The sequence below is a fragment of the Humulus lupulus genome, chromosome 1 (assembly GCF_963169125.1).
Source record: "Humulus lupulus chromosome 1, drHumLupu1.1, whole genome shotgun sequence".
Classification (NCBI taxonomy): domain Eukaryota; kingdom Viridiplantae; phylum Streptophyta; class Magnoliopsida; order Rosales; family Cannabaceae; genus Humulus; species Humulus lupulus.
In genome coordinates, this window is record NC_084793.1 from 305,208,181 (window position 1) to 305,280,269 (window position 72,089).

The 72,089-nt window shown below is 34.3% G+C and overlaps 4 protein-coding genes across 4 annotated transcripts; 3 read left to right on the forward strand and 1 right to left on the reverse strand.

The window, feature by feature from the left end:
* Positions 1-5,058: 5,058 nt before the first annotated feature.
* LOC133812670 (heavy metal-associated isoprenylated plant protein 43-like) lies at positions 5,059-5,645 on the forward strand. The gene is made up of 2 exons (XM_062246467.1): positions 5,059-5,157; positions 5,235-5,645. Exons 1-2 carry the CDS (start codon positions 5,073-5,075, stop codon positions 5,552-5,554), a joined length of 405 nt encoding a protein of 134 aa, XP_062102451.1. The 5' UTR covers positions 5,059-5,072; the 3' UTR covers positions 5,555-5,645.
* An 8,949-nt stretch (positions 5,646-14,594) lies between these two features.
* Positions 14,595-19,632, forward strand: LOC133812668 (toMV susceptible protein tm-1(GCR26)). The gene is made up of 8 exons (XM_062246465.1): positions 14,595-15,622; positions 15,950-16,156; positions 16,364-16,579; positions 16,702-16,924; positions 17,208-17,455; positions 17,535-17,713; positions 18,978-19,231; positions 19,379-19,632. Exons 1-8 carry the CDS (start codon positions 14,828-14,830, stop codon positions 19,528-19,530), a joined length of 2,274 nt encoding a protein of 757 aa, XP_062102449.1. The 5' UTR covers positions 14,595-14,827; the 3' UTR covers positions 19,531-19,632.
* Positions 19,633-19,881: 249 nt separating this feature from the next.
* Positions 19,882-24,667, reverse strand: LOC133812669 (3beta,22alpha-dihydroxysteroid 3-dehydrogenase-like). The gene is made up of 9 exons (XM_062246466.1): positions 24,294-24,667; positions 23,782-24,106; positions 23,538-23,687; positions 23,204-23,455; positions 22,623-22,709; positions 22,334-22,412; positions 21,019-21,125; positions 20,797-20,915; positions 19,882-20,291 (listed from the first exon to the last, which is right to left on the reverse strand). Exons 1-9 carry the CDS (start codon positions 24,557-24,559, stop codon positions 20,198-20,200), a joined length of 1,479 nt encoding a protein of 492 aa, XP_062102450.1. The 5' UTR covers positions 24,560-24,667; the 3' UTR covers positions 19,882-20,197.
* Positions 24,668-56,696: 32,029 nt separating this feature from the next.
* LOC133812671 (AAA-ATPase At3g50940-like) lies at positions 56,697-59,726 on the forward strand. Its single transcript, XM_062246468.1, has 2 exons — positions 56,697-57,990; positions 58,596-59,726. The coding sequence occupies exons 1-2, from the start codon at positions 56,962-56,964 to the stop codon at positions 59,325-59,327; spliced, it is 1,761 nt and encodes a 586-aa protein (XP_062102452.1). The 5' UTR covers positions 56,697-56,961; the 3' UTR covers positions 59,328-59,726.
* The last annotated feature ends 12,363 nt before the right edge of the window (positions 59,727-72,089 follow it).

Here is a 72,089-nt window from a genome sequence, read left to right on the forward strand (position 1 = left end):
AAGGAAAAAAGTGGTAAAAAGGATTAATCTGAGCCATTAGCCAGAATCCTTATAAAATCCAACGGTCAGGGATTGATGACATGATGGTACTGAAAAGGTGGCAGGCGAACGATCGTGGGCGGATTTCCAAGGTACTCGAGTACCTTGGATGAGCAATACCCGACTGACGCGTGTCCACCCTCAAGTATGTGTGCGGTGCGGTTCCCGGAGAAAGTAGTTCAAAAGTTTCCTTCTCATAGGATTCGAACAAATACTTTTGAGGGGGCAAAATGTTACACCCAGATTTCGAGCCTTAAGAATTGTGATCTCGAAAGCTGGATTCGTAAGGAATGGGCTCATAATGTCTGGAACGTGTCCGCAACCTAGGCACCGAGCCTGCGAAGCAGGGGCAACTTCGAAGATGGTAGCCTCGAAACCTTCACAAGCTCGAAAGAAAGACATCGAAGTACGTCTATTCTCGGATGACTTCGGATCAGGGGTTCCGAGCCTGATAAAAGTATGAGCTCGAAGCTACATGATCTCGGGAAAATGCTATAGCTCGAAAGTCATTAAGAGACCTGGGTGAACGTGGCATTGAAAATATAAGCTGATAACTTTGAATATCTTAGTGAATCATCTAAGAGAGACGCAGTCTGCATTCATTGCTGTAAATCCCCTATAATCAAGGGATATTTATTATTCAGTTACACGCTCCCTGATCTTCAGGAGACGTTTCCTTGTATATAGGATTATAGGTTTTTAATATCATTAAATTTATTTACATATACAGAATAACTTCCCAAAATATGTGGGATAGTATTCAGAAATCTTCTCTATAAATAGAGAAGTCATGTACCATTGTAAAGGACCGAATTTTTGTGATCTTGAGAGAAAACTCTGGAGAATTCATTCTTGAGGAATTTCCAGAGATCATCTTAAAGTTCTAATAACAAAGACTCGTGGACTAGGCAGAGTTAACTGCTGAACCACGTAAAAAATCCTATTTGTTTTATTATATTTTTCTAGCCATAACTATTTATTGTTTTCGTGCTCTCATTTCACTGTTGACGAAAAGCGGCGTCAACAGTATAGATAGTAATAATATAGATATATTAATAAATGAACTAAAAGAAAGCTTAGATAATCAGTTTGATAATTTATCACAAAATATAGTAAACGCTTTTGACGAACATCATATCAAGTTATTAAACGAAGAATATAATATTAGCTATAAATTTATATCTGGTCAAAAATAACTTTATTAGAAAGTATTAAAAGTGACATTTTCAAAAGTATAAATCAGACAGTCATAAATATTACTGATTATTATCCTACAATAACTAACATCTGATATATACAACGTATTCAGCTACTAACATTATATTATAACATAACATTTATTATAGCCTACTATATTTGACATTTGTAACTATATTTACTTGATTCATCTACTAACATAATAATGATTACAAGCCTACTATATTTGACATTTCTAACTATATAATATATATATGCTAACATTTGATATATATAACGTATTAATCTTCTAACATTATAACATAACATTTATTATAAGTATACTATATTTGACATTTCTAACTATATAATATATATTATTATATACATATTTCACTTATATGTATTAATCTTCTAACATTATAACATAACATTTATTATAAGTCTACTATATTTGACATTTCTAACTATATAATATATATTATGTCTTTTTTTCAATTTTAATTAAAATAATAAATGAAGAAAATATAATGATTTAAAAAAAAAAAAAAATTCTTTCTCTCTTTATACCAATGATAAAGAAGAGAAAATGTATTTATTTTCTTTCTTTTCTAATTTTTCTCTCTTCCCTAATTTCTATCCCCTCTACCAAACATAGACTAAGTTATTCATCAAAAGTTTGTATGTAATAAAATGTTTAATTTGTATATAGTGCACGCATTTATTTATATGAAGGGATATTTGCAGTGAAAGTACTTAATTTATTATGTTTATAGCACTTAAGTACCTAAGTTATTTTTTTAGCGGCGAAAGTACATTTCGTCTATATTTTGATGCAATTTAGTACAACCGTCAATTCTCACTATTAAGTTTGATTGTAACATGTAGGCAAAAGTTATTGCATATAATAGGATCTAGGCATTGCTTCATTAAACTTGTTTATGCCATTGATAGGCTTGTTAAAAGTTGTGTTGAAGTTCACCCTAGATATGAATATGCATAAATACGTCACCTTTTATATGAGAAAATAATAAATTTACATAATAAGAAGATTTTTCAGGAGAATTGCAGTTTCAGTAAAAATATTCCATCCACACTCTACTATCATATGAATATAAAGTTTATTCTCAAAACTCAAATCTTTTTCATATCTATAAGAACAACTATTTTTATAATCAATTATAAACTATATATAAGAAGTTATTATAAACAAAAAATGTCGGGAATCTATGAACGTACCTAGAGACATAGAAAAATATACCAATAAACTCTGTCAACTCAGTATAGATAGTAATAATATAGATATATTAATAAATGAACTAAAAGAAAGCTTATAATTAGTTTGATAATTTATCACAAAATATAGTAAACGATTTTGACGAACATCATATCAAGTTATTAAACGAAGAATATAATATTAGCTATAAATTTTTATCTGGTCAAAAATAACTTTATTAGAAAGTATTAAAAGTGAAATTTTCAAAAGTATAAATCAGACAGTCATAAATATTACTGATTATTAGCCTACAATAACTAACATCTGATATATACAACGTATTCAGCTACTAACATTATATTATAACATAACATTTATTATTGCCTACTATATTTGACATTTGTAACTATATTTACTTGATTCATCTACTAACATAATAATTATTACAAACCTACTATATTTGACATTTCTAACTATATAATATATATATACTAACATTTGATATATATATAACGTATTAATCTTCTAACATTATAACATAACATTTATTATAAGTATACTCTATTTGACATTTCTAACTATATAATATATATTATTGTATACATATTTCACTTATATGTATTAATCTTCTAACATTATACCATAACATTTATTATAAGTCTACTATATTTGACATTTCTAACTATATAATATATATTATGTCTTTTTCTCAATTTTAATTAAAATAATAAATGAAGAAAATATAATGATTTTTAAAAAAAAATTATTTCTCTCTTTATACCAATGATAAAGAAGAGAAAATGTATTTATTTTCTTTCTTCTACTTTTTCTTTATTTTCTAATTTTTCTCTCTTTCCTAATTTCTATCCCCTCTACCAAACATAGACTAAGCTATTCAACAAAAGTTTGTATGTAATAAAATGTTTAATTTGTATATAGTGCACGTATTTATTTATACGAAGGGATACTTGCAGTGAAAATACTTAATTTATTATGTTTATAGCACTTAAGTACTTAAGTTATTTTTTTAGCGGCGAAAGTACATTCCGTCTATATTTTGATGCAATTTAGTACAACCGTCAATTCTCACTATTAAGTTTGATTGTAACATGTTGGCGAAAGTACCTAATTAAATAGATATTTGCAACAAAAGTACTTAATTAAAGAGATATTTGTGGCAAACGTACCCAATTTAAGATATATTTGCTGCAAAAGTACCAAAGTTATAAGTAAATTTCACGCTATGGTGGCAAACTTAATGGCGAAACAAACAGATGCACTAAATTGCACCAAAACATGGACAAGAAATACTTTTGCGGCAAAAAATAATAATTTAAGTACTTAAGTGCTACAAACACAAAAATTTAGATTATTTTGTCACAAATATCCCTTATATGAATATACACAAGGTAATACTTGTTCAATAATCAATCAACTATATACATTTATAATTATAGATTGAACACAAAATCGAGAAATGGAAAAGTCATGATGAGGCTCTTTATTAATTTCTAATATATATTGACTTTGATTATAATTAATTCATAAGTTTCTCTTTGGCCTTTGCTAGCTGTAATTAAACATATATATATATATATAATATCTTTTGAAGCTAATAATAATATATAATAACTTTATAAGAAATCGGTGAAAATAAGTTTTTTTTTTTTTTTTTTTTGTGATTTTGTAATCTGACATACTTTTGATAATTTTTTGTAAAATGATATTTTTCTAAAATTTGACAAGTTGTCTAAATTTTTCAACTGACTGTTTGAATTTTTCAACCACCTGTCTAAATTTTCGACTAACTGTCTAAATTATGAGAAATTATTTTACAAAAAAATTATTAAAACTAAACTAGAGTACAAAATAACTTTACGAGAAGATATTTTGCCAAAGAACCCTAACTTTCACAGCCCAACCAAAGTCGTCTGATTGGAGGCAATGGAATATGATCCTATTTCATCTCAACTACCATAACAACCACAAAGAAACAAGTAATACTAATATACTATACCATGGCCATATCATATGGTATAATTAGTCAAACTGATTATTCATTACTTTTTAATTAAGAATAGATTATTATTTATCTTTGTCGCATTAATTAAGTATATATATGTATGCCCCTTAGTTTCTACCTTTCTCTCTTTATCAATATATTTTTTTTTTCCTTCACCAAATATTACCTTACAATTTGTCTTCACCAAATTTTGCCCTCTTATATACACCTTTTGCCGACTCTTCAATATACTCTATAGATAAAACCATATTAAAAAAATTAATATAAAAACTTAAAAGTCAATTTATAGGCTTCATTTTCAGGTTGAACACATAATGACAAACTCTTTTTTTTTTTTATTCCAATTTAATATAATTGTTTTCTCTATATTTATTACATACTTAATAAAGATGTATAGACGATCTCACACAATAAGGCTAAAACTCTCATTAAAGAATAGGATAAGCAATACACCCAACATTTTCATATATGTGGAATTTATAATAATATCATTATTCCTTTCATATATATCAATCTAGCTAGATACAGCCAGTTTTGATATTCTTATATATAAACAAAAAATATATATAAAAAGGAGCTTGGTCAAAACTAATAATTGATCAACTTAATTTCTCTTCAATGTTACAAAAAACTGTGTTAAAGGTTGATCTTTCTTGCCTAAAATGCAGGAAGAAGCTACTCAAGGCAGTGTCTGCACTAGAAGGTATCATATATTTTAGTGCATTATGTTACCAAATTTATGTGTTATTAATATTTATACATAGTTAAAAATTTGTATAGGTGTTGATAAAATAGAAGTTGATGGAGCCAAGGGAACCCTAAGCATTACAGGCAAAGCTGATCCATACAAGATCATAGTAAGTGCAAGAAAAGTTGGGAAACATGCAGATGTGGTGAGCGTTGGGCCACCACCCAAACCGGCGGAGCCCCAAAAAAAGGCAGAGGGGAAGGGTGGCTCAGATGAGAATAAGAACAAGAAGAAGGGAAACGAAGCTGAATCAGTCATCTACAACCCTCACACTTGTCCCCAATGTGAAACCCTAGTTTTTATACCATTGGATCGTTGGAATGAGCCCTACCATTCGTGTTCCATCATGTAACGATTCAATTCAACCTTTTTATTTGCCTCTCAGCTCAACCTAGCTTCTAGCTAGTTTAGAATTATATATAGTGTGCTAATTAAATTGGTTTTTGATAAATATTTGGATTTCTTATTTTTCGACACATGTGAACTGCTTTTACTACATATGCGTATATATATATATGTATATGTATACGTATCAATTATAAATATGTATCTTGTGTATGCAGGAATATGGGAAAACCATTTGGACACATCTCTATTCTCTTCTCCATTAGAGTATTTTGGGCAACAAGTGTTATTTATAAAAGAGGTTTTTTCATATTTATGAGAATTTTAAGGTTGTTTTACAAAAATATGGATATTTAATTTTTTAATTTTTTTTATGACTTTTTAATATGGAAGTTCATACTTATGAGATTTTCTTTTCCATAAATTTGAAAAAATATATAATTATGCCATATTTTTTTATCATAGTTATATTTTCTTTGATTTTGAAGATTATTTTATTTTATTTTTTCCTTCATTTTTAATTAATTTTTTTTCTTTACTTATTTTTTCTTCAATTTTTTTCTTCTGTCTTTTTTTTGTCCATTTTTCTATTATTCTTCTTTTTATTGTTATTCATTTATCTATTTTTTTTCTTCTTTCATTTGTATTGTTTTTTTTTTTTTCATATTTTTCAATTTTCTTTCCTCTTTTTTTTTCTTTATATTTTTTTATTCATTTTTTTATTTATTCTTTTCTCCTTCCATTTTTTTTCATCCATTTTTAAAAAAAAAATTCTACCAATTTTTTCATTCATCTTTTTTTTCCTTTCTATTTTTCCACTATTTTTCTTCTTCTTCTTTTCATTTTTATTCATTTATCTGTTTTTTTTTTTCATTTTTTTCCTTCATCATTTCTTTTGTTTTTTTTTTCATATTTTTTTAGATTTCTTTAATCTGTTTTTTTTCCTTCTTTTTTCTTCATTTTTTTGTACTTATTCTTTTCTCATTCCATTTCTTTTTTTCACACATATATTTTGACATTACATAATTATTTTACTATTTTTTATTTATTATTTGTTATTATTGTAATTTTTTTTTATAGTTTTTTCCACTATATGTAAAAAAAATTCAAATAAATTTTTTCAGCATTTTCTTTTTATTGTAACACTTATTCTACATCTAAATTTGGAAATAAAAATATAAAAATGTGAATGGGTAACCAGTTACCCTGATGGGAGCATTCAAATCTAGAAAAAATTTATATGAAAATGTGAATGGGTAACCAGTCTTCCTAGTGGCAACATCCAAATATGAAAAAAAAAATATATGAAAACTTGAATGGGTAACTAGTAACCCTGATAGAAACATCCAAATTCGAAAAGAAAAAAATAGATATGAAAACATGAATGGGTAACCAGTTACCCTGATTGGAACATTCAAATCTGAAGAAAAAAAATATGATGAAAATGTGAATGATTATTCAGTTACCTAGTGGGAACATCCAAATTTGAAAAAAAAAAATAGATATGAAAACTTGAATCGCTAATCAATAATCCTGATAGGAATATCCAAATTTGGAAAGAAAAAAAAATAGATATAAAAAACATGAATGTGTAACTAGTTACCCTGATGTAAACATTCAAATTTTAAAAAAAAATGATATGAAAACGTGAATGGTTACCTGGTTACCCTGATGAGAACATCCAAATTTGAAAAAAAAAATCTTATATGAAAACGTGATTGTTATTAGTTACTTAGCCCAATCAAGGAAAAAATAGTCATGGTCTTTAACAAAAATGTAAAAAAAAAAAGTTAGAACAAAAAAATTGATTTTTTTTATGTATGGTAAAAAAATAAGTACAATAATAAAAAAATTATAATAAATAATAAAATATTTTGAGTTGAGGGGGAGACGACTCAATAAGAAGTTTTCTAAAAAAAAGTTTGAAAAAGAGAGAGGAGAAATAAGACGTCAACGAGAAGAGATGTTGAATAGATAAAAACTAAAAATAGTAAAGTTAAAATCTATTTGTGATTTTAAATTGTAATATTAAATTATGAAAAATAAGCATTAAACAATATAAAACAATAAAATAGATTAAGTCCATTTTTAAAATAATAAGTCAATATTGTATAATGAAACTAATATAAAAATAATCAAATGAAAAATACCTAAATAACTAAAATAATCACTTAATTTAAATAAACTTAATTAAGAGTAAAACTATCACATAAACTAATTTTTATATAAAAATATGGGAAACTAAATTTATAAAATTGATTTTTTTTTTAAAAAAGCGCCATAAAATAAATTCTTTAAAAAAAAGCCATATTTTTATAAACTTGATAAAAAAAATGTAATTTCCTCTTTATAAATTATGAGGTTGCTATTTGGTTAAGGCCCAAACCCAATTGAAGTGATCTACTACAGTTTATTAAGTGGATTTGCATAAATATCATTAGTAGTGATATAGGCCATAATGTGTTGAAGTTCAATTGTCAAATATACCAATTAATTATGGTCTAATTCATTATTCATATATTTACACTAAGAACATTTGAAACAGTGCTTCCGTCATTGAAGTAGGGGTGCTATTCCATCCGATCTCTAACAAATTCATTCAAATTAAATGTTGGATGTTGAAAATAAGCATCCAATCCATTCTAATTTGGCTTCAAAATTCAATCCAATCTGAACCAATTATAATTAGATTAGATCGGTTTTTTAATCATGTTTTTTTATTTTTTAACTTAAATTTTAATATTAAAAAGATTGACCAATAAAAAAGTATAAAAAACTCATACAAAAAATTAATGATATTTAGTAATAATACTACATTAAGTTACTAACATCATGCGTGAAATATTTAGCTTACACCACAATCATTAAAATTTAAAACTAATAAATATCAAACTAATAACTAAAGTGCTAATATAACATGAAAACAACAACAATAATGTAACGACTCAACTATTCTAGACCTTGGACCATTAATAACTACTATACTAATCTTAAGAAAACATACATATGAAATAACCATAACTTTATTTAAAAATTGTAAAGTAAAGGTTAAATACATAAAAATTCTTTTAGGATATGGGATCCCATTGTTTTGAAAATAAAACAAAACATAACTTAAATAAATTTGTTACAAAATTAAGTGCGGAAAAATAATACATAGAAATCATAACTAAAAGACTTAAAAACTTCATCATCGAATCGAACGCGCAATCCACCGATTCCATCCTGCCTCAATACACATCCTCAAACTGCCAAGAATCTTTTCGCCGCCATAACTATTTCCTGCACATATAAACATAAAGAAATGAGCCTAATGCCCAGCAAGGAAAAACTACTAACCACATAAACATACACATAAAATCATATCATAACATATGCTAAAAACATATCATAACATATACTATATATAAGACTATACTAATAATGGCCATTATGACATGTGATAAACCATCTACGTCCCTTGTCTAATATTTGAGGTAGGTTAGATCACATGTAGTGTATGATAACCCATCTACGTCCCTTGTCTAATATTTGAGGTAGGGTAAATCATAACATAACATAAAAATATAACATATCATACAAACATACAAGATCTAGCCTATTTTCCTTACCAAAATACCGGGATATGAGAAATAGTTTTGGGACTTTGGAATACTCCTAAAAACCATAAATGGAAGGGTGAGTATACTAAAGAGAATGAGATGAAAAGAATGGAAGAACTATACCATTAAGAATATACTTACCAAAAACATTATGTTCAAGAACTTAGATTTCCTATCCAAGAATAAAGAATAAAGTTAGGGGTTGAGTAGAAAACTATAAGAACTTGAAGAAAATAATACCAAATGAACTAGAGTTTTGGAATACCTTGAATGCTTTATGACTAATCTAAACCTTGAACCGAAATGTGTTATAAACATTACTTCCCAAGTGTTTGGTAAGCTTAAAAATGATTAAGCTTATAATCCCTAACCCCAGTGTTTACACTCTCACAATAACCTAGCAACTTGCAGGCTCTGAACTTAGCTTGATGAATGAATGAAAAATGCTTGGTGCTAGGTCCTATTTATAGAGTTCTAGGAATAAAAATCTTCTAATTATAATCCAAATTTAAATTTAAATTTAAAATAGAATCCTAAGGAATAAAAATCTTCTAATTTTCTAAATCCCGTAACTCTAAACTAACCTACAGTAAAATGAATATATCTGGAGCTGTAGCACTTCGATTTATAATATCTTTATACTGTTAGAAAGCTAATTAAATTATCTACAACTATTTAGAAATACTATTTTTCAAAATTCATAACATAACTAGGTCAAAAATAGGTCGGAAGTTACAGTACCCTAAAATTACGAAAAAAAATCTATTTAATTATCTAAATAATAACCTAATCCACAAATAAATAAAATTGTGAGTCTAAATATCTAAATAAATATCATGCTCCTAACAAATTCTGGTGAAAACTAAGTCTTATATTTCCCTTATTAAATAATGCTTGCTTAATAATCATGCATATGACAAGTGTCATAATCCTATTGGCTCTATCTAAACCTTATGTTATAATAATCATCATATTAATAACCAGCAATATTAATCAAACCTTATGTTATAATTAATATTCTTAAACTATAGGTTAAACTTATAAAATCCATAACTATTGCTAGGAGTTTCCAACTAAGTCCCGGCTTGAACCAAAATCCACAGTAATGAACATACTATAACTAATACTAGCTATTACTACTATTTAACTAGGTAAGTAAATTCTGGGCCTCTACAAATAATATCTCCAAATTGCTAACAAACATTAAGACAACAACAATAATAACATCTACTAAATGACAACCAATATAAACTGACATAATTAAATATATTTATATATAATTAAATATATTTTTTTTGATTAAGTTTGGATTAAATCGGTTCCTAATTAGATTTTCAGAGTGTTATCCAACAACCGGTCTAATTCAATTAAAATCAAACTTTTCAAATCCAATTGTAATTGGATATTCAAACTTTTGTAATTGGATTGGTTCGAATTAATTAGATAAATTGATTTGAAACATGATCAAACCTACCTTGAAGGGTTAGTTATTAAACAGGAAAATTATGATAATTATTACAACAAAATCGTATAAAAAGTATTATAACGTGGTGAGAACTTTTTTTCACAAATCTAAGTGATATTAATTGACCAAAATCTGAGATAGAATCTCATTAAATGGTTACTGTAAAATAAATGAGTACGTACACATTTAAAATCTCACACTACTCAGGTACATATCTCCATTTGGTGGAAACTAACCAAATCACGAAAATACTGAAAAGTATAAATAAACTAACAAAAAGGCAAAATGAAACTCATATACAAAGAATAGAATTGATTATACTAACAAAATCACAAATACTAAACAGTATCCAAACTAAATCATACATAATACCAAGGCAACAATTTATATACCACAAACACTTTTAATTTAATAATATAAAAAAAGATATCACATAGAAGAAAATTCAAACAGTAAGGTAATGTATTAACACACCAATCATGTTTTTGTAACATTGCTCGGTGAGTCTATGTCTTTAGGAGCATCTCCAATAGAGTGTTAAATTTTTAATGTATTGTTAAAATGTAGCTTATTTTATAAAAAAATTTCTCTAATAATGTGTCAAATTTGACATATGCTAAAAATTAAGACAAATTTGACACATAATATAATATGCTGCATATTTTACATCATAATAAATATTATATTTTTTATTTAATTTGATGACATTTTTAATATTTTTATCTACTTGCATAATGCTGTACTTGTTAACTTATTATTTTATGCTAATAAAATAATTGAACCATTAATGTATTAACAGATCATACATGTTTTTTTAACATTGCTTGGTCAGTATGTGCCCTTAAAAGGGATTCTCTTATTCTGACCATATAATGGAAAATCCATATGCAATCCCTAAAATCAAGCCCTAAAGTTCTGTCATATCCCTAAATTAACGATGATTGGGAAATTCAAAATATATAAAAATGCTATCTTATACCTCCATATAAATAAATGGGACAATTATTCTCAAGCGGTTTCACTTTAAGCTTTACCGGTAAGGCTCTCAGTGTTTTTTGATCCGTAAACAGTTTTCGGCGCGATTTTTTTTATGACCGTGTATATTGTAGCTATTTAGAGCATCCTACAAATTTTCAGAAAATTCTGAATAATTTACTGTACCGAAAACTAGGTTCAAACATGTTATTTTCCACTCGCATAAAAAAAATTAGTCACGCGTGCAACATGTTTAAATTTAGTTTTCGATACTGTAAGCTATTCAGAATTTTTTGAAAATTTGCAGGATGCTCTAAATAGCTACAATATACACGGTCATACAAAAAAATCGCGCCGAAAACTGTCAACGGGTCGAGAACACTAAGAGCTCCACCGGTAGGGCTTAAAGTGAAGCCCCTATAAGATAATTCCCCTAAATAAATATCCGCTATTATAAAATATAGTATTAAAAATAGTAAGGTAGAAATGAAAGAGTTGAAATAAAAAATTAGTACTAAACTAGTTAATTTAAAAAAAAAAAATAGACTAATGGTAAAAAAATGAGCTTCCAATAGCTAAATTTGAGTTATTTAATATATTTTTTTACTTCAATGAATTTACTCTAATAATTATTCATTGAGTTAAAAATATTTTATTTTTTTTATATTAATTTAATTTTATTTAATTTTATTTCTTTCCCTCTTTCTTTTTAGTATTTTAATAAATAAAAAAAGTGTAAATAAACATTTGATACCATTTATTGTGCATTTAAATTTGATTAATAATATTTTATCAACCTGATTGAATTGTCCTTGATTTTATAAATTTTAAATTAAAATATAATGAATTAATTATTGACAGTTTAATTATATTGATAAAATTTTATATTTGGATTTTAATTAAGTAATTATATTTGAATTTGAAACTATAATTTTGTTGTACCCAGTTTTCGAGCCATGTTAAGTGTGACCTCGAAAGTTGGATTCACAAACAATTGGACTCGTAAGGTTTAGAGTATGCTCTAGGACTAAATATCGAGCCTGCAAGACATATACGACCTCGAATATGGTGACCTCGAAGTGTTCATGATCTCGAGAGGTAGCTCCGGAGACGCATCCATCCTCAGGGATGACCTCGGATCAGGGGTCCCGAGCTCGACGCACAGACGATCTCGAAAGCCATGTGACCTCAGGAGATGTCTCTAGCTCGAAAGCTGACGAGAAACCTAGGAAGATAAAGCCTTGGAGATATATGATAAAAACCTTGAATATCTATAAGTGTTGTCCATACGAGATGTAATCCTCATTTATTGCTGTAAATCCCCTAGAATCGTGGGATATTATTTGGTCAGTTATACGTCCCCTGGTCTTCAGGGGACGTTTCCTTTTATATTTGATTATAGGCATTTAAAGCCATTTATTTAATTTACACAAAAAGAGTAACTACCCAAAATATGTGTGATAGTATTCCGCAGCCTTCTCTATAAATAAAGAAGTCATGCGCCATTGTAATGGACCGAAATTCTGAACCTTGAGAGAAAACTCTGAACAATTCATGCTTAAGAATTTTCAGAGATAATCTTGAGTTTAATAACAGAGACTCGTGGTCTAGGAAGATTTAACTGTCAAACCACGTAAAAATCGTGTGTTTGTATTGTGATATTTTAATTGGCCATTATCAGTTATTGTTTACGTGCTCTTCTTTCACTGTTGACGAAAAACGGCGTCAACAAATTTGATTGATAAATTTCACTGTTTACGTGCTCTCCTTTCACTGTTGACGAAAAACGGCGTCAATCAAATTTGAGTCTAAGTACTAAATATGTACAATTTCAAATTACAATGTATCAAAAATAAGTATTATTGAAAATATAAGATACAAAATTTAACCCTTTGTTTAGTAAGAAAGAAAAATGAGAGGAGAGAAGAGAAAAGTAGAGAGAACTATAAAATTGAGTAGTTTGGTGGGAGGGAAGAGAGAAGGGGAAAGAAAAATGGATAGAAAAATATGGTGGGATCCACCTAAAATATTTTCTCTCCAAAATGGAGAGAAAACCATAGAGAAAAAGTGAGGTTTAATTATTTGAAGTTTAATGACTAAAATGTCATTTAAATTTTTTTTAAATTTAAGATTATAAAATTTAATGTCATTTAATGTTATTTGAGGTTTAATTTTAAGATTATAAAATTTTGACTTTCATATTATTTATTATTTTTAGTAAAAAAATATTTTATTTTTTATCTTCACATTTTTATATATCTTTAATATATTGTATCGAAAAAGATATTATATATATTTATTATTTTTTAGCCTAAAATTTTTAAATATAAATTATTTATATGTATTTTATTTAGAATATAAAAGAAAAGGAAAAAAACGAATAGTATGCATTATAAAAAATTTATTTTCATGCAATTATAATAAAATTATAAGAGAAAAATATATTTATAATTAATGCATAAATATAAATATAAAGAAATATATAAATATTAATATAAGGGTAAAAATATCAAAAAATATATATTTTCTCCCAATTTTATCTCACATACCAAACAAAAGAATTAAAAAAATTTCTTTCCTCTCTTTTTACCAAACAAGTAGGAGAGAAAATATTTTTTTTTCTTTCTTTTATCTTTTCTATCCATTCTATATTTTCTTTCCCTCCTATTTTCTTTCCCCTGTTCCAAACAAAGGATACTCATAAAATATAATATTTGAATAATGCAGTAAAATATATTGAAAAATGTAAATCTTTGATATCAAATAAGATAAGGAGGTTTTGGAGTTGTATTTTAAAAGATTAACAGAATTGCTAAGGGGTATCATTATTGTTTAGCAACACTCTTTTAGTGTGCGAGCTCCAATATGAGCTCCAATTGATACGCCCTAAGAATGTGGCGTATCAATTTTAGTGCAATCCAATATGAATTCAAATGTGTGCGAGCTCCAATTTCAGTAAATATTATCAATAAATATTATGTATATAAGTTATAACTAACAAGCATAGTGTTAGTTGGGCGACTTGGGCACAAAGAGCAACACTCTTTCCTTTATATCAACCGGGAAAAAAATGCTCTAACTTATGTCTTCTGTCTTCGCTACCAAGTACCAACCAACTTCTTCTTCTTCTCTTGTTGTTGGGATAACTTCTCTTGATCTTACATGCTTGCATTTCTAAGTGTAAGTGAACCGTAGCTATTCCAACTCGGAAGCTTTGACTCAGTTCCCGATTCGAGAAATGGCTGCCCAAGACAAAATTCTCCGAGTTTTCTGTATCGGAACGGCCGATACGAAGCTTCAAGAGCTCCAATTTCTATCCGATTCAGTCCGATCCAATCTCAACGTATTTTCCGGTAATTCATCCGTGAAGACACCGGAAGTCACCATTGTTGACGTTTCAGCTACTGAGAAGGCGACTACCGAGAGATTGGCAGGTTTTGCTTTCGTTACGAGAAACGAAATCCTCTCTTGCCATTCCGGATCGGAGGATGGAGCTCCGATTCGACTCCCGAATGACAGAGGCGAAGCCATTACCGTTATGAGTAAAGCTCTAGAGAGTTTTCTGAAGAAAGCTCATGAAAGCGGTGTCGTTGTTGGAGCCATTGGTCTCGGAGGATCCGGCGGAACTTCGTTGATAGCCAATGCATTGCGATCTCTCCCAATTGGAATCCCTAAGCTCATCGTCTCCACCGTTGCTAGTGGTCAGACTGAACCGTATATTGGAACTTCGGATTTGGTACTACTCCCCTCTATAGTGGATATTTGTGGGATCAACAGCGTGAGTAGAGTGGTTTTATCGAACGCTGCAGCTGCTTTTGCCGGAATGGTGGCCGGAAGGCTCGAAAGATCTAAAGAGTCTCGCCGCGGGGATGAGAAATCGACGGTTGGAATAACCATGTTTGGGGTTACAACCACATGTGTCAATGCTGTCCAAGAAAGGCTGGTCAAAGAAGGTTACGAGACTCTGGTTTTTCATGCCACTGGGGTTGGTGGCAGAGCCATGGAGTCTCTGGTCAGAGAGGGATTTATTGAGGTAATTACTTGTTTCAATTCATTTGCTATCAGTTCTGATTTATGAATTCGAATTAGTTTGAGAAATTTCATTAAACTAGGAATCTTGTCCTGATAAGTAATTGTTTTGAGCACAATGACATTAGTAGATTAAGAAAAAGATAGAACTTGGGTTATGGAGTACATGGAAATTTGCTAAAATATGACTTGTGGGCTCTTCATACGTTCATACTAAGTGGTTTAAATTGGGGAGTTTAAACTTAATACTTAAATAGCCATTGCCAGCTTCAGGTGATCGAAGAGCTCAGCTTGTTTATATGTTCACACTTTTCGACATGGTTTTGTTCAGGGTGTCTTGGACATTACCACAACTGAGGTTGCGGACTTTGTAGTTGGAGGTGTCATGGCTTGTGATAGTTCTCGCTTTGATTCCGTTGCAGAGAAAAAGGTTCCTCTGGTCCTCAGTGTGGGTGCCTTAGATATGGTGAACTTTGGATCCAAAGAAACCATACCTTCTGAATTCCAACATAGAAAGATTCATGTACACAACAATCAGGTGATAAGTCATTTATAGGCGTGGTTTTCATTGTCGTTGTATTAAGTTTGTGTGTATATCTCTCAATAAAAAATGCTTCATTTTTTCACTTTGGTGCAAATGATTGTGCGATGCTATTTCACTTTAGATGGCACTTCTTCAGTCTTACACGAGTGCTGTTCTGGTGAGTCAGGTAATTATGGATTTGACCTAATGTTGGCTCTCCAGGTTTCACTCATGCGAACCACAGTTGATGAGAATAAGAAATTTGCTTGCTTCATAGCAGATAAGCTGAACAAGACATCATCTAAGGTCTGTGTTTGTCTTCCGCAAAAAGGTGTCTCTGCATTGGATGCACCAGGAATGTCCTTTTATGATCCAGAGACCACTTCTTCTCTCGTAGAAGAGCTACAAAAGCTGATTCAGACAAATGAAGATCGGAAGGTATTGCTATTGTGCATCAAGTTATTTATAAAAAAATTCTCCAACAGTTTGATTTTTTTTTCTTTACTTGCTCTGTGTGCATGATCATGTTGATATTGACACGCAATTTCTGTACATAACAGGTAAAGGTATATCCTCATCATATTAACGATCTTGAATTTGCGAATGCATTGGTTGACGCATTTTTGGAAATCAGTGTGAGGAGTTCTACAGATTCCAGCTCTCTGCAAGAATCTATTCCTGAATCCAAACAAGATGTTGATAAGAATCATGTTTCGAATTTGAATTTAACACGTTGTCATAACATTGCACGAAGTCCAAGTGACTTTCCAGATGCAAGGCCAGGTGTTTGTTAAGACACTTCAGTTTATTTCCTAAAAAGTAAAGTTGGATTTGGCAAAGCCTTAAATTCTGTATATTGATATGAATTATGTCATGTTGTTTTATTTTTTTGGATGGTACTACCAGTGATTTATTACTGTGTTATTTTCTTGGTCACTTTTGTCTAAACTTGTGAAATTCTTGGTTCTCGTTTGTTGCAAAAGAAGAAATTTATCAACTACTAAGTTTAATATCTTTCTTGACCATTTTGAACTCAGGTTTAGCTAACCTGTTTCTTTTGCAACAGAAACATTGCAAAGAACTCTGGTAGTACTGCAGCAACTGAAAGATCAGATAAACAACGGAATACCAATTATAGGGGCTGGAGCAGGAACAGGCATATCAGCGAAGTTTGAGGAAGCTGGTGGTGTTGACTTGATAGTGCTATACAATTCAGGGCGTTTCCGTATGGCAGGAAGAGGCTCGCTAGCTGGTTTGTTGCCTTTTGCTGATGCAAATGCCATAGTACTTGACATGGCAAATGAAGTGCTACCGGTATGTTTCAACTGGTTTGCTTGTTTTAAATACTCTTTGGAAGCCTTTCTTACTAATACAGAACTTACACATATAATAGGTTGTGAAGGCTGTACCAGTTCTTGCTGGCGTGTGCGCTACTGATCCTTTCCGCCGAATGGATTTCTTCCTGAAGCAGGTGGAGTCAATTGGGTTTTCTGGGGTGCAAAATTTTCCAACCGTTGGGCTATTTGACGGTAATTTTAGACAAAACCTTGAGGAAACAGGAATGGGATACAGGTAGGTTTTTTATGAAAAACTGTGTCCATAAAAGGAATAATTTCCCAAGATTATCTCTATTACTTGTTATTTCTGTTAGGAGATCGGTCATATAAAATCACGTAGGCACAATTAATGATTTGTTAAGATCACACATCGATTAAGTATGAGATTGTTATAGAGGTCCACAAAGTAGGTACCATTACCTATTTTTTGAACCTTCACTACCATCTTCCACTCAGAGACACAATTATGTCTCCGCAATTTATCAATACAGTATTATGTTTGGTCATATGTGGATTTACTCCAGACAAACTTGTCTGTGTTGATTGACTTGGTCATTATATTGACTAAGTTCTCTTTGGTGTGAATTTTTTTGCATATCTACACTTCTTTCGCTACTTCTGCAACAGAGTGGTACTGAATCCTATTTTCTTTTTCCTTGAATGAATTATGAGATATTGGATTCCATGCAATGTGCAAGGTACTGTCACAGACAAAGGAATATTCTTTTGTTTGTGCTCAAGCTCCCCCAGTAAATTTTGAATCCAAACAATTTCTTTTCTTCTGTTGTAGATAAAGCTACAACAATTTGTAATATTGAAATCCAACTTTGTTGGCTTTTCTCAGTTATTGCTAGGCAATTATCTATTCCCAATATTGCCTTTGTGTTCATTTTCCACAATAGGAAATTGCTCCTACTTTCCAATCTTAAACTTTGCTGTCTTTTTTGTTCACCCGATTTGCTCAACTCATTATGAATAGTACCTTGTGAACACTACACACATAAATGAATAATATTGTATACGTTACCAATGCTAACATATAGTCAAAGTTTAGAGTTGAAAACAAAGCATAATTAAAACAAGACAATATAACTTAGTACACCAAATTTAGTCTCTCAAGAAATTCTCTATGAAACAAAATAAAAACTTTCTTTCTAATTACAATGAGAAAGCAACAAAATACCCCATCTTTAAATAGGAGAAAACACCTCACAAGGCTATTAAGAAGAATTCCAAATAAACAAAAGGAGAAGTTTTTCTCTGAACAAAATATAAAATATGGCTGAGAAGAGATCTATTTGTGGCAGAGCTCTCCTCAACCTTTCCACATACAGATGCATCTGCTATCTTTTTCTTATTATCATTATTCTATTTTACTTTTCAACCAAGTATGCTTCATTGGGTGTCGACTATTGTCTTCTTTATACTTCAACAAAATAGGTAACAGTATCTGTTATTTAGTTGACCTTACTGTAGCTTTCACTTGTTTTGATGATCAGCTTGGAAGTTGAGATGATTGGAAAAGCACATAAGATGGGTCTCTTGACAACCCCATACGCATTCAACCAAGATGAAGCAGTGGAAATGGCAAAAGCTGGGGCTGATATCATAGTAGCCCATATGGGACTCACTACATCTGGCTCTATCGGCGCGAAAACAGCTGTCTCATTGGAAGAAAGTGTCGTTCGCGTACAGGAAATCGCAGATGCTGCCCATAGCATCAATCCTGGCGCCATTGTTCTCTGCCATGGAGGTAAGTAACATCTCGGGAAGCATTTTCGAATCCTTCCATTTTAATTCCCTATATAGATTGTCATTTTCTATTAGCCTTATTAAAAGATTCCTGTTGTTCACTGGTTCAGTCAAAACTTATATTTTTCTTACTTAATGCAACTTTCAGGGCCTATATCTGGTCCTAGAGAGGCAGAATTTATTCTGAAGAGAACAACGGGAGTTCATGGATTTTACGGTGCATCGAGCATGGAGAGGCTTCCAGTTGAACAAGCTATAACATCCACCATCCAACAGTACAAGTCAATTCCAATGAATTGAATTTTCCAGTATCTCTGTACAAGAAGCTTCCCACAGTGTAAGCTGCTCGAATGTACAATACGGTATCAATAAATTTAAATAAAGTACACAAAGTTCCTTTTTCTTCTTCTCAGTAAATTTAAATTCTTTTGCTTATGAAAAACTTTCAGCCATTTAAGATCAAATATTGCTACTTTATGTTTTTCATCTTTGCCGTAGAAGATCGCATCATATGAGGAAGAAAATTTAAGTTTTTCTTAAACTAAATCATAACCACAAGAATTAGTTTACACGTTTATTTCAAATATTATTTACCTAACATGCTATTGTTAATATCTGCAAAAGAATATGCTAAATGTATTGACAGAAGAGTTTTAGAGACCGAAGTCTATCTAGTTACTATTTATTCATGGTACATGTGATACAACATGACATAACAGCAGCAAACTTTACATATTCGAAGTAGGGACTCATTGGCTGGAAAGAGCAAATCTAATCCAAATTGGCTGATCTACTTTGCCTGTATAACATCTTTATCTTTAGATGAAATGAAATCTAAAAAGACTTTTACAGGAAAATAACAAATAGAAAAGGGTCTGCCAGCACATAAACGACAACCATAAAGGAACGACAGTAAAACTGTTAAATGACATGACCTGCTGTGCCTATGTGTTCCATATATACCATCTCACAATGGCCTCAAAGTTATAGGACAACCACTCCTGAGCCTGGGAATATGCCCCTTCGGATCAAGGCTAGTATCCATATTATCAACGCTCCACCTACAAAATGAAAACGAAGGAAATTAAGTGAAAACGAAATATTGGTTAATTAATTAGCCCATATATATTTATAGGGAACGACTACAACGCATCTTTTTTTTTGCGGTAAATCTTTTTCTATTTTCGACACCTGGATAGATATAATCTCAAATTTTTTTATATGACAGTGTACACTGTAGGTATTTAGAATATCCTGCAAATTTTCATGAAATTTTGAATAGTTTACAAAGCCAAAAACAGAGTTCAAACTGTCAAATTTTACACGCGTACACAAAAATTCAGGCATACGTGCAACAGACAGTTTAGACTCTGTTTCGGTACCATAATTTATTCAGAATTTCTTGAAAATTTGTAGGATGTTTTAGATAGCTATAATGTACACCATCATATAAAAAATTGGGATTATAACTATTCACGTGCCGAAATAGAAAAATGATGCACCGGTGTTGCAAAAAAAAGATGTGTTGTAGTCGTTCCCTATATTTATATATGTAAACAAACTCACTTGTATCCAGTTGTTAAACGGTGCAAAAACACCAAAATTGTAAGTTTTGCCATATTAATCCCTATGCATGTTCTTGGTCCTGCTCCAAAGGGTATGAAACTATATGGCTTTTGCGTTTGCTGCAGTCATATATATAGAAAAGAATAATCAAAACCAAAAGTTGATGTAATTAAGATTAAAACTAGAAGAGACATTATGGGTTGGGAGATTTTTATTATTCACCTCAAATCTTGATGGGTTGAACTTCATTGGGTCTGGATACAAGTCCGGGTCATAGTGTATATGAGTTGCATCAATGTTCACATGCCACCCTTTGCGTATATCATATCCTGCCATTAAATTTTTATCTTAATATGTTAAGAATAGTGCATGTTTGGTTATTAGTCTATCAGGAACATTATCTTGGTTCTAACAAATTGGGAGAGCCACACAAAATTAAAACATGGGGCCTCTAATATACACATTTAAAAAAATAAAGAAAAATAAACTAACTTATATGAAAAAAATCATAACATATTTTTTGAGCTATGGGGTCCTCTTGTGGATTGGAGCCCTAAGCAGACTCACAATAATAGATTAGTTATAATAGCTAAGAGGCATCACTGGTGTCCAACACTACAAGTAGGTGACATACTGCTATTGGGTCAATCTAATATCGGGTCCCACTTATTTGAATTTAATAATGATTATGAGGTATCACTAACCAACCATGAGGCGACACCTCATGTGGTGTCCAAATAGCAACACTCAATAGCTAAAGATATAAAATTTTGTTCGAAATCATAAAAAACACACTCTATTGAACTAAACCACCATTCGATTTTAGCTCATTATATTTCCAACTCCACATGTAGCTAAAGTTTACCTATCCTTCAAATATTTTTTATTATTATTTTATTCATTTTAATTCTCCATTTTTCTAAATTAATTATTTTTTCATTCTTTATCTCCTTTTTCTATTTCTTTAATTAATAAATTTTTTTAAAAATATGATATTTAAATAATGTAGAGAGAAAATATAAAAAATGTGAGATATGATGTAATGTAAAAGTTGAAGCTAAAATAGAAAACAAAAAGTGAAGTTTTTGTAAAGAATTTTAAATAATAGAGTAGAGTATCTATTGAGAATATCATAATAAGGAATCACATATATGAAAAATGCATGTAGAAAATTAGATAATAATATATTGTTCAATATTCTTAAAAAAAGAAAAAAAATCAACTTGTGAACAAACATATATAATAGTGAAACAAAACAATAAAGACCACTATCTCAACATCACTTTTTTCTACAGAGAAATAACACTGAAACATATATGATTGATAATTTGAGAAAATGTTGGCAATATTTTTAAGTATATAGCAATAATGTAATGGCTAAAACAAAATGTCAAAGCAACATATAATTGGGCAATAAAAAAAAAAGATAATAAGCCTATTATTATATACACGAGGATTGGTCTATCAAGGGTTATAATTTGATGTTCTAATTAAGTTATTACTTGGTGCCATTTATAGAAGAGGTAGAATTACTTGCCTTCTATTTTGCAGTCACTAAGAGCAACACGAGGGTACCATAACACAATATTTGACATTCTCAGTGTTTCTTTGACAACCTGGTACGTACGTATACGTAGACACGTGAACAAGAGTCATCATGACATGTCAAAGTATATGTATATATATATATGCATGATGTGTATTAGACCCACCATAACCCTAGTTGTTGATTACAGTTCAGAAAGATGAAAACTTTAAATGACCAAACGAGGAAAAATATGATATTGAAGCAATTAACACTGTTTCTGATTGAGGTAATCCAAAACCTTTGAACCGTAGGACATTTTGGATATGTCTTCGAGGGTTAGTGAGGCTCCCACTGCCTTATTTCTTGATATTGACAACTGCTCTATCTGAAAATTATCAAGAGAAATATTATTGTTATGATGCCATATGTCATTTATAGATAATCAGATACATTTCAGCCATATATATATATATAACGTTGATTTCTTGTACTATGTTTTGTGTGGGGACTGGGGGCTAAAAGAAAGTTAGGTCGGCAGGAAAGAGCATGTGCATAATATTTTTAAAAAGAATATGATGCAAAAAATGGCTATATCATCACATTTCTTGTACATACTTCAACAACTTTTTTTGAGTCTTTTTCCACAAGGGTTAGGATAACTAATAATAGAATGATGTTTTATGTTGCTATAAAAGTGAAAAACAGTACCGAACTCAATGACCCTTTTGACTTAATGTATACCTGGTTAAACTTAAACCCATTGAGAAACTAATTTCTTCCATAAAAACACATTAGTGGTACTGTTGTGTTTAGTTACTAAAAAATATATATTGTGTCATAATAATAAGAAAGAAAACTATAGCTAGATGATTTACTAACTCTGAGCTTATCTTGAGCTTCTTTGTTCTCATCAAGAAACTTGACACTCCACATCAATGCAGCAGCTGAGGTAGTCAGCCCTGACATTATCATGGTCAATAGATTATCCATCAACTCTGAATCACTGAGCTTTTCATTGGGAGACAAAGAATCTCTATCTAACATGGATTGAAGGAAGTCTTTTGGGGCCTCTTTCCCACTTCTTCGTTTACGAATAATCTCTTTAAAAGTCTCCATGACACGTTGCCGTGCCTGTTAATTTTTGACATTTCTATTTGTTAGAGCCAAGTAGCTAAGGCATATAGAGATAATAAGAAACTAAAGCTAAATCTACCTTGATTCCACTGTAATATCTGGTGCCAGGAATCATAAATGGAAAAGATATTGTTGCATCAGAAACAGTTGTGCAATCTTTCTGGATATTTTGAAGCAACGAACTGTCTGTAATACTCATTAGCATGTTGCATATAGAATCACATGTTATCTGTCATATATATACAAAACATTTTAGAGAGGTTAGCTACTACATGTGTGTATATTATATATAAGAAGAAGTGAGAATTTACTGTAATACTTACCTTAGTACAGAAGTCAAGCAATACAAAGCTTTTGCTCTCTTCTTCCAACTTCTTTAGTCTTTGGGAAACCATGTTGTCGAATTTTTGAACGTAGTCAGATAAAGAGCTCATGGAGAAAGATTCAGAAAGAAGACGGCGAATCCTTTTATGACTCTCATGTGGTACAGAGAACATACTGTTTTCTCCAGCAGCGTCAGCCATTGATTTCATATACCCTTTGTTGAAATGTACAAAATCATTCGAAAATATAATTTTTGCTCCTTCTGTGCTCGGAACAAACACATGGATCTGCCCAAATAACCTTGTCATGAACCACTTTCCATGCCTGGCAACACCAGAAAACCACCCATTTTCAATTGTATACAAACAAAATTTCCATCAGTAGATATATATATATATATATATACATGATCAATACAAAATATTTAAAGTCAAAGTCTCACTAAGTAATAATAAAGAGATCAGTCAAAGTAATATGTCAATATATATATGCTTGTTAAGATAGAACTAACCATAGTCGCCGGAGTCTGACAAAATCATAACTTCCTTTTGTGCTGTTAGTGGCTGAAAGAAAAGAGATAGCTTCGCCTAGAAATGGCAAACCCAGTCGGCCAGGGATAGTTTTTTCAGTACTATTAGTACTAGAGGTTTTTGTCCAAGTTTTCGAGAAGAAAAATATTGCTGCAACAGAAAACACTGCAACCATAATAATGGTTCCATAATAGTTCTGTACAAGGAAAATAAGTTCTTCCTTTGTCAGATTATTGGGATTGAGCATCTTTTGCTTCTATTTTTTTTCTTGATCAATGAAAGATTAAGATCTCAAGGCCAAGGGGATAAATATATGTTTTCAATATGCGACAAGCATGTCAGGTGTGTGTAAATGTTTTATAATAAAATGGAGAATCTAAGAGATATTTTTTAGACCAATTTTACCGGATTCGTTTTTGAATAAAGACAATTCCTATCCTATTAGGCATTGAGAAATGCTAGGGTAACCACTATTGCTTAACACCACCACACGAAACTCGCATCGTTAACCAATCGTGAAGAGTCACCTCGTGTAGTGCACCTTAAGATGTTAATTCAATAACAACGCCCTAAGTCATTACTAAAGACTAATTAATGTGGAGTTGTCCCAAATCTTATTCCATATAGAGTTTGACAATTTTTAATTTTTAATTATTTTTTGTTTTGAGTGCTTTGGAGCTGCATCATCAAGAACAAAAGTATTGGAGATTTATATATTTACACCTAATTATGGTGTTTAGAAACTGTAATATAATTGGATTTAGCGGAATTTCATTTAGCATATAATCAATGAAAAAGTATTTTGTATCACTAAATATATTGGTGATATCCAAATTTATGAAACGGTGATTATTCTATTAATTTTGTTTTTCTTTACATTATTTTAAAATAAACTCCAAAATAATTATAAAAAAGAATCACGCATCTTTTGAATTTTCATTAGGTGTTAAAAATTATTAGAATATTTATGTGATTTATAGGAAAATTTGTTTATAAATAATTAATCAATTGATGTTATATTTACACCTCATCATTCTACAAGTTAAAAAATATATATGTATTGATAATTATACCCAATATATTTCTTATGTTAGGTCTTGAATTGCGAGTATGTTTACAAAAAGAACTTTGTTATACTTTCTGATATGATTAATTTTTTGCACAAATTTTGAAAAATCCTATCGATCAATGCCAAATCAACCCGTGAAATAAATTCAATCGGGTTGTTTAGGATTTTTCTTACAAAAAAATGAAATTGTGTACTTCATTTATTAAAAGTTGAGAATTAAAGTTCTTAAATACATATTTAAAATTTTCTTAATAAAATACATACATAAAAAAAAATATATATAAATATTTAGTAAAATCGCATATAAATTCACTAAAACTTTAATTACTTTTATATTATATGATTTTTCCAATGAATTCTTTTTTTTTTATTGTTTTCCTCTTTTAATGATGAATATAATTCTAAAAGGTTAGAAATAAAAAATAATAATAATTTATTAGAATTTGGATATATTTACTAAGCTTAAAATTTTATAAAGAGTATTCAAAATCTAATTCCTTCAAAAAAATTTAAAATTAAAAAAAAAGTATACTTTGGTCATTTCACTTAAGAATGAGTATGTAATTGTTTACCGAGATTTTTGGCAACTATCTTAACGAAGGGTATTTACTGATAATAATAATGAAAATGGAAGATCGACGCAAGGGTTTTACGTGGTTGGGGCGTTAACTAGCCTTAGTCCACGAGTCCATGTATAAATCTATATTAGAGCTAGGATAAGCTTTTACAATGGAGTTTTCTAATTATATTTGGACAGGGGTTCTGCCTTCTCTCTCTCCTTTCTACGTTGTATTACAACTTGTATTTATAGGACGAGGGGGACATCAGGTTTGGGCCGGATCCGACCCAGACCCATCCGAGGACTGTGCACAAGGGACCTCCCTAGTGGAGGCCCCAGCTAAAAAGATATACAGCACACCAAATCCAAACCAGCTCAGGCCCAATTAGTTGCCCTGAGACGCAAGCATTCCCCCGACAAAACGGCGCTTTGACTCTGACCACTTCGAGTCACGAGGCCGATTTGGGAGACAAGACCGGTCAGAGTACTTGGCTGCGCAGTCCTGACACGCCAGCAGATAATCCCAAGGTGACCCTTTCTGCAGGTGAAAAGTGGGGGGACAAGGCTCACGCGAAATGAGGCGGTTTCAGTGTCCTCGACGCCTGGGGAAGAAGCGGTCCAGGTTCGTTTACTCCTGGCCCGCTACGTTTACTCCGAGCCCGGACCATTCCAGGGCCGGGACGGGGATGCGATGGCCGCGACAGTCCGGGCACTCCGGACATTGCCGGGGGACCGTTCAAGCTGGAGACGAACCCGGAGGAACGTCCCGGACCCATATATGCAGGCCCAGTTCGGAGTCCTCGGGCAAGGCCCATATACCGAGTTGGTCCCCTGACCGTGGGCCGGGGCGAAGGCCCAAAACCCTGACAGGAAATGGGGATAACAGTAATAAATAGAATTTTTTTTCAAAAAAAAATGTTGTCTCTATATTATTTTAGGTTATTTGATGTATGAAAATATTAAATAAATTTTAGTAGGTAGGTATATTAATTAGGCAACAAAATGATTAGAATGTTACTTAATTTATTAAAACACAAGAAAGTATTACACACATGGACTTAAGGCTCCTATCCAATTTTTGATGTTTTAAAAGGCATTATTGGAAAGAAAATCTTGATTCTATAAACTTCTATAATAATAATATGGTTGAACATGTATTAGGACAAGTCGGATTAGATATATGAAGAATATTCGGACGATTATTGTTTGGATAAAGCCATATTCGTTTTAGGAAAAAGACAACTTATTGTTATTATTAATTTAAATTACAGTGTATTATATAGGGTTATTGACTGCTAAAGTCTCTCTTCTTTTACAAGTGTGGCATTTAAGTCCCTTAATTTTTTTTGCCGGCAAAAGTCCCTAAAGTTACACAATTGTTGCACTATTTCCCTAAACCGTTATCTCTCCGTTAAAATGGGAAGATGGTGCAACATTTATGTAACTTTAGAGACTTTTGCTGCTAAAAATAGAAGATCAGAAACTTAAGTGTTTCAATTTTGAAAGAACGGGGACTTTAGCCGCCAATTTTCCTATAATTTTTTGGGTTATTTGTAGCAAAAGTACCAAAATTATTACGTTTGTAGCACTTACCCAAATTATTTTTTTGCCGGCGTGAAAGTACCTTTCGTCCTTATTTTGTTGCAGCCGCCAATTCCAACTGTTAAGTGTGTTTGTGATATGTGGTTAAAGTACCAAATTAAATTAATATTTATGGTGAAAGTATCTAATTTAATAAATATGTACGGCAAAAGTACCCAAGATATGATATATTTGCAGCAAAAGTATCAAAGTTATAAGTAAATTTGACATCACGTGGTGAATTTAACGGCAAAATAAACAATTGCAACAAAATATGGGCGAAATGTACTTACGCTGGCAAAAAACTAACTTGGGTACTTAAGTGCTACAAAACGTAATAATTTGAGTACTTTCGTTACAAATATCCCTATTTTTTTTTTCAAGAAGATCAAATACTCTATAATTAACATATAAAAAAATTCTTAGATTTTTAAGGAGCTATTGACTACCCTAGATAATCCGATATTAATAAATTTGGAGGGAGAAAGAAAGAAAATTAAATAATTAAAAAAATTAATTTAATAATTTACTTCTCTACATTTGTAGATATTTTAGAGCTCATTTAAATATATATTTTTAAAAATATTTATTCAATTTTCTTTCTTTCTCTCTCCAAATTTATTATTTATTATTTTAATTAATAAAAATGTTTAAAGATATAATATTTAAATGAAGTAAAGAAAAAAAATTAGAGAAACTAATATATGACATAATGTAAAAAATATATATTATGTCTTAATTTTGTAATTAAAAAAATTAATGTGATTAATATGAGATTGTCTAAGGTAGTCAATAGCCCCTTAAAAAATTTAAGAATTTTTTTATATGTTAATTACAGAGTATTTGATTTTCTTGAAAAAAAAAATTATAGGGAAATTGACGACTAAAGTCTCTATTCTTTGAAAATTGAAGCACTTAAGTCCTTGATCTTTTATTTTTTAGCGGCAAAAGTCTCTAACGTTACATAATTGTTACACAATTTCCCAAATTTATCAGAGAGATAAGATTTTGGAAAATAATGCAATAATTATGTAATATTAGGAACTTTTGCTGGCTAAAAAAAAAAAATAAGAGACTTAAATGCTACATTTGTTAAAAAAAAAGGACTTTAACGGTCGATAACCCGCTAGAAATTTTATATGGTATTGTATTAATTGTAGTGGTGGATTAAGATTTTAGGGAATATTTGATGTTCACATATAATTGTGATTTGTGACACAGACTACAGATTATCATGGGCTAGGGCTAGCTACTTGGTTAGGCCATAAATATTGCCTGCCATAACCAGTTATTTGGAAAATTTAATCACAAAAAAATGATGCTCATTAATTCCAGTTTACATATTGCGCCACTAAATCATCAATTTTAGTGGTGTCCAACTTAGAGCTTAGTATCCTAAAAATGAAATTTAATAATTAAGACTATAATTTTAATTAATATTTTATATTATAAATTTTAAGAGAAACTATCTACAATTCCTCTCCTAAACTATTCATTGTATAAATATATATATATATATGATTTTTGAAGATAAATAATATTGGTCTAGCTATTTCGGATTATTTATTTATTGGTTTCTAAAGTAGTATTTTAAAATATGAGAATATAAAATAATTTTTTTATTTTTAAAATGATATTTAGATCTTTTTAAATAAAATCATATTTTGAGAAAAATAATATTGCAAAAAAAGAATGAGAAATAAATTGAATGCGAAAATTATAAAGAAAAATATTAAGAGATGAAGTGATGATAGAAGAAAAAAAGTATAAATTTAACACAAAATTTAATAAAAAGAAAGGGATGACATAAAATAATGTAATAATCAATCTTATTATTTTATAAGCTCCTTAATTATGATCTTAGGTTAATTTTACTATTTTATAGTTTATAACTTAAGTGGTGGAATTAGAAAGATTGCTTTAGATTATTTATTTTAAGATACGATTTTTATGACTTAGAAAATAATTATAATTTAGTATTTAGATTTTAGCATATGATCAAATTAGTGTATAGTTTTAAGCCTTTATAAAATTAGGCACGCATGTTATTTGGTGGTTTAAGAAGTATACATGTGGCATTAAACTTAAGTCCCAATTATTGAAATATACTAACATTGGCCAAAATTCCCTATCATTCTATTAGGTGGGATTTTTCATGAATTAATTAAATGAGTGACAAAGTTAAATTGAAGAACCAAGTTGAAGACACCATAGTTATAGGCATGTAGCATAAACATAAACTAGATTTTGACTCATTTTGAACTTAAGGAACTAGGTGTGTCACTCTAAGCTTGCTAAAAGGAAACTAATTAACTAAGTTGATATAGTTGAAGCTTGTTAGAGTGTTTTGAATTTAAAAACACTTAGGTGTAAGAATGGGAGACTATGTAGAAAAACTAGTGAGAAGTTTGACTACATATTGTTGAAGGTATGTATGTGTGGCATTTAGAGAGAGTTTGTAGCACTTTGAATGAGTCATTAAGGGGTTGACCGAAACTACTATTAGGGAGGGAGGGAGTTTTGAAATTTAAAAACTAGTTGAATGATGGAGGAGAAAATCAAAGAAATAAGTTGGGTTTGAAGTCTATAAATAGAGTCTTTCCCATCATCAATTTTTACACTCAAAAAGCAAGCAAAGTGCTTTCAAGATTTCGAAATATACATCTCCCAAAAGCTCTCATATTTTTGCCCCATAAATACACTAAAGCCGAACCACTATAGCCTTTATAGTGCTCGGGAATTATTTTTCTTCTATAAAGTCTCAAACACTATAGCCATTATAAATCCTACATAGTCGCAACACTAAGCCTATCAAACCACCATATAGCCGAGATTACCCCAAGGTATCAAGCTCTTGGTATTGTTGTTGGAGATAGGCATTGTTGTGAAGATTCAGGATTTTTAACTATTGATCTTTTGGTCCTAGGGTAAAGATATGTCTTTTATGAGGTTTATGATTTTTGGAAGTTTAGTTTTTATTATAGTCTATAATTTTAGTCTTTTATGTTATATATAAGGTTTGGATGATTTTCTCTAGCAAAAACAATATCTCTTTTCTTCTTTTTTTCCCCACTCAAGGAAAGGAAAATTAGATAGTTTTAGTTATGACACACTACAAGAAAACAGGCCTACAGCGACGACAAAAGTCGTCTCTGTAGGATTTTAAAGACGACATGTCGTCGCAGTATGCCCGTATGTGTTGGGACCTACTGCGACAACATTTTGATGTCGTCGCAATAGAGTTTTTTTACTGTGACGACTTGATCGTCGCAGTAGGACACTCGCAAAATTCATTTTTTTAAAAATTTGGCCATATTGTGACGACATGTCGTCTCTGTAGGTGTTTTTCAGAATTTTTTTTTTTTGAATTTTGGATCCTACAGCGACGACATGTTGTCCCTGTAGGTCTTTGATGGACCCAAAATGGGTATGTTTAAAAATTTATAAATCGCAAGCGCACGAATCGTCCATATAGAATAGTGATCGTGTAAGCAAGGATGTCGAACCCAAATGAGTTGTCTAAAATCAAAAAGAGAAACTATTTTAAACCAAAATTATTAAATTCTAACCTAGTTCCAAAGATTGATGAGATTTTTGTATAAGAAAAATAAAATAAAAGATAATAATAAAAAAATTAAAGACAATATATATAACTAAATTAAAAGTAGAAATCAAGACAGTAAAATAAGATTATTAAGGATTAGAATCCACAAAATATAAGTTCAATAATATTTATAAGTACATTGATTCCCAAGTTTTAGTGATAGTTGAGATAAATCAAACTATCATTTTCTAAATAGATTTATAATTTTAAGCACAAATTTCTTCCAAAAAGATAAGATTTTCTTCACTTTTCAAAGTTATAATTTCAAAGCATTTAGTGTAAATCAATTTAATGAAATAACAAATAAATCAATGAACATTATTTATAAGGCAAAACATAATATTTTTGTTCTAAGCATGGATGTGTACAATTTAATGACACATCTTACACAAAGAATATTATGTTTATGCACTAATGAAGAACAAAGTGTAAATATGTGCTAACAATCCAAAATACATGATATTTAAGATGAAAGAAGATATTTGAAGAAGAAAATTCCATAAACTTTGTTGCATAAAATGGGAAATCAACATACAAAATAAACACTATCTAGTTACACATTGTTTCATCATCACCTTAATAATCTTAAAAAGATTAGAAACACATAACTAGAATAGCAAATACAAACTAAAAATTACAAACATAAATAGGAAAATTTGGAGGAGAAACCCCCAAAATTTCCTCTAAAAATACATAGAAAATAACCAAAAAGAAGAAGAAGAAGAAGATAGTGAGGTTTTGAAATGTGTAGAATTTGGTATAGTAACCTCCTCTAAGAATGGACACCCCAAATCCCTTATTTATAGCCAAAAGATGGGAATTAAAATAATCAATTTAAAATAATTGAATTGATTAAATTAATTTAATTAATTATAATATGGCAAATAGGGGTAAATTATAGGGTATAATAATTATGTTTTTGAGTAAAATGTGTAAAAAGTGGGGTAAAAATGTGGTATTTTTAAACAAAATAGACAAGGGGACAAGGTGCTTTTGAGAAGAAATGTTGGTGGCTTGGTAGGTGTGGTAGGCGGCTGGTTGTGTGCACTGGCGTGAGGAGGCTGTTGGGCCTGTTGGGCTGGGCAGGAGGCCCATGGTGCAATTGGAAGAGAGTTGGGCTTTGGATGTTGGCTGGCCCGTTGAGCTTTGCTGAGATGCTGAAGGTGAGCTTTAGCTAGGCAATATTGAAGTACATTTGGCCAAGGGTGCATGCATGTGGAATGAGGCAAGGCAAGGACTTGCTGAAGGAGTAGACTTTGCTGAGGAGAAGGCATGTGACTTTGGTGGGCATTGATGGCCACGACTGGAGACAGCAAGGGAAGATTGAAAATGGGCCTGGGCTGAGGCATTGGCCCATTTGAAAAATGCCAAATTTCTTGTTATTGTTCACAAAAATGCCATTTTTTTTCATCATTTTCATTGCTTTTCAAGAACATAAATTCCCTACAAAATAAATATAAAATAAATCATAATACAATATTTTCAATTATAAAATAAATAAATTTAATTCTTTGAAAATATTAATTATAACTTAATTATATTTTACATTTAAGTTCAATAATACAACATTTTTTTACCACTAACTAAACTACAATAATTTAAATAATTAAACTACAATATATTACAACAAAATAACTATAAAAACACACAAAAATATATAAAATCAAAATAAACCTAATAAATTCAAAATTACTTAAAAACTTAATAAATCAATTAAAAACTCAAGAATTAAGCAACAATTAGCACATAAAAAGTGGTAAAATAACTCTATTTTGTAGAGTTATCAGTCTTTTTCGAAATTAAATTTTTTTTAAAAAAAATAGTAAATTTTTTTAAAAAAATTCTAAAAAAATCACAATTCTAACCAACTCATATCATTAAAACATATACTTAATAACTTAATATTTTCAACACTCATAAATAATTAGAAAAAAAAACATAAATTACTTTCTAACATAAAATAAAGTTCACCATATATACCAAAACATATATAATTCCAAATAAACTTTTAATACTAACATTCAAACATATAGTATATGCTAACAAAACAAAAACATATAGTATATAGTATATACTAACACATATATAAGTCCACACATATTTGAAAACAAAACAAAAACAAACCAATTTAATCAATATATACTCAATATCAATCATATAACACACTTTAACCTAAATTTAAACTTAATTATCTAAAATTAAAAGTTTATCTAAAATACATATACATATATATATACATATATTCATATAGTTTTACACTAAAAAATAAACTAATCATATTCATATAATATATTAATCAAATCATATTTACATATACATTTCAAAAAACTATAATAACATTAAATATACGAAAGCTAAAATTAAAACCAACCTCCAAGAGTTGTCCAAGTCCATAATAATCAAGCCTCCAAGCCAAAACCAATCTATAAAACTAATATTTAAGAAGAAACAAAAAACAGATTTAAAATTCATCAATAATCTCTAATAAACCTAACATTTTCATAGAATAACATTAAAAATTACTAAACCCAAAGTTAAAATTATGCATATCTTTGAAAACTCATAAAACACAAACATCATCCCTAAAATCCTCATAAACACCATCAACAATGGGGAAAACTCATCAAAATAGAAAGAAACCAAAAAATTCTAACATTTAATGAGAAAAACCTTACCTAAACTGAGTTGAGGCATGCTGGAGGTGGAGAGAAATTGAAATCTTATATGAAACATTTAATGAGAAAATAAGAAAGGGGAATAGAAAGGATCAGGTTTTTCTAGTATATACCCAAAACCTACAGCGACGACATGTCGTCGCTGTAGGGCATACATATATCATCTCAGTAGATGAAATGTGCAGTTTTCATTAATGAAAATAACTTATAGCGATGACATGTCGACGCTATAGAGAGTTTCCAAAATTCAAGTATCAGTGCTAAATTTTTGGGGGTAAATTTTCCCACCATTTTTTTCAAACCTCTACAGCGACGACCTATAGGTTATTTGAGAAAAAAAATAAAACATTAATAATAAATAATTTGGACGTTGTATATTCCCTAAAAAAATTTATAGACCTATAGCGACGACATGTCGTAACTATAGGTTATTTGAGAAAAATAAAAAAATTAATAATAAATAATAAATATATTGGGCGCTATATATCCCCTCCAAAAAATTTACAGATCTATAGCGACGGCATCTATTGTGACGACATGTCCTCCCTGTAGGTTTTTAATAAAAATTTTAAAAAATAAAAAGTAAAAAATCAAATTTTCGTGGTTTTATGTGTTCTATTGCGACAACATCATTGTCGTCGCAATAGAAGTCATCGCTATAGGGTGAATTTCTTGTAGTGATATTTAAGTGATTTGTATTGTAATGTCCCAAATTCCCTAATGTGGCGTAGTGCCTGATTAGGGGGCCAGGAGGGCCATAATTGATTTTATATGTGATTATGTGAGTTATATTATTATATGATGATAATTGCACGCATGTAGGTCCACTTCTTATAAAAAGAGTATTTTCGTAATTTTGGCCCGTTGATGTCATATTTGTATATTTATGTGCATGTATGTGATATATGGGTGAGACCACATTGTTATGTGGATATGTTTGAGCTATTCAGCATGAGACGATCCTAGGAAGCAAGTTAGCGGTTTGGTCATAACAGGGATAATTACCGGGCTCGGGGTAAGCCTAGGGGTAATTTGATGCTTAGTACATTACCGGGAATGAGCTGGTAATGGGATGTGATTTGATAAATATTTGAGGATATTGAGAATGAAGGGAATTGGAGGACGTTAGTTATGATTAACGTGATAGGTGGGAAATGACAATTTTACCCTTGCTCAGCTTTGAAGGTTTTAAATGGCCTTAGGGGCAATTTGGTCTTTTAGACCATTGGATATATTCAGCCAAGAAAGGTTGCATATTACTCAGGAAGCAAAAACAGAGTTTTTCTTTCTCTCTCACTCTCGGTCACTTCTCTCTCTTTCTCTCGGTTGATTGTTGAAGCTAGGCTAGGGAATTGAAACTTGAGGATTAAGGCTTGAGAGTTTAGGATCGTGTTCAGCAACTGAAAATGGTTTAATTCATATTTGAGGTATGGTTTTCAGTTGGAAATTTCAAGGTTTTGCTCTGTTTTTATGTGGCTTGGAGGCTTGAGAGTTTGATTGTGTAATTGGGTATTTGATGGTGTTTTAGGTGTTAAGAAGCTTAGGGTCTGATTGGTTGGTGATTTGAAAACTGTATTTTTAAAAAGTATAATTCAGAAATGAAAATCTGAATTTAATGTTTGAAAATGTATTTCTAAAAGTATGATTGGTTCATTGTCAGTAAATTGTTTTTTAGTTTTGAAAAATTAAATCTGTTATTGGTATAAAATATGAAAATATAACAAAATTCAGAATATGTGATTAGTAGAACTTAATTATAAAACTATTTTAATTCAATATTTAGTTAAATAAAATTTAAATTTAGAATATTAATTAATAAATTCATAATAAATTATGTACTATTAAAATATTTTATGTACATTATATATGTATATATTTTTCATTTTTGAGGCCAACTGTGCATTTTATTAAATACATTTTTTCATTCTTACAAAATTCACAACAAGACCCAAACTAATATTTGAAATTGGGGAAAATGCGGAAAAGTCGTTTTCAATTTTGTAGTATAAAATTGGGATATGAATTTGGATTTGCTTTTTCAAAATAAAGAACCAATCAAGTATTATGATGGGACCCACCTTATTTTTGTTTTTGAAATTATAAAATCTGATTTAGATTTCCTACCAATCAAGACTTTAGGTTTTATAACTAGATTGGTGATATTGTGATTTTGATGTTTGGTTTTAACATTGGGATTGTTCGGATGAAGATTTGGCTGAGTTAGAATTGAAGAAAATGCAGGGGAGCTGGGTTCGCGGGGTCAAATCGCGACCGAGTTCATGCAAGTCGCGACTTGAATGAACCCCAGGGCCTCCCCTGGGCTCTGTCTGGCAGGTACGCCGCGACCCTCAGGGGCAAGTCGCAGCCCGCCCCCTGGCACCTAGACAGGGGGCTCTCTGTCTTGGGGGCGCGTTGCGGCCCTTGGGGGGGCAGGTTGCAGCCCGCCTATCCTTTTTGTGCCAGACTTGGTTTTAGGCAGTTTTGAGCGCGGGTTTTTGAATCTCAAGGCTCGGGATCAAATATACTAATTGTTTTAGTAGGATTCAAGGTCTCGAAAGCTGGGTTTTAGTCCATGAACCTTTTATTACTCAATTTATTGATGGGATTTCATATTTGGTTATAATTAGGTGACCACTAAGGGACCTAAGGACATGATCGTTCTCAAGGATCGTTCTTTATTGATTTTACGCTCAAACCTGAGGTAAGAAAACTGCACCCAGTATGTGACATACATGATTATTGATTAGGCATGTTGAGTGCTCTATATATGGACATTGGTTGCATTGTAAATGCCTGGCAGCATTGCTTACTTGTGAATGGCGCTGACTTATTAGTCAGAAACGACAATGGTGTTTAGTACTGGTCGTGAAGCTTTGACTTATCAGTCATGATCGGCAATAGTACTGAGCGCTGGTCGTATAGAATTGACTTATGAGTCAAGATCGGCATTAGCGTTTTTACGCAGGTCGAAATGATTAGATCTAATAAATATGAACATTAAATGCTTGACCGACCTATTGGTCGAAGTAAACTAAAGCGCTTGGCTACTCAGAGCCAGGGCCAAAAAGGTTTAGGTGACTTGATAGTCACATGGCTTAGGGCGCATGACCCCAGAGAGACTCATTAGTCATCTATTCAGGGCGCAGGACCCCAGGATTGACTTGCTAGTCATCATCTGATTAGGGCTGAAGCCCTAAAATGATTTCATGATCATTTATTTATATTGTATACATGCACTAATAAATTTTCTTGCTGAGCCTTGGCTCACGGGTGCTATGTGGTGCAAGTAAAGGGAAAGAAAAACTTACTCAACCATGAGTGAAGAGCTTAGGTGGCGACGCGTACATATGCGGCCGCTTGACCACTACGACCAAGGTGTTTCTCAGGGGAACTAGGGTTTAACCCTATTTTTGCCGCTTAGGTCGGCGGATTGTGACTTTTGAACTATAATGACCACTTTGGATTGTAAAAAACTTTGTAAACACTTATATGGGATCCCATGTACAGTTTAATATTTTAAATAAAATATATCAATTCCTTTTGACCGAGATTTTCACCCTGGCCCATTAATAACACTTAGATGGACGTTTATGACCTAATGACTCATTTAGCGAGTTAAGCACTATTTAAAGTACACAGTGTGACGGTCTTGGCTAACCAGGGCGTTACATGTATGATCCTAACATTTCAGGTACAAGGAGATAAGTGTGGCTAGACCTAAGGTGTTCATAATTTGTATGACGGACCTAAGTGATGTCCAGGGTTTGATTGCCAACCCTTATAAGCAGTTATATTTTCTTTTGCCTGTTTTGTTATTATGATCTATGTATGACCAATAGAATATGTTTATGACCAAGAGTTTTATTATGACCTAGAATATATTATGATCTTATATGATTAGTAGAAGTATGTTTTGTTATGATCTTATAATATGTTTTGTTTTGATTATATGTTTGTATGATTGCTGTATGTATTTTCCTTACTAGGCTTAGAAGCTCACTCCTTATGATGTTATTGTGCATATAATTGATGTTAGAATGGTCGGTGGCGAGTGAGACCTAAGAGCTTAGTGATGTATTCGTGGAGACCATATAGTCGAGGAATGATCAACGGACCTATGATTTTAGTTTCAAAGCATTTTTTTTAAGTATCTTTATTTTTAATATTCGAATGTTGCTCTTTAATTTTATTACAAACCTTATTTTATTTTTGTAAAGACATGGGATCCCTTTGCTTATTATGATTTTATTAAATAAAAGAGAAATGTTTATGTTTATGATCCAATGTTGTGTTCTCGGTAGTATTATGAGAAATTAGGGCGTTACAAACACATCTCTAAGGAATTCAAGAAACAATTCCAAGTTGCGAAAAGCATCAAATCTGAGGCTTCCTCCTTGACAAATATAAGGCAACAACTAGGGGAATCGTTGAAAATTTACTTGGCAAGATTTAACATAGAGGTAGCCCAAGCTCGCAACGTTGATGACAACAGTTACCTCATGATGGTACAAGCTGGTGTATTGCCAGGAAGTACCCTCTAGGGCGATATGCAAAGGAAGCATGTGAGGACGATAACCGAGTTTAATACTCAAGGTCAAAGGTTCGTCAATGTAGAAGAGGTGAGGTCAACACTTAAGCTGAATCCTTCCCCCTCAATAACTACAATGACCAACATTAACTCAACTACGAACTTGGCCACGACAACCATGATTCAGCCCTCAGGAGACAATTCTTCCAAAAGAAAGAAGAATAAGGGAAATAACCCCGAGACAGATAAGGGTAAAAAGAAGAAGGGAGATAAACATTTCTCCGTATACACCGTGTATACCAAACTCACAGACACTCGTGAGTACATATTTATCACAAACGAAAATTAGGTCCCATTTAAACGATCTAAATGAATGCAACATCAGCGAAGCAAGAGAGATTCGAATAAGTTCTGCAGATTCCACAGAGACATATGTCATACAACTGAGGAATGTAGGCAATTGAAGGATGAGATTGAGGGGTTACCTTAACCAGAATCAGGCCTAGGTTTCGTCTAATAAAAGGGCATTTCCGACTCAACCTGCCCAACAAGCCGTGACGCCATCTGGAAGGGAGGATAATCGGCCTCCCCCAATTGACGGAGAAGACGTAATTACCATCATTGGGGGACCTCACATTCTAGGGGCAAGTAGAGTTGCTCAAAAGAGGTACGTCTAAGAGCTAAAAACGGGAAATGGATCCCCCTACGTTCCTGAGCCGCTGGCTCCAAAATAACAAAGGATCGAGACCCAACAAGGCACTTTTACTGAAGAGGACACTTCCCATGTCCAATTTCCTCACAATGACCCCTTGGTAATAATGTTCCAACTTGCAAATAGGAGGGTTCACCGAGTCCTCATTGATAGCGGAAGCTCGGTCAACATTCTTTATAAGGCAACACTGAAAACAATGGGAATGTATGTTTGAGATTTAAAATCCTGTGATGACCCTGTGCGAATTTTTGGGGGAGGGAATCTCCAGTACATGATCCATCGAGCTCCTAATCACCTTAAGAGACTATCCAATCTCAATAACTAAGATGTTGGAGTTTATAGTAGTAGACAACCCATCAGCCTACAATGTCCTCGGAAGATCAACCCTGATTGGGCTGGGGGAAGTCACATCTATTAGGCATCTAGTTGTAAAGTTCCCAACACCCAGCGGTATCGGGACTTTGAAATGGGATCAATTAGCAGCTCGATAATGCTACAGTATCTCCATGAGAGGAAAAGACCAGACCAGTGCACAGGCACTGGTAATCATAGAGGAAATTGAAGAAAGAATCTATCAGGTCGAAGAAGAAATCGACCCCATAATAGAATAAGACAGGGCCGATCTCGGTCCCATTGAAGAGCTCGAATACATTCAACTCGATGATAAGGACACCACCAAATTGGTGAAGATTGGGAAGAACCTTACAAAGTAAGCGAAATAGCAATTAATTTGCTTCTCGAAAGAAAATCAGGATGTATTTGTGTGGTCGCATTCTGATATGGTTGGGATAAATCCCAACGTTATAATCCATGCACTAAACATCGACAAAAGCTTCCCTCCGAAATAGCAAAAGAGAAGACTTCTCGACGAAGAGAGGAAGAAAGCCTTGAAAAAGGAGGTCGACAGATTGAAAGCGAATTGGTTTATCCGAGATGATTTTTACCTGGAGTGGATATCCAACACTGTATTGGTCCCAAAGCCAAACTGCAAGTGGTGAACTTGCATAGATTATTCAAACCTTAACAAAGCATGTCCGAAAGATTGTTTCCCATTGCCTCGAATCGATCAGCTCGTGGATGCAACCTCGGGACACAACATTATGTCATTCATGGATACGTATTCTAGATACAACCAGATAGCCTGCATGCAACCGACCTAGAGCATACAAGCTTCATGACAGATAAAGGGCTGTACTATTACAATGTGTTGTCGTTTAGGCTCAAAAATGCTGGGGCTACGTATCAGAGACTGGTAAATAAGATGTTTTCTAATTAGATCGAAAATAACATGGAAGTGTATGTGGAAGACATGCTGGTCAAGTCCCAACACAGCAATAACCATGTTGATGACCTCGCAGAATGCTTTTCTATACTTTGAAAGTATAACATGAGACTCAACCCACAAAAGTGTTCATTCGAAGTATCTTCGGAAAAATTTCTCAGATTTATAGTAAATGCTCAAGGCATCGAGGCAAACCCAGATAAGATAAAAGCCTTAATTGATATGCCTTCACCCCGAAAGCATAAAGATGTTCAGATTCTAACTGGACGTATGGTAGTTTAAGTGGGTTCATTTCAAAATCTACAGACAAGTGTCGCCATTCTTTAATCTTTTGAGATGGGGAAAGAAATTTGAGTGGTCAAACGAGTGTGACCTCAACTTCCAGGCTCTCAAAAAGCACCTTGCTGAGGCACCAATCTTATCCAAGCCAGTCACGGGGAAACATTGTACTTATACCTCGCTACAACTGAGCATGAAATCAGTGTAGTACTTGTTCGGGAGGATAAAAAGGTACAAAGACCGGTTTACTACGTCAGCAAAAGACTGCTAGGAGCTGAATTGAGATATCCACTGATGGAAAAACTAGCATTATGTCTGGTTCATGCATCTCGAAAGCTTCAACCCTACTTTCAAGCGCATTCTATTCATGTGTTGGCCGATCAGTCGCTAAGACAAATATTAGCTAAACCTGATGCATCCGGAAGACTATTAAAGTGGCGGTTGAACTTGGACAATTCGAGATCACTTACCACCCAAGAACGATGATAAAAGGGCAGGCCTTGGATGACTTTATAGTTGAATGTACATGAATCACCAAAGAAAAAGTCATAACCCCAGCCCACGAACTTTGGAGGCTTTATGTCGATAGGTCTTCCAACGAGACCAGATTAGGGGCAGGCATTATCCTAATAACCCCATCAGGAAACAACTTTGACTCAGCCTTAAGGTTTGGATTCGAGGCAACAAATAACGAGGTTGAATGTGAGGCACTATTAGCAGGACTCTGAATAGCTTCCGAGCTAAAAGTTAAGGCCTTACATTGTTATAGTGATTCTCAGTTGGTAGTCAACCAAGTGTTAGGAGAATACTAGGCTCGGAAGATTAAGATGGCAGCATACCTGGAAAAAGCCAAAAAGGCATTCAAACGATTCGAGTTCTATGTGATCAAGTAGGTTCAACGAGAACAGAGCTCGAATGCAGACGCTCTAGCTTGACTTGCCACAACCAGGGAGGTTGACACACTCAGCATGGTACATGTAACGCCCTACTACCCAGGGACCATTACGCTGTGCATTTTAAATAGTGCTAAACTCACTAACCGAGTCATTTGGCCATAATCGTGTGACTAAGTGATAACTCTATGGTATAGAGTTATTTTTATTAACTTTAAACTTGATTTTTCATGAAAAGAGTAATGAATGTGATGTTGTTTGTAAGTTTGATTAGTCTTTATCTTTCTTTTCTAGTTAGTGTACTAATTTAGGAGTCTTTTAAGTTGTTAGTGTTAAATGTAATTAATTAATTAATTCTGTTTGTTTTGTTGTTTAGGAAAGGAATTTTTGAATTGCCAAGGGAAAGAAAGGAATTCGAGGCCAAAGTGAACACTAAAGCTGGAAATGCTTCTGATTTGTTGGAGAACAAAATGCTATAGCATTTCTGGGTACTGGGAAATGACGTGGACAAAATACCAGCAGGAATTTCTTCATCTAATTCAGCGCCTATGTGGCAGTCACTTAAAATTATGTCAGCTGGCTGATGTGGATTGGACTAGTGGGCCAAAGAGAAGAAAGTGGGCTTTCTAATTAGGGTAAATGAAATTGTACCCTGGAGATATAGAAGAAAAGGAAGTACCAGCCACCAACATCATTCAATAGAACACATGTGTGCTGCTGCCATGAGAGGAGAACATAGTTGTAGAAAAGGATAGTACTGAAAAACCAAGTATTCAAAAGAGGAAACCATCGAGAAAAGAAGGAGGAGGCCGAAGCTTCATTTAGTCCACCTTCTATTCGTCTTCTTCTATTTTCTTCCCTTCTTTTTAAACTTGGATTTTGATAATTTTGTAAAGACAAAGTAGTTTCCATGGGAGAACAGATTTTATTTTATATTTTATTTTCTGTTTTGAACATGAGCTAAGCTCCTTTGAGACTTGGATGGCTATGAACCCTTATGCTTGTGATTAATTAATGTGAATGCATGAGTTTAGCAATTTTGCCTTTGTTCATTCAAGTGAGCTTACTGTTATTTAATTGTTATTAATTGGCCATGAGTAACAATTTGCTAAGCTAGATTTGGTTCTGGAAAGGCTAAATCTAGTGGATATAACTTGGATAATGCAAGAGAATTTCCATGTTTAGGTTGTTCTTAGTAAGTAAGATATGAATATTTTACTACCTTGCATAACTTGAGAATTGGTGTTTAATTGATGTTCTGCAACCTGATTAAATATAGGAATATATTAAATTAAGTAGTAGAACATAATCAGTGAGTTCTGGAAAAATCTCACGAGCAATTCTAGAATTCTGTTAACTCTGTGCAGCTTTGCTGAACGAAATGCTGTAACAACTGGGCAGATTAGACATAGGGGGGATTTAGCTATTCAAGTCTATCATTCCATAGATACTTTTTCTTGCAATTATTTTTCCAGTAATTGTAGCCACATTTTAAGCATGTTTTATTTACAGTCATTTAAATTTAGATTCATTACTCAATCATTCCCATATTTTCCATTTATTTTAAGTTGTTAATTAGTTGGTTTTACATTTACTTTAATTTGCAATCCCTGTGGAGACGATCTTCCTTATCATTATATTACTTGTGTGACTGCGTATACTTGCGTATATTAATTTTCACTAAGTATGATTAACAGTTTAGGGTTAAAAATTTTGGTCAAAGATACAACATTTTACTAAAATGTTTACTGTATACATTGGGATCCCAAAATATATTTTAAATGTTAATTACTATAAAAAATTTACAACCAGTTCTTCTTCAAAATAGGGTTTAATCCTAGTTCTTCTTTAAACCCTCGGCCATGGTGGTCGTGCAACTGCATATGTACACATCGTCACCTAAGCTCTCGAACTCAAGGATGGTCCAACTTTCTTTTTCCTTTACCTGCACCACATAGCACCCGTGAGCCGAGGCTCAGCAAGAAAACTTAAACATGCTCATAAACAGGTAATAACATGTTACTAAATCACAATAAGCATGCTTAGCAGTAATAATCTTATTCATGCAGGCAAACAAGTCCAAATAAATGATTATGGGGTCCTGCGTTTGGATAGATGACTAATGAGTCTATCTCTGGGGACCTGCTTCTTGAATAGAGGACTATTGAGTCAATCTCTGGGGATATGCTCCCTAAATAGATGACTAATGAGTCAATCTCTGGGTAGGTGACAAATGAGTCACTCTCTGGATAGGCGACTAATGAGTCACACTCTGGGGCTCTGCACCCTAAGCCACGTGATGTTTCAGTCACCTGAGCCTTTTGGCCCTAACTCTAAGTAACTAGCCTTTAGACTAGACCAGCGGTTTTAGTTTTCTTCGACCTTGGGGTCGGTCAAGCATTTGATGCTCATGTTGATTAGATCTAATCATTTTGGTTTACGTTAAACACGCTAAAACTGCTCTTGACTCATAAGCCAATACCATACGATCAGTGCTAACACCATTGCCGTTTCTGACTAATGAGTCAGTGCCACTCACAAGTAAGCAATGCAACCATGCATATTTCATATGTCAAATATCCAAATATAGGGCGTTCAGCATGCTTACTCAACAATCACTAGCATAATTATGATCATGCACATTTACAGAGACTCAAGCTCTGATCAATTCCATATTCAATATTCATGTCATGCCCTAATCACATGTATCGCATGCATCACATACTGGGTGTAGTTTTCTTACCTTTGTTCCAAGCACAGGTTACCAATAAATGACCCTTAAGCATGTTCCTGTTTCCAAGCCCTTAACGATAACCTAGTCACAACCACAATATAAAACTTCTTCAAAATGAGTAAATAAATACTTCTAGACCCAAACCTAGCCTCTGGGACGTCGAATCCTACTCAACTGGGTAGTAGGATCGATCTCAAGCCTTAGAATTAAGTTCCCACGGCTAAAAACCAAATATGGGAAAAAATGCACAAGCCAGTCGCGACTTGGCCCTGAGAGTCGCAACTTTCCCCCAAGTCAGAGAGCATTTGCCTGGGCTTCAGGATGCAGGCCGCGACTTGGCCCCTCTTGGGTCGCGGCATGCCCCCCAGGCAGAGCTTCCTTGGCTCCTGGTTCATCCTGGTCGTGACTTGCTAGAACAAGGTCACAAATTGACCACGAAACCAGCCATTTTCTACGATTTTTCCCATTGAAAATCCTTCAAAAACCTATCCAAACATATCCAAATCCCAAAATCAAAGTTCTCAAACATCCTAATCTCCCAAAACCATGAGAACCCAAGTCTCAATCCATCAAAAAACTCATCAAAACGTAAAATCCAATCAAATCTTAAAAACTTTAAAAACTTAGAACATAAAACTTGGATTACCTCTAATTGAGTCGTTTCCCAACTAAATCCTCTGGCTAATAAGCTTATAGTCTTCCTTAGAATCGCTATGCCTCGATCCTTGCTTGAATCCGAGTCCTAAAACTCGAGTTTCCTTCGAAAATGCGAACGGGTGTCGAAAAGGGAACGGGAGGGAGAGAGAACGTTCTGAATGTTCTTTTATAATTCTGACATGTTACTTCAAGCTTAAGTAACCTCAAGAAAATCCTAATGCTCAGGTCCCAAAAATGTCCCCGGGGTAAAATAGTCAAAATTCCCAGAATTTCCCCCTGATCTCACTAACTCCCAATTATTATCAAATATTTATCCCATTACCCAATATCTCGGTAATGTGCTAAATACCCCTTGACTCACTCCGAGTAAAGTATGGATCTCATTGTGACTTTCCCATTGGCTTGCATCCTAGGATGGTCTCGTGTTGAGTAACCCAATCATAACCAAATAATAATGAAGTACCACACACATACCACATATGGCCATTCCCAAAACGAGCCAAATTATGAAAATGGACAAATTAAACAGAAATTGGTCCACATGCATATTTAATACACCTAAACATGCATATCAAATCATATTATGATATAACTCACATAATCACATAATGATACACATAAATATCATATAATCATATAATTCCATAATTCGTCATCCTGGCCCCCTAATCAAGGCCCTGAGCCTTAATAAGATATTTGGGTCGTTACAGTACCAGTGGAGTTCTTACTAGAACCAAGCATAACCGAGCTCGACGAGGTCGAAGTTGACATGGTAGATTCGCAACCTACTTGGATGACACCTATAATCGACTACCTCAAAACTAGGAGCATACCTATGGAATGGAGCGAGGCCCGAAAACTGATGTACAAAGTACCAAGGTACACTATCTTGGAAGAACGATTGTAAAGAAGAGAATATTCCATGCCACAATTGCAATGTGTAACCCCTACCAAAGCTAAGAAAATTTGAGAAGAAGTCAGATTTTGTGGAGATCACACTGGGGGGCACAACCTATCAAAGAAAGTAATAAGACATGGATATTTCTGGCCAACCGTCAAGGCAGACTCGTTTGAATACGTAAAACACTGCGATAAGTATCAGCAGTTCACCTCGATACCACAAGCTCCACCAACCGAGCTCACTGAGGAGTTCCCCTTAGCCATTTGCGATATGGGGAATTGATCTCATTGGATCCCTACCAACGGGAAAAGGTGGGGTCAAATATGCAGTAGTCACTGTGGATTACTTCACAAAGTGGACTGAGGCTGAACCTTTGGCCACAATCACCTCGAAGAAGGTTCTGGATTTTGTGGTAAAAAACATCATTTGCAGATATGGGATGCCAAGAAAGATAGTTTCAAACAATGGAACCCAATTCTACAATGAACTATTCACACAGTTCTGCGAGAAAAATGGGATTATTAAAAGCTTTTCCTCAGTGGTCGTCCCCAAGTAAATGGTCAGGTCAAAGCCGTAAACAAGAATCATAAGAGTTCTATGAAAAGAAGGCTTGAAGAAGCTAAAGGAAAATGGCCCAAAGAACTACCACAAGTCCTATGGGCCTATAGGACGGCCGCTCAAACCTCAACCGGACACACTTCTTTCTCCCTAGCCTATGGCTGTGAGGCGATGTTACCAATTGAGGTTGAAATTCCTACTATAAGGTGCGAAGCATATGAACAAGACTCAAACCAATCCCAACTCGAAGAATCCCTGGATCTAATTGAAGAGAAACGAGATGAAGCCTAGCTTAAAAATGCTGCATATCAACAAAGAGCTACAAGATTGGGAGACTTGGTCCTGAGGCACATATTTTTGGCCATGTGAGACCCCTCCGAAGGGGTGCTCGGACCTAATTGGGAAGGTCCTTACCAAGTTGAATCCGTCATTCGACCTGGAGTCTATAAACTAGCTCGATTTAATGGAGAACTAGTCCCACGAGCTTGGAACGTTGAGCATCTACGACCATATTATCAATAAACTATGAGACAATGTTTATTTAGTTATAACCAAGCTTGTATTTTCCCAAAGGCACTCTTTTTCCTTCCTGAGATTTTCCGACAGGGTTTGCTCTCGAAAGTTTTAACGAGGCCGAAAACCTAAAATCTATCAATCGTAGGAATTTAAGGAGGCATAAGTGGATACAATCAGACCATGGGCTTAGAAAAAATATAGCAAAAATAAATATAAGTGCATGAATCAATAACCAAGCACAATTTTAATTTCATTACGAGTCTGGATTAAATAGTACAGAAAAATTGATACGAGGATAAAGTTGGAATTCTAGATTAACAAAAAATATTCATAAACTGAAACAGTACTGGAATTTTTTACAAAAAAGCTTCAACCTTGAAACCTTGAGACCATTCTCGAGGAAGAGGAAAGTTACTATTACTAAGCAAGAAATAACTAGACTAATGAGACTACACACCAATAAGTGTTTTTAAATGCATGGTATAAGTAGTATTCGATCTTGAAAATAATGAGGTTGAAAATGAGCAATCGGATGAACTATGTATGATTACATGGAAATTCGAACTTAAGCTCGAACATGTACTTGTGTGAGTAAACAAGTATAAAAGCAAGCCCCAAGTAATAAGGTCGAAAGGTTTCGATACAGAAATATTATGCATAATACTAAGGTGAAAAGTTATAAGTAGATAATGTGCAAAACCGTTTTTGAGCAGGAAAATTAAAAGCATAAAAACTATTATTAAGTTAAAGTAAAGCATTCACAAGTAAATAAAATAGCTCAAACTCGAGCTATAAATTATCTTTGCCCCAAGGACATCGAAAATGATAATTACAAAAAACAAATACCATAGGTCATACCCATGTTTGAATCTTCATGGATTGGCAGCTCCGGCATCCACCGTTCCGGCTTGTTCCTTGGCCTTTGTAGCCTCCTGATCTTCGAGCTTGGCTTCCTCCTCCTCCAAACAAGCCTGTCACCTGTCGACATACTCGGTCTCCTTGCAAGCTAGGAAACTTGTATCGAGGTCGGGATTCGTGGCCTAGATATGATACATCACCATATCAACAGTGTTGTCCTTCTTGGTCCTTAATTCTTTAAGAAGTCGAGCTTTCTCGCTCTCAATGAACTTGTAAGTTGTCTTCTTGTCCTCCTCAAGCTTGGCATTTAGATATTGGTCCCTCTTAAGCTCCAGGTCTTTTACCTCCAGCTCATTTTGTGCCCTCTTGAGCTCCAGGTCTTTTGTTTCCAGCTCCTTTTGTGCCTTCTTAAGGTCATCTTCGACCTTGATCTATGCCTCCTTGGCATTTTGAGTGTGCACCTTGCTCATTGTGACCTCGTGGTCCAAAATGTAGTTGTGTTGAATAAAGGCAAGGAAGGCCTGCAATTCAAAACATATATTAAACACTTATAAAAAAAAAGTTTGGCATTAAACACAGAGTTAATCAATCTTTAAGGAAAACTTACCGAAGAAAATAATTCTCCACTCTTTACAGCCTGTTATGAACTCCCACTAGGGAGTCCCAAGGTTGTTGCAACATTGACCCATGCAGGTCAAGGCATCCGAACCTAGTTGAGCTCCTGAGGTATTGACATCATTGTTGACCATGAATTCGGGAACGTTGCAACTGAGAGTAGATCCACACGAGAATGAGATAGTTACTTCCAATTTGGGGTGTCCCGACTTTCTAGGAAGAAATGGGAAGTTACCGAAAATAGAGATTTCGTTGGACTATCTACGTTAAAACCCTAATCCAAAACCCTATTTCTTGTACTGCACGAAGCTTATAACCCAATACCCTGTAACCTTAAAAGTGTCGTTTTTACTAGTTTTTGCCATATTTTTTGCCTAAACAGATCCTTATTCACTAAAAATGCTAGTCCATACAGATCAAAAACACAATTTTTACATAAAATATTTTAAGAATACGACAAGAAATGAGAAAATTTTCTCATGCGTGAAAACTAAAAAAGAACGTAAACAAACAAAAAAAGGGGCAAGGTTTGAGAACTTACACAGAATTGATCGTGGGAATGAATGGATCATCAATTGAAAGATCGGAAGCGGAAACAGTCTTATGGAACCAAACGATTGAACGTTGATTTGTTTCTTTGGCTTAGAGAACATACGGGGGCTTGGAGCTCTTGTTTGTGATTCGTTTATGAAAGTTGAGGGAGAGAAACTGAAGATGGAGAATATGAAAAAAAGGTTTAAATAGGTGGCAGTTCAGAGGGTGATCTGAGCCCTTGAATCAGATTAGACATGATCTGATGGACCAAGTTTGATCTTTAAAACTGGCGAAAAAATGTTAAATAGGAAAAGACGTGTGCAGAAAGAGAGTACTTGAGTACTCTTAACATCAATCCCTGTGATGACACGTGCCCCCGCTCGAGTATGGTAGGTGGGTGCGTTTTCTGAAAGTGGAATTCAAAAGTTTCCTTCTCACAGAATTCGAACCAACACTTTTGAGGGGGCAAAATGTTGCACCAAAATTTCGAGAATAATTAAATAGCATCGAAATGTAGGCTCGTAAAGTGTGAGCTTGAGATTAGCAAGTTTTAGCATTATACTTGTATAATGTGTTACGTAGTTCCAGAGCTACGTTATCAGCGCTCAAGCATGAGTTGCAGGCTTGAAGGCAACAAGGGTCTTCCCGAAAGATGAGTCTGAAAAGATCAACGAATCAAGGAGGTAGCGACAATTGGAATGATGAGTTCGAAGCTACGTGTGATCTCGAAAGCGCGTTGGAGGAGTGTTCAAACCCGAAGACGCGTTAAATTAATGCACAAAGATGTTATTGGGAAATCCCTACAATCAGGGGATTTAGTCCAAACTGTGTAATTAACCCTATTGTTTACAAATGTTTATTCACAATAAATGCGATCGACTGTGTTTAAACTACGAGATTTGTTTTCTCAATTTAGACCTGATATGCATCTTCTAATGTCCCTAAGATTAAGGGAGAATTCTTGTAACCAAGCCTATAAATAGTTTGGGAATAGTCATAAAGAGAGGCCATTTTTGTATTGAGAAACACTCTGTGAAATTGCTCTTCCTTAAAGCTTTCACGTAGATTTCAATAAAAGTGACTCGTGAACGTAGATATATTTTAACTGCTGAACTACATTAAAATATTTGTTCTTCTTTTCTTACTAAATCACATATTTGCTTTATTGCTCTTATTTTGGGTTGACGAAAAATTTCGTCAACAAAATCCAATTAGGAATCGATCTAATCCAACTATAATTAAAAAAATATATATTTTATATATAGTACATTATATATAAATATATTTAATTGGATTGTTGTTGTTTTTGGATGCTATGTTAGCACTTTGGAGATGTTGTTGTTGTGTTCATATTATGTTACTGTCTAAGTACTCTTTTATTGGCTTTGAAACATTAGTTTTAACTTTGAATGGTTGTGTTGTAAACTTAATATTTTAATGACTCAATGTGGTAATTGTAAGAACCTAATTTAGTATTATTACTAAATAATATTTAGTTTTTTGTATGCTTTTTTTTTATTTGTTAATTTATTTAATATTAAAATTTAGGTTTAAAGATAAAATAACTGATTCAATCAAATTAAAATTGGATTGGATTTTGAAGCCAAATTGGAATGAATTAGATGATGATTTTAAACATCCAATCTTTAATTGGATTGGATTAGTTAGGGATAAAACGGTTGGATGAGATCTGATTGGATGGGCACCCCTACACATACTTAAAGGGAGATTAGAAAGATCTTCCAACAAAACTGCCACCACAAGACTCAATATCACTATTTCTCTTAACTAGTTGTGATTTTTCTAAAATATTTTTTCTATAATTTTTATTTATTTCAAAATAGTTTTTTTAATATTTTTTCTACACGTTGATTTTATGGGTCGATTCTACTGTGAGCCTTGGATGCTATTTGGTTAGGTCCAAACCAATCTAATCAAGCTTGCCTCCATGAAACTCTCAAAGGATAGGCGCAAAGGTCCTCAGCCTTAGGTTGCACCTTGCATGGTTAGATCTACTCAACGATCCAGACTTGGTCTCTACGTGCTTATTGTGATTCAAGAGTAGGGAGTAATCTATATCTAATCTATAGAAATAAGCTTAACCACCTCATTGAGGAACCTCATTGGTCCATGAGGTCACATTAATCATTAGTTTAAATTGTCTCTACCTTTTTTTTTCTTCTTTTTATAATTACTCTTCAAATAATGTTAAATTTCTCTTGAGCATTTACTTTCATTTATTGACATTCAAGCTTCTTCATTATAAAAATTATTCAGTCATATATCAAATCCAATCCCACCATACAAACGAGACCTAAATATTGATAGTAGCTTTCCTAGTTGGCCCGAACGATGATTTTATGGGTCGATTCTATTGTGAGCCAGCTTGGATGCCAGTTAGGTTAGGCCCTAACCAATCTAACCAAACTTGCCTCCATGAAATTATCAAAGGATAGGCGCAAGGGTCCTCGGCCTTAGGTTGCACGCCTTGCATGACTTGAAAACTTCGTAGATTGTTAACTTACATGTGTACTCTTGCAATCTTAGGGTACTGGTAGGTGCACATCATTACATTGTTAGGAGGTAAGTTCTTTAGTCCCATCATATTTGGGTATGGAAGCATGCTTGTGTGATAGCTTTCTTAGTCGATAATAGGTGGAGTCTCCACTTTGCCTCCTCAAGTAAAACTTCTTTCATGATTATAGACAATCTACACTTTTAATCTAATCAACGATCCAGACTCGGCCTCTATGTACTTATTGCAATTCTACAGTAAGGAGCAATCTATATTTATGTTGTAGAAAAAAGCTTAACTACCATATTTGTTCTAAATTGAAACTTGAGGTTTAAATTGTCTCTGCAATTTTTTGCTCTCACTATAATTGCTCTCCAAATAATGTTAGATTCCTCTAAAACATTTACTTTCATTTATTAACATTCTAGCTTCTTCATTGGAGATCATTTGACAAGTATTAAACTAATACCAACCTCTAGAAATTACTTCTATTTGAAGGATAATTCCTAAGGGTCTGATTGGTTCGCGATTAGAAAACTGTATTTTTGAAAAGTAGATTCTGAAATGAAAATCTGAATTTAGTGACTGAAAACATGTTTCTGAAAATGTGATTGATTCAATGTCAGTAAACTGTTTTTTAGTTTAAAAAAATAGAATATATGATTGGTAGAAAATCTGAAAATACAACATAAACAAAATAAGTGATTGGTAGATTTTGTATGCTATATCAGCAACATGAATAAAATTTGATTAAGATCAATGATTCATATTTATAGTTGTTAATTAATATTTCTAAAAATAAAATTTGATTTTTTCAAATTTTTGGATGGGTTACCTAATGAAAAATGTGTATTTATTATGAAAATATAATATTGTAAACTTTTCATTTTTCAAATGCATGTCGATTTCTAAATATAGCTATGGTGTCTCATTGGTTAGAAACAACATTAATTATGACAAAAAAATAATAACTATATTCAAAATTAATGTAGAAAAAAAATATTTACCTATGACTTGCTATACCAAGTTACTATGTTGCCACATCATCATAATTTTTAGTACCCATCTATAGGTGGTAACCATTAAAAAGTCTTCCACATATATATATATATATATAAATTAGTCTAACTACCCAACCAAACATACCCACCATCTTACTCATTAATCAGTGTTATTATCTTGTCATTTTTTGTTGTTATATATATATATATATATATATAGATGGGAGTGGAGTGGAGTGGAGCAGTTAAAAAGAGAAAATGGCTTTAGTTCACAAAATGGAGAAAACGATATTTTCTCGTTTTTCATTTGGCAGTGTAAAATTTGAATATTGATTTGGATTCCATTTTACAAAATAACTTACCATTCACTTATTTTGATGGGACCCACAAACTCTAAATTTTCAAAACTATAAAATTGAACCCAAAATACATACCAATCACACCCTAAGAGACTTTAAAGGCTCATGATTAGTAAAGACACGTGTCCATTGTTTGTTTCTTCATAGTATTAAGTGAGATATTGCAAAATATATACAAAGTTCATTAAAAAAAAGCTTGTATAGAAAACATTCCATTAGTCCATACACCCACCAGGTTTCAGGGATGTTTGTGAGGTTGGATTATGATACCAAAATAGCACTTTACAACAATATGGGAAAAAATTGTTATTTTCTATATTTATGGTCATAATTTATGCCATAAAATATGGTAACTCTTGCAAAAACAAGAAAAAAGTTTAAAATACGAGAATCGTACAAAATACTACAAACAAAATAACATAAACAAAAATACATTCTTTCTCTTACTTTCCTATCTCCCTCACTTATCTTTCACTCTCTCTCTTCATTTTCTCTCACAACAATAACAACCAACCATTTTCTCTCACAACACTACGAGTTCTCTCACACCGGTAACCAAAAACGGATGTTGTACCTCCGGTCACCGCTGACACCATCTCTTCTTCTTCTTCTTCTTCCTCCTCCTCGCGTTTTTCTTCTTCTTAGACACGTTCTTCTTCTTCTTCGTTTTCGTTGTTATTTCGGATCTGATTTTTTTTCTTTCCAGATCTGAATTTTTTGTGAACCGAGCTGTAACTAGTTACCTTATTCAATCTCCTTCTTCTTCTTCATGTTAGATTTTGCACTTCAGATTTGATTTTTTTTTCTTACAGCCCTAACTGTAATCGGTTACCATCACGATTTGTTCAGGTTTTTTTTTCCAGATTTGATTTTTTTCAGACATGTTTAAGTAACCATGTACCATGACGACTAATTCTTTTTATTCATATATGATTTTTTTTAGACCAAGCTGTAATTAGATATGATAACGATCAATTTAGATTTTTTTTGTTTAGATCTGATTTTGTTTTCACACTTGACTAAGTAACCAGGTACCATGGTGACTTTTTTTTTTTAAATCTGATTTTTTTTTTTACAAACCTAGTTGTAACCAGTTACGATTATGATCAGATTAAATTTTTTGTTTGCATCCTATTTTTTTCCAGGTTTGGCTAAGTAATTGGTTCCCATTTTTTTCAAATCTAATTTTTTTCCACACCTAGTTGTAACGAGCTACCTTCATGATCAATTTAGTTTATTTTTTTAATATCGATTTTTTTTCTTTTCCAAATCTCACTAAGTAACTAGTTACCACCACACTGCTTTGATAATGGTAACTAGTATACATCACTAAAAAAATTGACAGTGGCGTACTATTACTACTAATAAAACTGATTTTGATAGTGGTAACCAGTATACATCACTAAAAAAAAATTGACAGTGACGTATGATTACTACCACATAAAAAAATCAAAATTGTTTTGATAGTGGTAACCGGTTACTGCGGAGAAAATCTTGAAGAAGATAAAAAATGGAAGAAAAGAAAAAGAAGAAATAAGAATAAAAAGCATGGAGAAGGTCTCATTTGTTTTTTCAAAAAATAATGTAAAAAATGTTTTATAAAATATTAATGTTGAAAAATATTACAAATAGATTAAAATTATAAAAGTAACCTCAAAATATATGAAAACTAGCTACTAAAACTGTATAAAAATATTCCTAAAAAAGCTGTAGAAAAATAAAATATGGTATACAAATAAAACATTACAAATATATGGGGAAAAAAACTCCAATAAAAATGTAAACAAAAAAAACATGTCATTAAAAACTTAAGAAAAAAAACAGCCATATTTTTCAAAATTTTAAAAAGAAATCTCATATTTGGTATAATAATAGAGGAAATTACATTTTATATGAGGTTTTTAATAGAGTGTGCAAAAATATGACTTTAAAAAAAAAAATGTTAATCTATGATTTTTTTTTAAAGAATTTTCACTTTTATGGGTTTATTTCCCTATATTTTTGTATAAAAGTTGGTTTATGCCATAGTTTTACTCTTAATCAAGTTTTATTAATTTGGAAAGGTATGTTTGTAATTTGATTATTATTTTTTTAGCTTATTTGTTATTTTATATTTTTTTATATTACTAATTTTATATTAAAATTTTCTTTGGTTGTTTTGCAATTTTTTTTTTGTAATATGAATTGTTTTTAAAATTATTTTTTATTTATTATAAACATTTTTTCCTGTTTTTTTAGATTGACGTTTCTTTTTTCAAATCCTGGGTAAGGTAACCAATTACTTGATTGATCTTAGACAATTATGTAAAAAAAAAATTATAGAGCTAGATTAAATAACATGTACCAGGAGGGGTAACCAATTATCTTGAGAGGAGTAACTTTCTGCCATAAGAGGGGTAACCAGTTACCATAAAAGGGGTGACGAGTTACTCATATTAAATATTAAAAGAAACATCAAATTTGAAGAAAAAAGAGGAAAAACACTTTATTAAAAAAAGAAGAATAAGTAACTATGATTTTAGTAACATAAGTAACAAATTACATAAAGAACGCATAAATATACACACACCAGAACATGAAGGTAGCCAATTACCCCCAGAAATATACACACAAAGAACGTGAATGTAACCAGTTACCCATTCATGTTTTCATATTTTTATTAGTTTTCTTTTCAAATTTTGGTATTTCTATAAGCGTTACAGTAAAGAGAAAATGTTGAAAAATTTGATTTGATATTTTTTACATATAGTGGAAAAAACTATAAAAAAATTTACAATAATAAAAGATAATAAATAAATAAATAGTAAAATAATTATGTAATGTTAAAATATATGTGTGAAAAAAATAAAAAATAAAACAAAAGAAATGATGAAGGAAAAAAAAACGGATGAATAAATAAAAATGAAAAGAAGAAGAAGAAAAATAATGGAAAAATGAAAAGAAAAAAATATGAATAAAAAAATTGGTAGAAAAAAATATGAATGAAAAAATTGGTAGAAAAAAATGAAAAAATAGAAGAAGAAAAAAAGAAAAAAAACAGATCATATGTGTGAAAAAAGTAAAAAAAAAAAAAAAAGGAGAAAATAATAAATACAAAAATGAATAAAAAATAAAAGGAAAAAAAAATAAAAAAAGAAAACTGAAAAAGTATGAAAAAAAACAAAATAATATAAATGAAATAAAAAAATAGATAAATAAATAAAACTGAAAAGAAGAAGAAGAATGGAAAAATTAAAAGAAAAAATAATGAAAGAAAAAATTGATAGAAAAAATAAAGAAAAAATAAGTAAGAAAAAAGAAAAGAAAAAAAGTGAAAAAAAATAATAAAAAAATGAAGAAAAAAAAATTATCTTCAAAATCAAACAAAACATAACTATAATAACAATAAATTAAGTCATTTCTATATTTTAGTTAACTATTACAAATTTTCCATACTAAAAATGTTTCTCGTACATTAATTTTTTTTATCAATAAATTTTCCGTCATATTTTTATAAAATTCTCATCTCGTCCATGCTTTTGGATCATTCTCAGCTAGCTCGCAAGGTCCAGTCCAATAACAACAAAGGCCCAACTTCTTAGATTGGATCAGGTCCACCAAGATAAACTGTGGGCCCAAAAAGTCAACAATCGTTGAGTTGACCAAGAAAAACCAGTCCATTGGCCATTTCGGCACGTTAAACCGTGTTCATTATTCAACTTTGGAATCTGCTCTAATATAATTAACGTGACTATTAAAGTTACAATTTATTAATAGAAGTAATAAAGATTAATATTCCCCTCAAAAAATAAAAAATAAAAAAAATAACAAGATTAATAAGACATCAAAACCATTTATTAATTCAATCGATCCCAAAATCTACGTACCAGGATGAGATGACCGTTGTTTTTTCTTTAATGGAGATGGTCTGAAATCCTAAAGATTGTCGTTTAAGCTAAACGACTAAAAAATCCTTACACGTCTATTTTTCTCATGAGTCTCGAGTCTCAAAATATTAAATAATAATGAGAGTCAGAGAGTGAGAGGAATTTTCAGAGAAGTTTACGAAGTCAATGGAGTCAATTTAAAAAAAACAGAGTCAGATTCTAATGGTTCTTCACCAAAATCCATATATGTATGGAAACACTCCAATTCTCCATTACCCATTAGCCAAAAACTGTTATAATCTCCATTTCTCGTTCCTAAAATTTCTCCACTGTTACAACTCATCAAGAAATCCATGGTTGATTCCTCTTCTTCCTCAGCTGAAACCAAACTCGCAACGGCCAAGATGGTTTTGTCGACGGCGGCGTCAGTGGCCGCCACAGCAATGCTTGTACGGTCACTAGTGAATGATTTCATGCCCGATGAAATCCAAGTCCTGTTGTTCTCTGGCATCAGGAATTTCTTGAATCGATTTTCGTCCCAGATGACTATGGTGCTTGACGAGTTCGATGGTCTGGTCAACAATGAAATCTACGAGGCTGCGGAGGTTTACCTCGGTGAGAAAGTCTCTCCCTCGACGCAGAGACTCAAAGTGAGTAAAGCCGAGAAGGAGAAGAACTTCACCGTCGCCATGGAACGCGGCGAGACCATTGTGGACGTCTTTAATGGAGTCAAATTCACATGGATTTTGGTCTGTAGACATATCGAGTCCAAAAACTTTTACAACCCTCGAGATCTCAATTCCACGCTCCGATCGGAAGTTCGCTCGTTCGAGCTCAGCTTCCATAAGAAACATCTGGACATGGTTCTCAAATCTTACTTGCCTCACATTCTGACTGATTCCAAATCGGTCAAACAGGAGAAGAAGACCCTCAAGATCTTCACCGTTGACTACGAGAATATCTACAACATCGCAGATGCTTGGATGCCAACGAATCTCGACCACCCGGCGACGTTCGAGACTCTGGCTATGGACTCGGAGATCAAGAACTTCATTCTTGATGATCTTGAGAGGTTCGTGAGGAGGAAGGACTATTACAGAAAAGTTGGGAAAGCATGGAAGAGAGGCTACTTGTTGTACGGACCACCTGGCACTGGAAAATCGAGCTTGATTGCGGCCATGGCCAACTATCTGAATTTCGATGTGTATGATTTGGAGCTTTCGGAGCTCCGGGTCAATTCGGACCTTAGGAAATTGCTGATTGCAATGGCGAACAGGTCCATATTGGTGGTCGAAGATATCGATTGTTCTGTCAACTTTGATGACCGAAACAAGGCTGTGGCAGACTCTTCAAATCCTCATGCAACGACTAACGAGAAACAGGTGAGATTTCTATAATTGAAGTGTTTCATTTGATTAAACAGAGAATGATAATCCTAATGAGATTTCATTCAAGAAAACTAATACAGTTTAGGAAAAGATTTATTTTGTATTCACTCTAATTCATCTATGCTAGTTAATTTAATGCTCTGTTATTGGCTGTATTGATTGAAATTGTAGGCAGTAGTACATTTAAATCAGACTACTCTTTCAATATTCAATTGGCCTTTCTCAAGTCTTCTTTTTCTCTTATCATTAGTTGTTTCACCTATCTATTTGTGCATGTTGCTGACATTTCCATGTCCATGTAAAGTAGCCATGTCGTATTCTCATGCAATCTTCTCAATTTTGGCAATTCTTCTCCACTTTTTTGATAGAGACAACCAACTTTCCCTGTAACCGTGAGCAGTGTCATATTAAAGTGTGTTCTCTTACTTTTTGTTTTCACTTTTGTACTATATGAGAACTCTATTTGATAAAACTACATATCTAAAGGAATTATATCAATGCATAAACATACAAAAATAGTGATCAGATCATTAATAGTTCTATAGGTGACTTCTTTCATATGAATGAATTTGCTGACTTCTTTTGTTGTAATGCTATAGGTGACTCTGTCTGGCTTGTTAAATTTCATCGACGGGTTATGGTCAAGCTGCGGCGACGAGCGCATCATAATATTCACAACCAATCACAAAGAGCGGCTCGACCCGGCACTGCTGCGGCCAGGTCGCATGGACGTTCACCTCCACATGTCTTACTGCACCCCAGGTGGGTTCAGACTGCTGGCATCGAACTACCTCGGCGTCAAGCACCATCCCCTGTTCGAGGAGATCGAGCAGCAGCTTAAATCCACAGAAGTGACCCCTGCAGAAGTGGCTGAGGAGCTCATAAAGAGTGACGACCCTGAAGCTGCCCTGGGAGGTCTTGTTGAGTTTCTCAAAGTGAAGAAGAAGGAAAATGAAGAAGCTAAGCTGAAGAAGGAGAAAGAAGAGGATGAAAAAGATGTTGCTAAGGCAGAATCGCTTGCTAAAGAAGAGAATGGTACAACTTTAGTTGATACAGAGGCAGATGTAGCTGAAGAGCTCGTAAAGGGTGACCACCTTGAAGTTGCCTTGCAAGGCATTGTTGATTTGCTCAAAGTGAGGAAGAAGGAAAATGGGAAAGCCAAGGTGGAGAAGGAAAAACAGAGAGAAGAAGCTGGTAAGGAAAATGGGAAAGCCAAGGTGGAGAAGGAAAAACAGAGAGAAGAAGCTGGTAAGGAAAATGGGATAGCCAAAGATGTTGAAGCAGAATCAGAAGCTGAAGAAGTGAAGAGTAGTATCAATGTTGGTTGTTGATGTGCAGGGTCAGTCTTGAGAGCGGCTATAGGACTGTGTATTTGGGCTATGGTAAGTTGATGACAATGGCCCAAAAAAGTGAGAATTACATAGAACTAATACAATCTTTTTCGTACAGCTACATTTCATATTTTAACAAAGGGGTTTAGAAAATAAACACATTGATGGTGTTTATCAGAGTATGTATTAGCCCCCAATGTAGCTCTTATATTTTCTAATGTCACATTTGAACTAATCAATTATTGGTTATGTGGCTCTAAAATAAACCAAAGTAAGGCACTGAAAAATGTAAAAGATATACCTTATTCTTCCAAGAATTATCCCAACATTATCCTTCCTAAAATTAGGATTTGTTTCCATACATATATATATAAGAAGGAAATTATGTTTTAAGTGTTATTTCTTTTCAATTTGTTTCGTACAAAAGTAATGTTTTGTATATATATATATATACAAAAAGAAGGAGATGTAAGATTTTTAGCAAAAAACTTTGAGAAAAATTGGCCATCAATCATCACTTACCAAAGAAAGATCTATAACTTTAGTTGAATGTTATGAGCCAATGTTTCCCATTACTGTATGACCTGACATTTTATATTTAATTAATGATGCCTAACATATCTTATTAAATTTAATACAAGATATTAATTTTAATTTTTTTTTTGTGGAGATATTAATTTTAAATTTAACCACACGTACAATGACATATCCTTAAGCTGACATCACTAGTACAAGAAACAAGTCTTCCACGAGACTCATCTAGTTGATGCATATAAGTATTAAGGGTAATATGTCACCCCTGATGCGTTACGGCTACTGTGTCGATGTTAATAGTCAACAATAGCAGCTACTATCACGGTTGTCCTAAGAGCAAGTCCAATGCTCGTTGCCAAATTGACCAATGCCACTGTTGGGCAGCGTTGCCAATTTTCTTTTAAAATAACCTCTCTACCTTAGCTTCCAATCCCTCCATCTCTGACAAATATTTAGGCAAAGCAACTCCCATTGGAGTTGGCCTAATAGTCAACTATTAGGGGCAACAATGTCTTCCCCAATACTTGAAAAATCGCCACAAATTTTACCCGATGTAGCATTATGTTATTCTTTGCGGCGGCATGTCACCACTAATAATCTAATATTTGGGGTAGCAGTATTCATTAAAAATTAAATTTGAAAATAAATAATTGAAAAATTAAATTAATAAAAAAATATTTGAAAATTAAAATAGTATATTAAATATTAAAATTAGTTCATTAAGATAACAAAAATCCATATTGATAATAAAATATAGCAATTAACTAATAATAATATAAATTTAGTCTCCTAAATCAGCTGTGGTGGCATCAGCCACGTATATGGTGGAGGTAATGTCGACGATCATGCTCCGTACATGTAAGCTACGACGGTGTCATTGGCTGCAGATAAAGTGATGGTGTTGCTCCAACGCATTACCTTATGCAAAACTTTTTTTCCCATCATCTTTTTATCGATCCATGTACTACTCCCACACACCGGACATGAATCTTTAGTTGCATGCTGATAGAGTAGTTTTTATAGTGTTTAGAGAATTGTTTTAGGGAATTTTTGAGCTTATTTAGTTATGTTTGTGTAGTATGACGATTTTCTTGCCCTTGTTTATTAATATTTAAGGATTTATGAAAAGAATTGATGAAAAGATCGTGTTTGGTCCTGAAAAGAAGTAAATTGGCAAAAATTGGACATTAGAGCTGCGACGCTGAGTATTTGAGCCGTGGCGTTGTGATGAAACAGATAGTTGAAGGTTCTGGGAAAATGAGGGTTGCGGCGCAACCTTTTGGAGCCGTGGCGCAGGCATATTAGAGCCGCAACACTTGTTGAGTCAGAGACGAGATGGACTTCAGTTCTTGGACACAGGTCGCGGCGCTTCATTAGAGGGTTGCGGCGCTGGAGGTGGTCAACGTGCAGATTAAGGCATTTTAAGCAGGGGCAAAAGTTGAATTTCATGTTCAAAGCACATACTACTATTTAAACAACATTATGACGATTTCTGAAAAGAGAACCCTAAGAGAAGACGAAAGGAACACTCTGTGGAGGCAAAAGTATGGAGACCTTATGATTATCTAATGAAGTTTTTATGAATTTCTTATCAATATTGTGAATTATTTGTCTTGTGTTTAATGCTTGTGATTAATGGCCACTAATTTCATAATTTATATGATTTTAACCTGAGATCTGAGAAGTGAAGGATAAATATGCTATAGTCAAATAATTATAGATTTATATTGGACGAGAGTACCTGTATGATTTGTGCAGCTTAGGGATTACGTGTTTAATTTATGCAATATGTTAGTTTACCACAGAGATGTAGGAGATCACTTATTGTAGAGAATTATAAGTCCTAGTAAGAATATAATTTACAATTGTAATCCGCTATCACAATAGAGATAAGATTTCTTAAATTCGCATTAGAGAGACATAGGTGGATAATTGATGAAATTAATAACCCTAATTCTTAATCCCTTAAATTAATATTTAGTATTGAGTTCTCTATTGTTCTATTTTATTGTTTTAGTATTATAAATTCATAATTTATTATTTGTCAATCAATTAGAATCAAAGATTAATTTTGCGCAGGCCTCCCCCTGACACTCGGGGAATGCCAGCCCGAGGAGGAAATAGCGTGAACAGCCGGTCACGCCATAGTCAGCCATAATTCAGAGATGGCCATGGCTATAATGAAGTTGATCCTGGCAGAGGGAATGCTGGCCAAAGAAATGAAGAAAGAGGTGGAGGTAGAAGCCCCCCACCTAGAGAAAATAGGCCAGCTAACCACAATACCGGGGGGCAACCCAGGTAGCTGAACGTCTTTAGTCGGCTAGGAGCTAGCGAGCAGAGACGTAGAGACGATGATCTTAGGGACGTACTTAATGACCGCCGTGAGAGGCATGACGAGTACGCTCCCCCGGCACCAACGGCCCCAGCAGTCTCGGAAGCTGTTCAGACTCAGATTTATGCCCTAAACCAGGCGGTACAGCAACTGGTCGGGGGACGAGCTTCCCATATCGAGTACGATATGAGGAGGGGCACCCCCTTCATACAGAGGATTGCTGCGGCCAAAACCCCCAGTAAGTTCAAGATGCCTACACTGCCAAACTTCGACGGGTACAGAGACCCAGTATCTCACGTTAATAAGTTTGAGATACAAATGGACATACAAAAAATGTCGGAAGACGCCCGCTGCCGGATCGTCCCTGTGACACTATCTGACACCACTCAGGAGTGGTTCTTCAAGTTCCCTCCTGCTAGTATAGTATCTTGGGAAATGTTCGTGAAGGAATTTTACGGACAGTTCTACGCGAGTCGTGTACACCCCACAAAGGCCAACCAGCTGGTCGAGATACGCCAGAAAGAGGGAGAGCCCTTGAAAGAATATGTCCAACGCTTCATGTGAGCAGCAGCTGAAGCCAAGACAGTGGGCGATGAAGGTAAGATGATGGCTCTAACTGCTAGAGTTAGGCACCATTCACCCCTCTGGAGTAGCCTCAGAAAGCATGGGGTTAGAAGTACCCAAGAGTTATTGGATTGGGCTAATCGATATATCAAGCTCGAAGATGCGATTGCCGACAAAGGGAAATTGCAAAATAAAGATAAGGGGCCTAAAGAACCCGCCAAAGCCGCCAACGGGTTGGAAAAGCCCAATGGCAATGGCAAAGGCAACGGGAATGGCAATGGTAGGAATGGTGGAAAACGGGCGAACAATGAACCCTCAGCTTCTGAGAGTAAGCGCCCTAAAGCCAATCGACATGAGCCGAGATTCACCAACTACACGACCCTTATCAAAAGCCGAGCTGAAGTCTACCAGGCGACCAGCTCAAGCATGCCTTACAAACGACCCGCAGCTATAAGGAAAGATATCTCCAAGAAAGATACAACAAAGTTCTGTCGTTTTCACAACGACTACAGGCACGACACCAATGAATGTAATCAGTTGAAAGAAGAGATTGAGTTCCTAATCAGGCAGGGACATTTGAGAAGATATGTGCGAGCCGCAGGAGGGTCTCAGCGAGAGGCTCAAGGTGGCAACGAGCAGGCGCCTACACGCCAACGCTCGCCACCTCTACAACCAGCTCCTGTGGCAGGCACTTTACTCACCATCTGCGGAGGCCCACATCTTCCAGGAGACAATGGGAAGGCAAGGGAATGATACGCTTGAACCCTACGCCATGACCAGGACATCGAAATGATGAGTGTGGAAGATCGAGCACCAAAAAAGGCTCGTATAAAGGAGGAATTGATAACCTTCTCTGATGATGATGCCCAACACGTACGATTCCCATACTCCGATCCACTGGACGTAGACGTACAAATTGCCAACATGATGGTGAAAAGGGTGTTTGTCGACACAGGGAGTTCGGTTAACATCCTATACAAGTCTTCACTGGAAAGAATGAAGCTGTCCGTCAAAGACCTGGAGCCATGCAACCAAACCATTTATGGTTTTTCCGGTGAAGGGCTCGCCCCAACAGGGTCGATTAGGCTTCCAGTTACAGCAGGTACTGCACCTGGTAATAGGACATTACTCACTACTTTTATAGTAGTTAATTGTCCTTCAGCATACAACGCTGTGATTGGGAGACCAATTCTGGTCGACCTACAAGCCGTCACCTCGATATGGCACCTCGCCATGAAATTCCCAACAGACGCAAGGATAGGTTGTGTGACGCCCCACATCACTATGGCTGCTTTCTGGAATGACGACTGGCCCTACAAACCAAGACAAGTCTTTCCAGCGTGCTTTGTCCTCACTCGCACACTTCCTGGGAAAACTTCCCAGGAGGACACCCATCCCTAGATTACTCCAAGCCAAGCATGCTTAACCATGGAGTTCTCAAGTGATGGGCTATCGAAAAGAAGATGCACCTTCCTGATATAGGTAGTACCCATCAATCCATTTAAGCCCTCTTCAACTATGTAGTCCCATACCTACACAGTCTTAGAATCATTACACTTGACCTTCCCCAGGCGGTGTGGGATTGCACAGCTTACCCGGTCTTTCCCCTTACGGATCACAGGATTTTGACTGTCACAGGTTGTGTATCGGGAAATCAGCGGGAAGCGAGGGAGTGCTACAACGCCTCGATCACCAAGGCGAAGAAGGGTGTATCGAGAGATGTTCACAGGAAAGAGTTGCAAATGGCAGTTGATGCTCAGGCCCACTCGGGTGATAATGTCACCAAATAGGGCGTTGCCCAAAGTGAGGATAGGGATTTAGATCCTCGCTTTGGGGATTTTGAGGAAGAAGTTAGGCCCGTCGAGGACCTTGAAGAGGTCCAACTCGATGAATAAAATCCGACCAAGGTTGTGAAAGTCGGTAAAATCTTAGAGACAACAACAAAACAAGCACTGGTGGAATTTTTAAGGAGGAACCAGGAAGTCTTTCCCTGGTCGCACAAAGACATGGTCGGGATAGACCCTGCATTCATCAGCCATGTCCTGAACATCGACAAGAGTTTTCTACCAGTGCAACAAAAAAGAAGGCTCCTCTACAAAGATAGATCAAGGGCCTTAAAAGAAGAAGTCGAGAAGCTGAAGGAGAATGGGTTCGTCAAGGTGGCATTTTATCCATCGTGGGTCTCTAATCCCGTGCTAGTTCCCAAGCTGAATGGCAAATGGCATACGTGCGTGGATTTTACAGACCTAAATAAAACCTGCCCCAAAGACTGTTTCCCACTCCCAAGAATTGACCAGCTAGTCGATGCCACTGCAGGACATGAGATATTCTCATTCATGGATGCATACCCCGAGTATAATCAGATTAGCATGCTCCCCCTGATGAGGATCACACTAGCTTTCGGACTGATACAAGGCTCTACTGTTACAAAGTGATGCCCTTCGGTTTGAAAAACGCTGGTGCGACTTACCAGTGACTCGTCAACCACATGTTTAAGGAACTGATCGACACAAACATGGAGGTCTACGTTGACGACATGCTAGTCAAGTCAAAGAAAGCAGAAGGGCATGTAAAGGATTTGTAGGAGTGCTTCAACGTCTTGAAAAAATATCAGATGAAGCTGAATCCCCTTAAATGCTCTTTCGGAGTATGGTCAGGAAAGTTATTGGGATTTATAGTTAACTCGAGAGGAATTGAAGCCAATCCTGAGAAAATTAAAGCCCTGATCGGCATGAAATCGCTAGCAAAGATTAAGGATGTTCAAAGCTTAACTGAAAGAATTGCCGCTCTTAGTAGATTCATTTCAAAGTCAACAGATAAGTGCGTTCCATTTTTTAATCTACTTAGAGGCAACAAAAGGTTTGAATGGACGGAGGAGTGCGAGCAGGCTTTTCAAGCACTAAAAAATCACATGGCGCAACCACCCATCCTGTCAAAGCCGGTCGATAAAGAAACTTTGTTCATCTACCTGGCGATCACAGAATACGCTGCTAGTTCCGTTTTAGTAAAGGAGGAAGAAGGCATGCAGAAGGTTGTTTACTATGTGAGCAAAAGGCTAATTGGAGCAGAACAACGGTACCTGCCCATTGAGAAGCTAGCCTATTGCCTGGTTTTGGCCTCCAAGAAGCTGCGGCCTTACTTTCAAGCTCACCCAATTACAGTTTTGACCGACCAGCCTCTACGACAAGTCTTGGAAAAACTAGAGACTACAGGTATATTGTTGAAATGGGCAGTCGAACTTGGGCAGTTCGATATATCTTACTTGCTGCGAGCAGCGATAAAAGGGAAAGCCCTGGCTGACTTCATTGCAGAATTCACTGAGCTTACAGATAGCGAGCAAATTGAAGAGCCGAATGAGCCTGAGTGTCAAAACCAAGCTCCCACGTGGAAATTATTTATAGACAATTCTTCTAACGAGTGCCACGCTGGAGCAGGAGTGATCTTGATAACGCCGGAAGGGCATCGATTTCACTGCGCAATCAGGTTTGATTTCACTGCTTCTAACAAAGAGGTTGAGTATGAAGCATTGCTCGCTGGATTACGATTATCCAGGGACATGAATATAAAGATACTTGACATCTATAGTGACTCTCAGCTGATGGTAAATCAAGTCATGGGGGAGTACCAAGCCCGAGGTTTAAAGATGGTTGCCCACTTAAACAAAAAAAAGGATCTGTTAGCACAGTTTGATAAGTACACCCTTCAGTAGGTACCTCATGGCTAGAATTCAAACGTTGATGCTTTGGCTAAGCTAGCAAGTGCAAAAGATGCTTATACTGTGAACATAGTGCTAGTTGAACGACTATTTGTACCAAGCATCCAAGCAAAGGAGACCACTCTGGTGATCCAGGTGGTGGATACATGGATGGCCCCATACGTAGAGTATTTGACGCAAGGCGTGTTACCAACAGACATAAACAAAGCTAGGACCCTTCAGCGACAGGCTGCTAGGTACATCCTAGTCGATGGAATCTTATACCGAATGGGATACTCAATGCCACTCCTCAGATGTATTTCAAAGGAAAAAGATAAAGAATTGATGAAATAGGTGCACGAAGGTTTCTGTGGAGACCACGCTGGGGGTTAGAGCTTGTCAAAAAAGATCCTGAGGCAAGGATCCTTCTGGCCCACGATGAATGAAGACTCAGTGGAGTTTGTGCGGAGGTGCGACAAGTGCCAGAGGTTCTCCAAAATCCGGCGAGCAGCCCCCAATGAGCTTAAACAGATGCAAAGTCCATGGCCATTTGCAGTTTGGGGCATAGGTCTAATTAGATCTTTGCCCACAGGAAAGGGCAGCGTCAAGTATGTCGTGGTTGCCGTCGACTACTTCACTAAATGGGTCGAAGACGAGCCGCTCGCAAACATAACGACCAAGAAGGTGCTGGATTTTGTGATCAAAAACATCGTTTGTCGCTATGGATTGCCAAGGAAGATCGTCTCAGATAACGACACCTAGTTCGATAGTGATTTATTCTCGGATTTTTGCGAACGGCATGGCATTATCAAGATCTTTTCTTCAGTTGCTCATCCCCAAGCAAATGGACAAGTTGAAGCAGTCAATAAAACACTAAAGGATACAATGAACAAAAGACTAGAAGAAGCTAAGGGGGCGTGGTCAGAACAATTGCCTGAAGTCCTTTGGTCGTACAGAACTTCCCATCGAACAGCAACTGGCCACACTCCATTCTCTTTAGCTTATGGATTTAAGGCCATGTTGCCTGTTGAGTTAGATCCACCTTCGCATCGCAGAATAATGTACGATCAAGGCTCGAACAACCAACTATTGATGGAATCCCTCGACTTGATCGATGAGAAACGTGAGCAAGCCCAACTCCGAGTAGCTGCGTACCAGTAAAAATTCGCCTGGTATTTCAACTCTAAAGTACGAGAAAGAAAGTTTAGCGTTGGAGATCTTGTACTCCGAAGAGTTTTTCTAAACACCCGTGACCTAGCTGCTGGAGTGCTCGGACCTAATTGGGAAAGGCTATACCAGATTGAAGAAGTCCTTCACCCAGGCACCTATAAACTTGCTCGCTAAACGAAGATCTCATTCCTCGCTATTGGAATGGAGAACACCTGCGCAAGTACTATCAATAAACAATTCTTCTTAAAGAATTGGCTTGTATTAATTTTACTTTTTACAAGTTTTGAAAAAGGGTTGGTCATTTTATGTGACTGATCGCTTATAAGTGTAAGATCTTATTGATCATTCGTACATACATGTTTCATCCATTTATTATGAGAAATATATGGGACTGTGCGCAACCAGTCATTCTTGCCAATTATTGTATTTATTACATGTATTTGCTCATTACGTGTGTTGTTTTGCTGTATTATAATTATAATTATTTTGCTCCGAGCAGTAATGTTCGAATAGGTTTTGGTCAAGGAAAGTGACCAAGGACCTAAAGCTCCTCGATCACTTGGGGGGCATATAAGGTACTAGTAAGCAAAGCATATCGAAAGGTATGTAAATACATGAGAAAAATAAGTGAAAGCATGATAGGGTACTTAAAGTATTTTTCAAAATTTTGTATTTTGTTAAATAAAACCAAAGTGCTATGCTAAGTTCGGTCATGCGAACAGATGTTATAATAAAATACAAATATTATAATATCTTAAGGAAACCTTTTACACCGCGAGCAGTTACTGCTCGGATGTAATCACTACTACAAAAACACTCTTTTATGACACTTTTTTAGGGCACTCACCTAGATGCGAGTCCTAAAAACAACTCCTGGACTTTTTAGGACTCGCAACGTGAGTCCTAAAAACTATGTATGTCCTAAAAGTTTGATTTTTTTTAAAAAAAAAACACCTCCTGGACTTTTTAGGACACTCATTGCGAGTCCTTAAAGAATTTTTTTAGGACATGCAGTGCAAGTCCTAAAAACTTATGTGTGTCCTAAAAGTTTGATTTTTTTTTAACAAAAGTTCCTGGACTTTTTAGGACACTCATTGAGAGTCCTTAAAAAAACATTTTAGGACTCGTAATGAGTGTCCTAAAAAAATTTGTGGGTCTTAAAAAATCTAAATAGAAAATTTAAGTGTTGTCATTTAATTAATTATTTATTGGGAAATAATTATAATGTGTTGGGAAATAAGATTTAACAAGATGTTTTTTTAACATTTCATTTTTATTTTTTAAATGTTATATCATATATATAATACCTAAACCTAATAACCTAATAGATCTGCCGCCTCCTTCCTTCTTCTTCAACAGAAAGAACTCAGCCCTTAGCCACTCTCATCAACAGCTGCGGATCACGACACCCTTAGCCACTCATCATCAACAATTGCGGACGACGACTGACAGTGGCGCAAATCTTCGGGCTGGGTGGTTCTCGGCGATGGCGGCGGATTCAAGCGACACAGGGGCGAGAACTTTCGGGCTGGGTGGTTCTCGGCAACGACTACGGCTTCGAGTGACGCAGGGGCGACGACTTCAAGCTTCAGCCGACGCATGCTCGGTCTAGGTGGTTCTTCTCGCCGACAGCTTCGGGCGACGTAGGGGCTCATCGGTGCAAGGCTTCTGGCTGGGGCTCGACGTCGACGGCGACTGGTGGTTCTCGGCACCTCCGTCCACCATGGTAGTTATTTCTGAATGTTATATATATATTGATTTAATATATAAATTTTATTTTTGAATTATATATATATTGATTTGAATTTTATTTTGGGTTTGTTTTTAGTGTATAGATAATAATTTCAGACTATCAATTTATTTTATTTTGGGTATGTTTTTAGTGTATAGATTAATATTTAAGATTATCAATTTATTTTATTTTGGGTATGTTTTTAGGGTATATTAATAGTTTTGGTATTTTGTGTTTCATTTTCAAATTAGTTAATGTTTAACTAATATGTTGTGTTTGTTTCTGGATTGTCTGATTTTGTTTATATGTTGTGTTTGCATGTTTTTAAAATTTGGGGATGTCCGATTTGCAGTTGTTATGCTGCCCGTTTTTGTAATAAAATTTATGGACTCATATAGATTTAATTATATAAAATTGTTGTTTATCTTTAGAATTAATTAGAATGGTTGTTAATTGTTGTGTTTCATTGAAAATAATGTACAAGTTTTGTTATTTTAATTTATAAGTTTTCAGATTTGTATATAAATGTTTCATTTAAAAAGTCATTTTTAATTTAAAATAAAAATAAATTATTTTTAAAAAAACTAAAAATAAATTTTTTCAGGACTAGCAATGCGAGTCCTAAAAACATTAATTTAGGATTCGCAATGGGAGTCCTCAAAAATTACTTAAAGGCACTCAACCAAATTTTTTAGGACTCGCAACACAAGTCTTAAAAACATTCTTTTAGGACTCGCAATGCCAGTCCTAAAAAACCTTAGTTTTTAAAGCTCTCAAATAGAGGACTCGCACCCCGCGAGTCCTAAAAACTTTTTTAGGACTCGCAATGCTAGTCCTAAAAAACCTTTTTTGTAGTAGTGAATTGTTCAATTAAAAGTAAAAGCTGCCCATGCAACAATAAAATTTTAACTAGAAAGTTAAATTGTCTTTACATCACAACCCATAGGTCGTGTAATTAAAAGATTAAAAGATAGAAAGGGAAAAGACTAAGAGGCTGGAGGGTCTTGAGGAGCGTCCTGATCGACAGCTGCGCCAGCTTCACTATCTGCACCATCTATCCCTGTTGCCAGAGAGATCTCTGGGGAAGCAGGAACATTAGCCCTCTCTTCTTCCTCCAGGCGAATGGCACACTGAGACATTAGAGTCCGCCTCAGGCGTTCTGACAGGTAGCTGAAGTTAGCCTTCCGGTTGTGCTTCCAAAACTCGTAGAAGCAAAGATGAGTGGCTTCCTTGTACTTCTCCAAGTTCTTGGCTTCGAGTTCCTCAAGCTCTTTCACGCGCTTTTCCAGCTGCTTCGTCTCCTGCCTGCTCGCAATCAAATCAAGCTCGAGCTGTTTGTATTCTTGGTAGTTGAGTTTGGCGCTTTCCCTGAATTTTTCTTTGTCTTCATTGGATTTCTTCAGGGCGTCCCGACTCTCCAGCAGCTTCTCGGTCAGAGTGGCTTTTTGCTCGAGCAGTTCCTCTTTATGCTTAGACAGCTCCTCACTCTTCTCAAGCAACTCGTCGTTCTGCTTAGTTAGCTCATTGTTCTTCTCGAGCAGGTCAGCGTTTTTCCCTTCAAGCGCTTTCTTAGCCTCAGCAAGCCTGATGTCAAAATTTTTGGTCTGGGACACCATTGCACTCGCACGATGTCAGCCAGCGGTCATGGTCAGCAATCCCTGCAATCAAATGAAAAGAGTAAGGCAATGGCAAAAAATCAAAAGGAAATTATTCAGCATCAGTAAGTAACTTACGCTAACTATCTCATTTAACCCTTGGTTGAGTATTTGGTCAGTCTCCATGGAAATAGTTCCGTCAATGGCCTCTTGACTGCGTTTGTGTTTGGAGAGCTTTTATATCCTCTCCCTGGCTGAGCTGACCACGATGTTGGACAGGGAGCCTTCGGGCTGAGTGCGCTGTGTTTGGCTGGTAGGGTCCTGAGGAGTAGGGTGCTGGTCGATGGGTGTTGGAGAAGTGGAATGCTGGTCGACCGGAGGAGTTGAGGCTGGCTGCTTGAGTGGCGATGGAGGTGGTGTATTCTCCTTCGAAGGGACAGTGGCTGGAGGGTCCTCAGTTCGGGCCTTCTTTGAGGCAGTTTTACTGCTCTCCTCCCGAGTCCTCTTGCTGTCCTTCTTCCTGCCTGAAGATGCAGCAGCAGCCTTGTAATGCTCGAACACATCTTCAAATGACATATCTGCATAAAAAGAAACAACACGAGCAGTGAGACAAGATATATAGACGTAACTAAAAATGAAGGTAAATAGATTATAAGTAAAGTACCCGTGCCACAACTACTGGTCGCTACATTACTTACTGAACTACTTACTACTTAGAAGAAATCTGAACTTAATTTTGGAGTATACTTAAAGTTGTCGTCCCCGTCAAATAAGTGACAGGGAATTGGCAAACTATCTAAGAGCGAGAGATCAGTACTGTTCTCATCTGAAGATTCGTCGATGGGAGCGGGAGGTTTGGTGATTTTTCTTTTTCCCTTTCCCAGTAGGGCGGGGGAGCGACAGCTCACGGGATGCTAGAGGGTTCCCTGATTGTCACTCCAGCCATCCTCATCCTTTGACATTGTGACACGTCTGGGTGTTGCTCGGGAATCTCCTCACCAGTGGCACTTCCCGCTGTTGACTCCCTCACATCCTGGTGAGGAGCCAAAAGCCCGACCAGCCTAAGGCTAGCCTCTGTGACCAGATGCTTCACGCTATTCTCCACGTCAGTCATACTGGCCAAGAGGGCTGATCGAACCTT

What these genes read in the sequence shown, in the direction of transcription:
- LOC133812670 (XM_062246467.1), top strand. Translation starts at nt 5,073, where the DNA reads ATGTTACAAAAAACTGTGTTAAAGGTTGATCTTTCTTGCCTAAAATGC. An exon ending in GGCAGTGTCTGCACTAGAAG is followed by an intron (nt 5,158 to 5,234) that starts GTATCATATATT and finishes AAATTTGTATAG; the next exon opens with GTGTTGATAAAATAGAAGTT.
- LOC133812671 (XM_062246468.1), top strand. Translation starts at nt 56,962, where the DNA reads ATGGTTGATTCCTCTTCTTCCTCAGCTGAAACCAAACTCGCAACGGCC. An exon ending in CAACGACTAACGAGAAACAG is followed by an intron (nt 57,991 to 58,595) that starts GTGAGATTTCTA and finishes GTAATGCTATAG; the next exon opens with GTGACTCTGTCTGGCTTGTT.
- LOC133812668 (XM_062246465.1), top strand. Translation starts at nt 14,828, where the DNA reads ATGGCTGCCCAAGACAAAATTCTCCGAGTTTTCTGTATCGGAACGGCC. An exon ending in TCAGAGAGGGATTTATTGAG is followed by an intron (nt 15,623 to 15,949) that starts GTAATTACTTGT and finishes GGTTTTGTTCAG; the next exon opens with GGTGTCTTGGACATTACCAC. An exon ending in CATTGTTCTCTGCCATGGAG is followed by an intron (nt 19,232 to 19,378) that starts GTAAGTAACATC and finishes TGCAACTTTCAG; the next exon opens with GGCCTATATCTGGTCCTAGA.
- LOC133812669 (XM_062246466.1), bottom strand. Translation starts at nt 24,559, where the DNA reads ATGCTCAATCCCAATAATCTGACAAAGGAAGAACTTATTTTCCTTGTA. An exon ending in TGCTTGACTTCTGTACTAAG is followed by an intron (nt 23,688 to 23,781) that starts GTAAGTATTACA and finishes TATATATGACAG; the next exon opens with ATAACATGTGATTCTATATG. An exon ending in GATATTACAGTGGAATCAAG is followed by an intron (nt 23,456 to 23,537) that starts GTAGATTTAGCT and finishes AAAAATTAACAG; the next exon opens with GCACGGCAACGTGTCATGGA.